The 72089-nt window shown below is 37.2% G+C and overlaps 2 protein-coding genes across 2 annotated transcripts; one reads left to right on the top strand and one right to left on the bottom strand.

Moving 5' to 3' along the window:
- Nucleotides 1-28790: 28790 nt before the first annotated feature.
- LOC139118219 (uncharacterized) lies at nt 28791-66134 on the bottom strand. The gene is made up of 4 exons (XM_070681503.1): nt 66028-66134; nt 65088-65177; nt 51120-51158; nt 28791-32537 (listed from the first exon to the last, which is right to left on the bottom strand). Exons 3-4 carry the CDS (start codon nt 51130-51132, stop codon nt 30943-30945), a joined length of 1608 nt encoding a protein of 535 aa, XP_070537604.1. The 5' UTR covers nt 51133-51158; nt 65088-65177; nt 66028-66134; the 3' UTR covers nt 28791-30942.
- On the top strand, nt 40231-42631 carry LOC139118475 (uncharacterized). Its single transcript, XM_070681768.1, has 2 exons — nt 40231-41081; nt 41241-42631. The coding sequence occupies exons 1-2, from the start codon at nt 40442-40444 to the stop codon at nt 41375-41377; spliced, it is 777 nt and encodes a 258-aa protein (XP_070537869.1). The 5' UTR covers nt 40231-40441; the 3' UTR covers nt 41378-42631.
- Nucleotides 66135-72089: the final 5955 nt, after the last annotated feature.

Below are 72089 nucleotides of genomic sequence, written 5' to 3'. Positions count from 1 at the left end.
TTGAAATTACCCCTCAAAGGGATTTGATAGATATAAGCAGTGAATCGCAATATTTTTAAATGCAGATTCACTATACATGGTAGTCTATGATGAAACCATAAATAAATTTTCATCAATACAAAAAGAGGTAAATCTGTGTAATTATGTACTCTCGATTATTCATATTAATGTACTTGATTAGACTAGAGTGGTTTCAAATGGATATTTGATTTTAGAATTTCACCGAAATGTTGATTCATTATATGGTAGTCTTTGAAGAAACCATGACATTTGCGACATTTGATCATTCATTTTAAAGTACTTAGACTATGATGGTTATAAATTGTTATGTGTGCAAAAAAATTGGATTCTGGAATTTCAACAAAATGTAGATTCACTATACACGACAGTCTACGAGAAAACTATTAATATTTTTTTACAATGCTAAACTAACTTAATCTATGCTTTTATAGTTGTTTGACAATTGATATAAATGTACTTGATTAAAATAGGGTATTTGGAAAATCAGATGTGGACAACAATTATGATATTGGTTTTTCATCTAAAAGTATAACTTCATTTTTCATGGTACTAGTAGTCTACAGGTTTAAATATTTTGCCTAACAAAACTTGCTATATCTCTAAAATGTAAGTAATATGAATTGTTCATTGCCCTCAGTGAGCTCGATTCACAATAAGACAAGCGTCAGAGTTGTCAAGGCAAGATGTTCATATGACAGATGATTATATTTTTGTTCAGATTTACAGTTAAATGACGTCAGAGAATGAAATCATGCAGCGAATCATTTTTATCTCCCAGAATATTTCTGAACAATGAAACTGATTTTTGACGATACGGATACTTATGAAAATTAAGTGACGCCCCTCTGAGCTGTTTGAAAAATACATCACACCCCCCCACCTTGCAGTTTTCAAATTTAAGGTGACCCCCTGGAATTTGCCGGCCCATCCCCGGTGGTAATAACTGAACGCTCCCTCACATGCATCGCTGTTTGATCAGTCACAGCCGCCAAACTGGTGTAAGGTTACGGTGGCCCAACCATGCTTGCAGGGTTCAAAATCGTAAGAGTTGTAAATGATCATGATGCAAATTTTCTTTGAGAAAATCACCAAACGAAAGCAATGTCTGCCCCTTGACTATGGTAAAATGCTACATGTTGTTGCGCGTTCAGTCTCCAACTCGAAAACTGGTAATTGTCTCGTGTTTAAGCCACGAAAAAGTGAAATAGCCTTCAGAGGAATTTACGGAAAGTAAACAAATAGGTAAATAAGGGTCAAACAAGGTCAAGAAGTTTACTATCGGTATTGCTGAAAGTGAGGCAGGACCACAGGGATATCGCGTTCTATCGCTAGGAAAACCTGACCTCGGCGGGCTGCCAAAATTCAAATAAGTATGTATGAAATCAGAGACACAAGAGAAACTGTTGCAAATGATTTTATTTTTCTTAAATTCACCGACTTTAATAATAAAGTCTATCCGTTTTCTAAACAAAAATTGCCTTTTTCGTACATGATCGTTAACTTAAGTGCCTGCCACGTTCGCATGCCTCTAATTGGTGGCCCTTTTGAGGGCGGGGGGGGGGGGTAGACCATAATGGTAATTTAATGACTATTTTTGATATTTTACAGAAAATATCTAAACTTACTACTTTCTGAAGTGAAGTGAAATGAATTTTATTTTTCACCAGAAATAAGTACACAAAATATATACATGTGCGAAAGAGAAGACAAAAGTCATCCTGAATCTGGTGAGGGTCACAGAAATAGTTCTCGAGGAACTAGTCAGTCCGTGTCCCTAACAAAAATTATACAGACAGATAGTTATACGTAACTATGTTGGATGGCAAATTTGTATGTTTACAATAACGGCATAAAAACATCATATTCAAGAAAATCGTACACATATTTATCAATGGTCTAGAAGGTAAGATTTCAGCGTTTTTTTATAATACATTTCTACTTGAAATACTTTTGATATCGCATGGGAGCGAATTCCAGTGGTAGGTAGCTGCGTATTTTACGCCATGTTTACTTTGTGTCAGATTTACTCTAAGTACCTAAAAATTGTCTTGTTGGGAAAAGCGGGTTGGGTAATGGTGGGGTGTTGAAGCTAAATCGTGGGCAAAATGGCCATGTAACAAATCAAAAATAAACATGCAAGTATGAAATTTACATAGTCTAAACTGTCTAAAATACCAAGACTTTTAAATAAAGGTGCACTTGGGGCAAGGAAATCAGAGAACTTATGAGACGGGCTATCTTTTTTGTAGTAAAAAATCGGTTCTAAGAAGGTCGTATATGTGTTCCCCAAATTTCAATAGAATACTTTATGTGCTGAAGGATAAGTGAATTATACAGTAAAATAAGTAAATTTTTAAGGAAATAATGCGTTATCTGTGAGACAATGCCAACCTTTGGGGAGACAGATTTAACAACATTCTTAATATGAGACTGCCAGTTGAAGTCTTGGCCGATAACAATACCAAGGTAAGTTGAAGAGGAGACTCTTTGCAATGGACGTCCGCCTATTTCAATACTGCCTGTTAGATGCATTTCTATACGGGATGTTTTAATTACCATGTAATTTGTTTTCTCTGCATTAATTGTAAGCTTATTTGCAGTACACCAATGGAGGACGTTTTGAAAATCTATATTAGTTTGAGTAAGATCAATATTGCTGCATTTGAAAGATTTGAATAAATTGGTATCATCAGCAAATAGCCTAAACTGGAAAGAGTCAGTAGAGATGGAAATGTCATTTATGTAAATCAGAAATAGAATAGGGCCGATGATTGAACCTTGGGGCACACCACAACTTATTGTCTTGTACGATGATGAAGACCCGTCAACGAAATTAGACTGTTTGCGATTAAATAATTCTGAAACCAATACAGTGAGACACCCCTGATACAATAACGATGTAATTTGTGTAATAAAACACCATCATTGATGGTGTCGAAGGTTTTTTTAAGTCTATGAAAATACCAAATGTAAGAAACCCATTGTCAAGATAATTGCTTATTTCTGAAACAAGGTCTGCAAGAGCCAACTTTGTGCTGAACTTTTTTCGGAACCTATTCTGTTTATTTGATAAAACATGCTTATTGTCAAGACGTTGTAATTTGTTTGTTGACTAGAGACTCAATGATTTTACTAAAGATTGGGAGTACAGAAATAGAGCGATAGGCCTAATTGTTGACTTCATCAGCAGCACTTTTTTGTAAATTGGAATTACTTTGGCAATTTTTAATGGGTCTGGAAATATACCTCGGCTCAGTGGAGCAATTGACAATATGGGCTACGGGACGGGAGATTATATCAGCAGAATCTGAGTGTGAATTCCATCACAATACCAATAGCTTTCCGTGGATCTAGTAGTTAAATTCCATTCAGAAAGTCACGTTCGAAACTGGATGGAAAAAAAGATATTGGATAATCACCATCCAAATAATTTTCAAAATTCTCGGCATTGGTTAAATCAGATGCAAGTTTGGATCAAACACTTGTAAAAAAAATCATTAAATTCTTCGGCAATATCGGAACTCTTTGTCAGGACATTTACCATTTTGGTTATTAGAAACAGTTTTCCTGGGGATCAGCTTGCTTGTTGTCTTGTTCAGTACCTCATTGATAACTTTCCACGTTTTGTTTGTATTACCCTGGGCCCACTGAAATCTATTCAAGTAGTAACGTTTTTTAGCTGACTTGAGTAGTTTTGTCAAAATATTTCTGTATACTTTGTACTTCGTTTTATAATACATGCTCTGGCGGTTGTTTTTCATTTTCATACACAATTTATGTTTGTCCGTTTTGAATTGGAAAGCCCTATAGTAATCCATGGTTTGCCGATGGAATTAGAAAGACGGGTACATTTTGCATGGAGGTGATTTGATGAAATGGTGTGGAAAACGTCATAGAAAGCTGCATAGGCATTGTTTGGGTCCTCACAGTCATAAACAGGTTGCCATGATGCAGCACTCAAGTCAGCTAGGAAGTTATTAGAGGATTACTTTTTTAAATCAAAAGTTTGGGCTTGATTCTCTGATTTCAGGTGATGTTCAAGGCGGTCAACAACGCCTATAAGCAGAGCAGGAAAAGTTATATTAAAAGCAGCCGTCATTGCTATGATTAAACACAATTGTGGATAATTTATTGTGCTGTGTGCCTGACACCAGGATAGTTTTAGCAATTTTGTTTTTGTCAAAAAAATGCTATGACTCTCCTGGACAACAAATGTTTCAAGGTAGTCTTTGGAGGAAAAATTGCTGCCAGAGTGGGTACAAACAATTGTTGCCGTACCCTTTTCCTCCAGCTTCCCCAGAAATCAAATAGTCCCCATAAAAGGAAAAGACGCACATAAATAACTTAGATTGAATGAATGGACATGCAATTTGTAAAATCTTTTAATGGGAAAACTACCATGATGACATCGTTGCAACCCTATAACATCGTTTAATGGTCGACTTCTTACTCCTTATAAATGTAAATTGACAGTATTTTCCATCGAAGCTTACTTATGTTATCACCTATTTTGTAATTACTATTCTTAAGGTATTATGCAAGAGTAAAGATAAAGATACTGGACCGACATCGAATAGATTTTTAAATCGTCATATTTAGGAGGTCCATTTGCTTCATAAACTCGTGGTGAACATTTTCTCAGGTGCGAAAGAAAACAATTAACAAATTACCATTCTGTTTCCCAACACTCCTGTGGACTCTCAACTACCTTTCTTTCAAGTACACATCTGGGATAAACTGGCTTGTGTTTCGGTAAATTATATTGGGTTTGGTCATCGTAGGAGGTTATTATAGCCACAAAGCGAACCTTTTTGTCTCGTGAAAGAACCGTCAAGAGGTGGTTGCCGGGTGGTAGGCCACTCTTCACAAAGTGATACCGCCATGTGTTATGTTTATGGTGCGAATTTATGCAGTACATACTGTCCTCGTCGAGAGTCAGTAATGCGACGCCGCTTGTGTTGCCTCCCATTGTCATCACAATCAAGTTACTGGTTAAATTTTTGTAAGGCTTGACATCAAACCGAAATCTTATGATGCTGTCTGACTGTGAAAGCCAGAAGGCCTTTGTGTCCAGGCGACCTTTTGTGCGTTTAACTTGGCTCAGTCTCCAATTTCCGCGATAAGAGGGCACCAGCTCATTTCTATTACCAGACTGTGAGCGTGCTGTCGATCGGCACTGTGGATGGGTTATGCGTATCTCGTTGAACAAGGGTTTCGGAAGTTTTCTGCTTTGGATATTTGGACTTTGAAGTTTACGTGGATCGAAGTCACGATCTGCCGCCACAGTTTTTAGCGAATCTTCTATGGCCTCATAGATGGCTTCCTTTAATAACTGAACGAGAAATATAGACATCATAGCATGTGCTTTCCGACTTGGATGACAGTTGTCAAGTCCCACCAGATCGTCTGCCCTGTTGCTACGGATGAGATCGCACACAGCATCCGGCATATTAATAGACGGCACATCGTAATATTTACTCAGAGGGTTACTGCAACATTGTTCATTATTTACGCAAGTTTTCTCAAGTACATGTCTACCGTATTGGAAATTAACGTAAACTAGCTGGGGCTGGTTTGGCAGTTTTAGCACCAACCTTGTGAATGCTTCCTGGGGTTCTGGCCCAAGAGACACGTAGAAATCATTCACGGCGCTTTCCCAAAGTATCATGTCTAGAATTGGCAAGTCCAAATGATTCTCCGTGCATAGAATGTGATATAAGGTTGTGGTAGCTCCCACGGCACCATTTTGAAAAACGATGGGAGATCCGAGGACGTCCTCCAAAAGTTGAAGACTACGGTTTGCGAATAGATACTGTTCCCCATATATCACCGTGCCGACCGATATTGACCCACCGACCAATCCTACATTTAACGATCTACCGGTGAGCAGAACATCTTTGAGAGACGCCTTCAATCTCGCAAATGACGTTTTGTGCGCCAAAGCTGTCTTCATCATCAGTTTAGTGATATGTAATTCCTCCATGGCTCTGGAAATAGCCGATTCCATCACGGCTGCCCTATCTCTGACAGTTAGAAGTTTTCTGTAAAGAGTTGAATCACATTTACTGTTGCCTGCTGCATGTGTAATAACCACTTCTTGTTGTTTTGAAGAGACAGGCAGATTTTCATATCCATCTCGAGTCATTGACTGTGGCACTTTTATGACGTTTGGAGTGTTTCTTTGCAAGAGTAAATATTGGAATCCATATACAACGACAGCCACACAGATTACACATGCCATTGACCATGCCGACTTCTGAATATCAAAAGAAAAAATATGTCATTGTTCTATGACAACAAATTTGCAATACATATGAAAACAATCTTACGATGTCCTCCAAAGTTAAAATGGAATGGGTTCAGATGTGTTAGTAATGTCTCTGAAAAATAATAACAAAATAACCGCCCACCAGCCATAGTAGATCACATCATGACACAAATTGACATGTATATGTATAACATAGTAAAGTGTCCTACTACTCACTTTTCATGAAATCTCTTCTGGCGTGTCTGGCGCGAAAGAGCTCTGGGCGTACAAAAGTTGTATCAAATGATCGCTGAGTATTGGGCAGTATTGCGACAAAAGTGAAGGTCGTACGAAAATCATAGTTTATTGTCCTCGTACCAAGTTTAAATAAAGTCAGTTCAGACACGTCCAAGAATGGCGTTTGACACGAAAAATCGTGGCAAAATGGCCGTCTTGTAGCCATATTTTGAACATATTGCAACACAAATTGACATTGCCGTTATACTAGTCAGGAACATCTGCGTAATGGCTCTGGCAATGAAAAAAAATCGTCACAAAATGGCCATCTGCCAGCATACTCAACCGTATTGCAATAACATTTTACGTGAAATGTGCTTTATCGTGTGATATCTTTGTGTCATCACATTGGAGAAAATTTGTTTCCGACCAGTCAGGAAAACGGCACTTGACGGATAGACGGACGGAACCTGATCTATAACCCGGACTGCGTTTGCGTGACCAAACAGAAACTCAAACGGCAATAATAGGACAAGTGATATTGAATGTGACTATTGATACTTCTCACTACACCTCAAGCCCAACGATACGTTCAAAATCAAGATACTTTTGTGCAGAAACTGAGGAAAAGTTTACCCAAACTTCCCTGTCAGGAAATCAAGATTGTGTATTACCTTTCAATGCCATTTCTGTCTCTGTCAGTATTGGTAGACCTAAAGAGAAAAGAGTGAGACACCATGAACAGTTGCTACATATTCTGAATGGAAGTAAAAGTGCAAAAGCTGCTTTATAGAAAATTATCGCTCACAGACTTACGTTGACTTGTTAGCCAATATTTACGCATTTTGACTGTACCTTTTGAAACATATTGCTAAATAAATTGGTAACACGATTGGAACCAATTTGGGATAATTGGATCTTCATATTTTACAAATTTCTCAAAGATGTTTGACGCCCTATAGCTGAATGTTGCAATATTACAAATTACTCGTAAAAACAACTAAGTAACTTAGAAAAGAAAAGCAGATGAGATTACATTGGCAGATTAAATTGACAATTCTTCACCATCCAATTATCCCAAATTAGTTAACGTTCCAATCGTATGTATGTATGTATGTATGTATGTATGTATGTATGTATGTATGTATGTATGTATGTATGTATGTATGTATGTATGTATGTATGTATGTATGTATGTATGTATGTATGTATGTATGTATGTATGTATGTATGTATGTATGTGTGTATACATGGCTACACGTGTATGCATTTATATACTTACACTACATGCACGCATATAATGTATTCATTCTTAGATGTACAATACATACATACATACATACATACATACATACATACATACATACATACATACAGTCATACATACATACAGTCATACAGTCATACAGTCATAGAACGTAAACACATACATACACACATACACATACATACATACATACATACATACGCATATAATGTATTCATTCTTAGATGTAGAATACATACATACATACATACATACATACATATACATACATACATACATACATACATACATGCATGCATGCATGCATGCATGCATGCATACATACATACATACATACATACATACATACATACAGTCATACAGTCATAGAACGTAAGCACATACATGCACACATACATACATACATACATACATACATACATACATACATACATACATACATACATACATACATACATACATACGCATATAATGTATTCATTCTTAGATGTAGAATACATACATACATACATACATACATACATACATACATACATACATACATACATACATACATACATACATACGCATATAATGTATTCATTCTTAGATGTAGCATACATACATACATACATACATACATACATACATACATACATACATACATACATACATACATACATACATACATTCAGAAATATTCAGGAAGATAAAAATGATTCGCTGCAATAAAATTCGCCCGCTTCTCTAGCTAAGCAAACAAATCAGAGGAACTATTTTTTTCTCTCTCTGGCTTTCGGTCATTGTTTCTTTTCAACGCTCTACAATTTTTTGTTGACCGTATGCTTAAATTAAGCTGTCGAATCTGTTGTATATTTAACTGAAAAAAAGAGTAATACATGTTAAACCAAGGAGCGCGGCACATTGTGGATTTTGGTCGAGACTCACTAATGTGACCTTTTTAAACAGCTGCTAGGCCGCCAATACGCAGCAACAATAATCAGGAAACAGCATTTTTTGTATCCTTTTGTATCCTTAATGCCCCGTGATGCCCCAACAGTGACTAAGATGGGGATCATCCCAACCACCTGGTGAGTGCCGCGGCATGGATCGATGAAATATTGTTAATTTTTGTCACTAACACATTTTAGTATTTCACACTTCTAAGGCAGCTAAGGCCGAGAAAAAATTGTACTGTTCCGCGGGATACTACCTTATTTTTTACCCGCTGACCGTAAAAACTTTTTAAAGCTGCGTAAATACAGAAGTGTAAAAAGAAAGAAAAAATCCATCGCCGTTTTTGTCCCTTGCCAATCTTATAGGTGGACGATCCAATTTAGTATCTTATATATTATAATCATAAAACAGCTCAGATAGATATAACAGTGAACATGAAGACAGCTACTAACCGCTGTACAGTATTTTTTCTTGCGTACTATATGATTTTTAAGTCGCTTCCCATCATAGCCTAGGTGTGCTATAGGCTGATTATATTTAATTCTTTTATATTATATCAGACTCTGAGGTCGAAAGACCTCATGTATATCGCTGAGGCAGTAGCGGCAAAAGCCACTTTAGTGTGTGGGCTTAGAAAACACTTGCTGTCTGTAGCAAACGTACAATCCCCCCAAAAATTTGAAAAGTTCAAATACACTTGCAAAGCACAGGCACCACCACATGTATTGGCGTCATCCCTGCCAAAAAAACAAGCCTAGTTGTGTTTGTGCTACATTTTGAGCGCCACATTCTGTATGTAAATCCAGTTGCAACTATAAGTACATTTAGAAAGTAAATATGTTGTTTCAAAAACTAGGATGTATAAATGTAATTTTCCGAGTCCATATATATCTTTAAAAGTTGTGACTCTGTATCGAGAGCGAGTGGATATTTAAAATTTCACTGGTGTCTGATCCGAGTCTGTATGTGAAATTTTCGAACTGTATCCAAGTCGCCACTGAATGTACAATTTTCCAAATCGAGTCTGTGTGTAAAACTTTCCAGTTGTCTCCAGATCCTTCTGTATAAAACGACAACGAAATTACCCCAAGTTGGGTTGCAAATTATGTAGGCTTTCACTTGTAAGTTATAGGGGGTTTCTATCGCAGCATTCGTCAGAGAACTATTATCAGTCAAAGAGGATATCTCATGCCCTTGAACCTCAAAACTATGCCAAAGAGACATTTCAGTGTTCTAAATTAAATTTATTCAACTCAAAATCTATATACATGTATCATGATCTCATGGAGTAAATACATTCTGTCTAAAAATCGGTAAGAAGTTCCGCCCTTGAAATTGACTACTGTGATGAAGTATATTCACCTATCCTATTTCGGATGTACTGTTCCAAATCACATTAAAGTTTTCTAAACACTATATTTTGCCACAGACAAAGAGAAACACAGACTGTTTCTCTTTGTCTTTGGTTTTGCGCACGATTTTAAAAAGACATCTATAATTGAGTATTTTCTGTACATTAATGTTTTTGAATAGGATCGAAAATTTTAAAACTGAGTAGAAATGTATACCATCTCTTTAAACATGGACGTTTCAAATAGGAATTTATATATTGAAATATTTTTGACATATACTGTGTGTCGGAACATAGGGGTGTCGAAAAATAGGGTTGGAACATTGAAAATAAATCAGTCACAGAATCGATAGGCATCATGGCCCCATGAATGGGCACATATTTTAATACAAAGTAGAAATTCAACAATATATCAATATATAACAATATATAGCAATATATATTCAACAATATATATCACTGCATATACATTAGTAATAGTCGCTTCTTTGATTTTGCGACGAGGGGCGAAATCTGCAACAGAACCGGATCGGCAGCTGCCTATTTAATCCCGGGGAAGCATGTGCAGGGATTAGATTGGTATTAGGGGATAAAAGCGGCCCTGCGCCGGTTCACATTTTCGTGGGCTCTCTCGTGCATCACACAGGAATAACTCGAGATATCCGATAACATCATGTGACGTATCTCTAACGTGTTCTGATATAGAATGGCCTTGACGGAAAAACGTAGCTAACTACAATGAAGCAAGTTAGGGATGCCTACGTACATAATGGAGAGCTCTAAGAAAATGTGTGTGGTGGTAGTTCGAAAATTCTGGGTACAAAAGTTGAAAATAGTCCTGTCAAAATATGGTTAGACCCACCGCAGATTGCAACAGAATTTTTTTCTTCGGAATGCATTTTAGAGAGGCACCAAGAACAACATATTAAAGTTTACTAGAATCTACCTTGGAGAAATATGTCTAATTTGCATAAATCAAATATGGCTGCCAGCTGTCTGACAAAATAACATAATTGGCCATATATCGCATGTTAAACAAGCTATTCAGTGATTTTAAAGTCTGACATTACTTATTTGGCACGGATAATCAATTTTGAGATATAATGTTTAACATAGGAACTTCTTTAACATGCATAATTCAAATATGGCGCCCAACATTCCTACAAAAGACATTTTCTGTCATATACCACGTATTGAACAAGCTATTTCGGTGATTTTAAACTTTAATAAATAAACGTAAATATACTAAATTTTGAAAATAATCTGAAATCGTATTTGGCAGACTTACATATATAACCTTAAAATGGATTACAATAAGTATATGTTGATGCGCTTTTACTATTGAGATATAAGAAAGTCATGCGATTTTAATAATTTTGTGATTTTTCTACATATGAAAACCGTTAATGATCGTTTGCCGTCTGAATAATATATTCTCTTTCTGAAAGTAATATTGGATTCATCTGTGTACGACATTAATTGTAATTTGTAGGGGTGTTTAATACTGTATAGTGTCAAAACATGCAATCTGTAATGTTTACTGCTCATTAGAGATGCGTACAAAATTTTTAGTTTATAGATTGAAACCTTTTCTTATGGACGAGTGCATCTTTATCAGATCCCCCTAGATGATAGGCCAGACGTCATCACATATAAAAGCAAAAATACAATATACACAACAAAGCGAATAAAACGCAGAAACAAAAAATAACCAAAAATAACAAGGGCCACAATACACGCACCCAAATTAAAACTTAGCGGTGTTGTAAACAATGCCAGACTCATAAAACCTTATCAACACATAAACTCACAAAAAAATGAAAACTGCATGCTAAATAAAGGCTTAACATTTATTCAAAGACCTGATCAGCCCAACAGAATCCAACTCTTACACGATACGAACTTGTAGCGTACATCTGGAAAAATGACACTTCGATATATTATGAACCTGAAACAAACCATGAAGCTCCCAATCATATTGAAATCAAATTGGACCTCACAGAACAACAGAAACACAAAGCTTTAAAAGCTATTTGGAAGCTAAGTAACTAAGTCGCCCCTGTGAACATCCATTTAAAAACCAGAAAAATTAAATGATGCTTAAAGAACGTAAGGCATTGAAAATTCTATCTAAAAATAAGACGATAGCAATTAAACATTTTAAATATATTTTGGAGCAGCAGCTCTGGACTCTTATTATAACATAAAGAAATGCAAGCGACAACTGGGAAAGCAGGTCAACAGGGCATTTAATCAAGAAATAAACGTTTCAGAACGATTACATGATCGGAAAAACCACAAACACAATATATGCCAGCCCTGCTAGAACTAAATTAGAGAAACAACAAGTTTGAATTTAACAATGAATTCTGACAATAAATATTTGGGACAATGCAGTATGGGATCTCCAGCTCCACCGGAAATAACTTACATTACATTTCACGATACAAAAATAAGAATAATACAGAAACATGCGTAACAAATATATTTTGGCTGAGATTCCGAGACTGAGAATTTCTTTATGGGAACCTAGCACGAACTCACTCAATTGAATCAAACATCGACAAAATGCATCCAACTTTTAAACTTTCGTTTTGAAACTCTTACTCAAAAATAACATATTCAGTCCTAATTGTCTGTTATAAAAGTTACCGATACAACAATGAAAATTATCGCCGTCGGAACTCACATAAACAACTGATACATTCCAGTTTATACACTGACAGCCATGTCACTCTATGGCAACATTCAAGGGTCTCTTTAACAGTGAACATTAGAGTATGCAACAACAAAAGTGATTTTACACAGAAATTGTCATAGTGTAGTGAAAAACCGACAAGACCAACAATAGAAAAAACAGGAAATAGAACACATCATCGGGGAAAGTACGCAAAAAAGAAGGGAAATGGAACAAAAGTAGCGAACAAAACCAAGGAAGAGAGTATATTTTTCACAACAACGAAGTCCAAACATCAGAACTAAGAGAATCAAAGCAGCCCTGACTGAGAAGTGGTGTGAATTTGAAAAAATAATGCTAAAAGAATCTGTTTCCAAAACAGCTGATTACTGCGTGAAAAATAATAGGAAGCACAGACAATACACTCAGAAATCACCAGAACACACAATCCCACCAAATGTCCTAACTTCGAATAACATGAACAAACACAATTGCTATCAGACCGTTTGTTTAAGTCTCATAATATATCAAATAGTCATTTTCCAGGTGTACTTCCGAATGTACTCGTCCATAAGAAAAGGGTCCCGTCTTCATTAAAAACTAAAAATTTTGTATACGTCTTATTACAGATTACATGTTTTGACACTGTATAGAGTTAAACACCCATACAAATTACAAATAATTATAATGTCGTACACAGCTGAATCCAAAGCTATATTCAGAGAGAGAATGTACTTCAGACTACAAACAATCAATAACGGTTTTCATATGTAGAAAAATCACAATTTTAAAAATAAATGTCCAACGGCTTAAGAGTTTCTTCCTGATAGATTCAAAATGCTCAAAACTAACCCGAACCTTATTTACTTTAAAAGCTATTAAGCAATGGGTATTATCTTTCTGTAATAACATCTATTGTGCTCAACTTTGGTGTGATTTTAATGTTTCGTCCATTCGTAGCCTGCATGTTTGTCACAATAATGCTTTGCGCAGGTTTTTAGACTTATCGCGAAATGCTAGTATCTAAGCTGCCTTTGTTGAAAATCGTGTAAATAATTTTCCAGTCTTCAGAAGAAGACTTGTGTACAGTCTTGTCCGGAGACTGCAATGTACCGACAACAGTCTTCTAAGAGTTTTACTTTTGTCAGACTGTAGGTATTCTGGATTGCAATCTTATTGGAGACAGCTTCTGTATCGTTAGTCTTAGAATTGCTTTTTATTGTCTCTCAGGGTTCCTGTTTTTTAATGTGTGTTTGTAATCTGTCTGTACTTTCTTGTAGTTTGGTGTTGTACTTTTTTGCTGTACTGTGTAGCTTTTTTGATTCTATGGACGGTCCTTGTACCTGTCTGAAATAAAGTATAATAATAATAATAATTAAAGTGCCTTTTTAAAACAATTACCGACCAAAAGTGTTTCTTCATGCCCAAGAAATATATTGAAAAAATTAAAGTCACCGAAATAGCTGGGTTAAAACATGGTATATGACCGAAAATGTCCTTTGTAAGTATGCTGACCGCCATATTTGATATATGCAAATTAACAAAATGCCTATTTAAAGCATTTTACCTTTAAAACTGTTCGTCCATGCTAAAGAAATATACTTTTAATTAACCTTTAAAATCACTGAAATATTGTTAAATACGTGGTATTTGACAGAAAATGTCTTTTGTAGGAATGTTGGCCGCCATATTGGAATTATGCACAGTAACGAAATTCCTGTATTAAACATTATATCTCAAAAATGTTCCCCGTCCGAAATAAGTAATGTCAGACTTTGAAATTACTGAAATAGCTTGTTTAACATGTGATATATGGCCAATCATGTTATTTTATTGGACGGCTGCCAGCCATGTTTTATGTAAATTAGACTTTCCCAAGGTAGATTCGAGTAAACTTTTAGTATACTGTTCTAGGTTTCTCTCCAAAATGCATTCTGAAGAAAAAATCTGTTGCAATTTGTGGTGGGTTGGCCGTCAAAATCTGGTAGATTGACTGGACTAAAATGCGATGTACGAATCAAAAATACCGTCAATGACGCTGTAGCTTCTCTAATGTGTTGCCAGGTCAGATAATTGGTTGTTTGCATTGAGTTGTTGGCAAATAGTTGATGATGTATCGGCATGAGGTGAATATGGCGCCAAAGAACCCAAAAGATGATTAAATATATGAATAAAAAAAAATTCTAAGTTACAGTATAAACTGCCTGAAGATAGTTCAATGTGGATAGAAGTTAAATAATTCACAAATAAGAATTAACAATCCTGAAATGGTAAAGACACACTTCCCTATTGACCTGAGTGCATGTGAAATACATAACCTGGCGCCTGTAAACTAAATGTATACCAAGTGAACATTTTAAGTCACTATTAACTGTTTTTAATACAATTTCTAAAGAGTCCTTTGAAAATGATGAAAAATGCTTATTTGGGGTTTGTACCTCACAGCCAATGAAATGTTGAAAAGTAGTTTCTTTAAAAAATTAATCTGTGATAAAGGATTTTTATTCTTTGAGTTTAACGTATTCAAACATTGCGGTTTATTCAATGTTGTGCAGTGTACAATTTATAAAAAAGACTGAAAAATACAAATTTTGGAAGAATCACAGTCTTTGTCATGTAAAATTATGGGTTAACAGAAAAATAATGGTTAATCTGTTTGAAGTACTATGATTTAAAAAAGAAAAGCTCATGCAGAAAAGGTAACATATATTGTAAGCAATGTAGTGTTAATTTTGACTTCACTTCAAATATGCCTTCGCCAGATACCAAATATATAAGGCGAAATATTAAAATCATTCATGTTCAGCAAAATCCACAGAAGACTATTAATGCTTTTTTAATTTGATTTTATTTGTTTATGTTATCCTAGTATGACAGTCAGTACAATATGGGACTTGAACACAACACTGTGAATAAGTATGCTGTAAATGGAATGGTGTGGCTGCATCCACATGTAGTATTAGGAATGCCTTTGTCTCTTGCCCCTCATTTCCAACCTGCCCCATCCCTGAAAAATAGTTTGGTCTTATAGTTATAATGTTAATAATTTCTGTATTTGCCAAAATATGCCCATCTCAAAAACTCTTGATCATAAACATTTTCATTGTCTTTTCCTTCATTATAACTGACCAGTCAGTAAAACTGTTAACCCTGAATATTTGTGCATTTTTCCTCGGTATTTGACATTTTCAGAGTATCTTCTTATTCAATTTCTGTCATTTCCTAGAAGTTAAAAGGCTTTTTTCTTCTTTATGTCGGTCAAGCTTTCAACTGGCAGGAAATTCAACAAGCATCAAATGTGACAGGTACGTCATATAGGACGGTCTGCCTCTAGAGGGCGGGCATCATGAATCTTGTTTGTTAGTTATTTTCTCCACATAGGCTTGCATTAAACATGGCTGCCGTAGCAAGTGTACGATTTTCCTGTCTCAAATGTTCACTCATTTTCGTTCATAAGACTCTGAAACTCCAGGAAACGATTGGGAAAAAAGAGTTATCTTGACAAAAACGCGGCAAAAATGCCGACAGGCTTACACAATTACCGTTTCAGAGGCATATGCAGATTATTCAATATTCCCATATCACATAAGACAATGAGGGGATATCCAGGCAACGCAGTACCAAACACACCTAGCGCACACAGAGCGAGTAAACACAAAGTGAGTACCCCTACAACATCAGCTCAGTAAGGCTGTAATAGATCGCAGTCAACTAAGTAACTTTGGAGAAAGGCTTAACACTGTGGCCAAGTCCCTTTTGATTTTTGTCACAGTTCAAATCGTTCTTCTATACCTCAACCCGAACCACGAACACCCCCACCAGTTTATGATATGACCCATCACATGACGTCAACGGATCTTGACAGACGGAAGTTGGAAGTTGACAGGACCATACTTGTTTTCAATTTTAGTAGCTGTTCTTTTAAAAATAGACGAGAAGCTAAAATGGGATTCCGAAAATTGTGGGTATGAAAGTTAAAAATGTCATATACTAATCCAAAATGTGAGTTCATACGAATCTAAAATGGGGAGTCCGAATTTTGCTTTGTTCCGTCACTTGGTTACCCAAAAGTACTGGGGAAATCTGTTTTATCTCTATTACTGGTGTAGTATACCAGGACAGAAACGAGCGTACCTTAGTTCCCATCATTTGACGTTAAAATTAGCTAATATTATAAAAACTTGATCGTACTCAGAGCCTTGTCGTTAGTCGCTAAACGAACGGCTTCATTTACCGATCATCGCACCCGGATCTAAATGTCAAATATATTAAAACAGAGACAGGAATTGTTGTAACTTGTCGTGTGAACTTACAGTCCAATCGTAGTAGATATTGTCAAATGTTAACTGGAGTTACTGCCGTTTGCTTTTAACATCAAATACGCAGCCAGTGGACAATAATTTGTAAAGCGAAGATGAGAAACGCAACCGATGCAAACGAGTCCAAAGCGGAAAATAATCACTACATTGAAAGTTGAAATCCCTTAAACCATATTAAATATGTACATCTTTTTCCTCTCAACATTCGGATCATTATATTTTCACGAGGGTGCCCGGATGTTCACATAGCCTTTCCGTATTCTAAATTCAACAAATTATGCTCATCATGCAGGCTTTTGTCTCCAAAATTTACACATTTCTGTTCCGACTGACCTTCATATTACTATTTCAAAAAATTAGCGTAGGAGCAAGAAATGTTAGCATATGTATGCTCTGCAGATTTCTTTTTGATCGTCCCCTCCTACGATGTAATGGTCACCCCGAAGTCACCTCCAGTCACGAAAGATGGATAAATAATACTATAGGCGTACTACAGCGCTTGTCATTTGACTTCGGATTCAGATAGCCAGTATACGCGCGTACGCGGAGTATATGGGCGCAAACCTGCCATAGCAGTGCCACTGTGATAGGTCAAGTCCGCATTGCGACATACGCCCTCTATGGTTACGTCTCTCGTCCGAACCGATTATAGCAACCCGTGAAAATCATGGACTTACCACCTTATGCGCTCGAATTGACATGAAACATGACTCTCATTCTTTTGATAGTAAAGCTAGACAAACAAAAATGGGAACTGATTTTACTCAAAGTAGACATGTACAAATAACACAAATATATACACAATAGCAATTATATCCTGATTTATTTAAAATGTAACACTACGCTACATTACACTTCGGTCACAAAATTTGAAAAGTTAAAGGACAAGAAGTAACTTCAAGGAACGTTTTAACATCTGTCTGCCCTTATTTAAAGAAATTTGCAAAGACTAATTTCATGTTGACAATCCCTCCCCAGTCACGCACTTTGTTTACGGTGTATTGAATGCTGCACTTACGTGATGTACATTTACTGTAATGTTTCATGTGAAGTGACGTTGCTGTATTGTATTTTGTTTTGTGAGACAACATATTCTATTTTCAATAATATACTGCTTTTCTTGTCCTCTGTCTACCCCTGCCTGATCCTAGACCCTGTAAGTTTCATATGCCCCGTACATATATCAAAAATTGAATTCAAGACTAGATGCCCCAGAGAGTGAACAAATTCTTTACGTAATTCATTCTTGTTTTGAGTTATTCCGGCAAGAAATTGGTTATATAACCTTTTGCTTTATTTGTTGTTTAATTAAAATTATGCATTTTTCATGTTAGAAATTTCCGAAAACGGTGTTTAGCTATAAATACAATACGAAATAATGAATCACTAACAGCTCGAATGTCCATGTGTACAGGAATTGACCGGTTTTTCTCTTCCAAAAGCTGTATATGCATATGTTCGTTTTTAACGGGTCAGAATGGTACAAAATTGTAATCTCTTTAAATGTATGAAAAACCAATGATAATTCGCATTATTGTCATGGAGAATATATTTGGATGGGTTGCACAGTGCTATATACCACTCCATATTATGCAGAAGATAGTCTGGTCATCCCGATCTATTTATCAAATATGCAACAGGTGTAATCAAAGTGCTGAATTATTTGAAGTATTTCAGTTTTTTATCATAAAAGGCAGAGAATGTCATGTTATATGAAATAGGGTTAAAGGAATAGTTTTAAATACACGAGACCAATAGGTTGACCTAGGGGAGTGGTAAACACCTCTTACCTGATTATGAGGGCTATAGAGCCCGTCAATTACCCCGAGGGGCCGAGTGTTACCAGAAACACATCGCTATTCCCCGATGCCGTAGGCCGAGGGGTATAGCGATGTGTTTCTGGTAACACACGGCCACGAGGGGTAATAGACGAGCGCTATAGCCCGAATAAAGACCAGGCTATAGGTGTTTTATAACACACCACATGCTCATGATGTATTGTTATATAGTTTTTAATGTGTTTTGATATTTTGCACCGCAACAATCCATTGTGACAAGTTTACTGGGCGATGTTTCTACAGCAGTTTCAGTTGTACGTGGTACCACTTTCTTTCAAAAAATATTCGAAGCATTCCTAGCGACATCCTTAGTTGCACTTTAATCTTTTTCCGTCGATGAGCTGTTCAATTTCCTACGCTGTTGGAATGTTGGAAAATGTTGGAAAATCTGTTTTAGATAATGTGTCGTCACCTATTCCGTTCTAGTCACCCGCCATTTTTGCAAAGTTGCAGACGATATGTGACCGGGCACTTTTTCAAATTTGGTCAGAACCATTTCCCTAGGGAAATAGCCTTTCAAAAAAAAGTACCCTCTGACGTCACTTTTGTCGATCCGGTGGGGACTAGACGTATATATGTTTTTGGTCACGTGACGTATTCTGGCGAATCGCGACACAGAAAGAGCATGTGGCGTGTTATAACAAAATCTAGGTAAATATCCTGTTTTAACACCTTATAACCGGAAATTAATACCGTGACCGGTGTCGTTTTTTTGTTTATGCTTCGTGGCGCTGATTTATCTTTCAATGGCAAATGTATAGGGAACTGTTGAAAAAGTTATGGTAACTAGTTCATTTAAAAACTAAACAACTCCTAGGTAACATTCTAAAGTTATCAACAATACGTCTATAGAAAGTTAAAACCAATTGTAATGCCCAGAGTATATTTAAATTACTGAGCACGGTCAAGTTTCTTTCCACAGCTGACATGAATTTTAACACATGTATGCAACAAATCTCCAGAAGATGCACACGAAGGCCAGATTATCAAATGGCTGGCTATCAACTAACCTCAAATTTTATCCACTTGAAAAATACAGCTATGGGTGATTCATTGTATATCGTGTTGTATTTATAGATTAACACCCTTTTCAGTAAATTTTAACATTTAAAATGCATAATCATAATTAAATAACAATCTGCACAAAAAAAAGCATATGGTTGTAAATAAGGTATACTGTTAACGCGCCCAAATTTCGCTGGTGTTAGATAGAAACAGATTATACACTATGCTGTTACAGTAACCCAACACTGTTAAACAATAAAATAACTTTGTTGTCCACTTGCCAAAGGACAAAGGGATGCCATCACTTTGGTCTTATTATCATTCTATTTATTATCACATTAAATACCTTTAGGTTCAGTTCATTTACCAATTATGTTCATGTTTTCCTCTCCAAATATCTTCTGCTTTGCATAAAATTCCCTCCATGAAACGCTTTCTCCTTCTTTTTACCTGAAATCACACCCGTTTTTGTGACGACAGGATACATGAAAGAGACAACACAGCTAGGTACAAAAGAAACGAACAAGCTTCTCCGCTAGGTTACTGGGTGCCGTACGTTGTGAGTTCAAATCCGATTTAAACCACTGTATAATGCCAGTATTCATTTAGCAAATGAGCTTCATGAATCTGTTGTGAAACTTCCAATTTCGAGTATCAGAATGTACAAGCATTAGGTTGGTGTATCATACGGCAGAAATCCGTCGATTTCGTGTATATTTCTCTTATGTGTGGTCCAGATGCAGTTGACCTTCGGTATGACGAAAGTGATGTCAACATTCAGCCGTACAAAGTGGACTCCTGAAATACATTAAAGTGTTATATTTATTAAATATGTATTCATCTAAAGTTATGAACCTTTAGCATGTTTATTTGTCTTCAATTTTGCGCATTTGTGATACCTTTTTTTGAGCAAAAGTTTAATACTTTCGATTTCGACATATGTACCACCTTAATCACTCTCTGGAAGATAAGTAACTTTGTAAACAGTGACTTCAAAATCGCATTACAAAATTCGCCAACGTAAGTTTGTGGGCTACGTTTTTGTTTTTGTTTTTGCAGCCGTGTATCTTAATTGCTGTGAGTGAGTGCTTCACGAACTCTACAACGTGTGGAGCGGTCTCAGTCAGAAAAATGTAACAACTTAGCCGGCTATTGAACCACTCTTTTTTGGGAGTGGAGATTTAGCCGAGCGGTTCTCTCTGTGGCCTCTCTGCTAGGCGACTGATGCCGTATGTTGTGGGTTCGAACCCGATTGAAAACTAGCCGTATTAAAGGGAAAAAGTCGGCCATTTTTCACGAATTTTGTTTCATACGAAATGCTACCTGTATTGTTTGACATGTTGAAAGATACTGAATGAATGGGTGACCATGAATATATTCGACCTAGATTTTGGACAAATTGAATGAAACTATCGCGAATATGAATTAATGGTCATGACCATTAATTCATTTTCGCGATGGTTTCATGTATCGTGTCTAAAACCGGGGTCGGATATTTGCATGGTCACCCATTCATTCAGTATCTTCCAACTTATGTCAAACAAAATGAGTTGTATCTCGTATCAAACAAAATTCATGAATAAATGGCCGACTCTGTCCCTTTAAGAACATGTAGAAACCACTCATGTTTTCCGACCGTTTCTCACTAGGTTGTTAGTACTGGGACAGGACAGAGACAAATGACATGGCAAGGTAATAAGCAATCTGATTTTCTGGTCAGGAAGTTTCGGCAAACATTTCCTCAACGTCCGCTCAGAACATATCGTTAAGTTCCGGTGGCATTTTCACAGCTGTATTTCTAACTGCAAACAACCTGATAAACTTTCATAATTATATAGTCTTCTAGAAAATTGAGTATCTAAACATTATAGTGGGCCAATATTTAACTAATCACTGAAACTGGATATTTTGAACACTACAGTACTTCATTTTGCTATTAAGTCATTATAAATGATTAAAGCCACAAAGTTGGCGTCGCTATCGAAAGTCCGTTATGTCAGTAGAAACGTAGAGGTTATGATTAATAATACTGCAATTTTTTTTTGCGATATCCGTCTTCGTTCTTGAGTAGCAGGTCGTGAATTTCTATATTTCTATAATTAGCCCAAAAATCAAACCTTACTGTACAAAATTCGGTAGTTCTGATCTGCATTGGCTATACATATGCTCAAAGTTTGACAAGTGTGATAATATATTTATTCTTACTTTTTTCTGTGCAAATAATTTTGGAAATTTGGCCTTCTCTCAAAACGGAATACACTGAGCTTGATCGGTAGGGTCAATTGGCTTGCAGGCTAGAAATGCGTTTATTGGACAATTTCGAAATTTAGAAAATACTGTTTTCCCCTCTCAGTCAATATTACCGACTTCAAAAGCTGAAAAATGCTTCATGCTGCAGCAACTTCTTACTTGTACACGATTTAAGCGATATCATAGCTGAAAATCTTGATAGATTGTTATATAAGACCTTTCATTTTAATAGTAGGTAGGCTTTTCTCGACCCTGTGACGTATTCCGACGATTAATGTGCAATTCTGAAATTGACATTTGGCTTTGATTTATATCTATATTCGACATGGGCAAATTCTCAACCAAGCGCAATTATCGCTCTGTAGTCTTTTACGTGCTTTGTATGCCGCTTGCACACATGTACATTAAAATGTATGTTGTTTTCAACGTATAAAGTACAAATCAAACCATGTACTTTGATTGTACATCCGTAAAAAAATTTTAAATCGGTGAACTATATTTTTCATTTGGCGCCCTATATTTCGCAATTCATGAAGGAATGAATTCACAACACCAAGAAGAGTGTCTGCAATTTAGAACCATGGCAGACTCTGATAAAGATAATCTCACTAGATCGATTTTCCCCTCTTTCATCGATATATCTGCCGTCGACTTGAATTAGAATGATGTCACAGAGGGTGTAGTGAGTAAACATGTACCTTGAGTTCATTTCAGGTTCACTGACAGTGCAACCAATGACCTTAGGCACGGCCACTTTACAAAATGTGGAGAGACCGTGCCAATAGCAGAAGCGCCCGAGCAACTTTTTTCAATCCCGTACAAACTTAGCATTGATTTTCCTCAGATTATCAGACAATTTGCAGCATGAGTTCGTTTAGGCTCCCTATCCTGGAAAGCACTTTAATTGCGGATTTTGCTTGGAAGAAGCACGTCAAATATAACTTTTGGAGAGATTCAGCATGAGGGTTAGGGTTAGTTTTAAGGTGAGCATGCTTAAAAGTGTTGCACATCCTACCGAAGAAAAAATTCGGGTAGGACCCATGGGGATGATTTAAGGAACTCTTTCCCAATATGCAAACAATACCAAAAATATAACAGGTGATTAAACATTTTCAAAACGTTGGATCAATCAGTCAAGAGGTGTGTTATCTACTGTGATCAATCTGTCAAGACGTGTGTTATCTGCTGTGATCTATCTGTCAAGAGGTGTGTTATCTACTGTAATCAATCTGTCAAGAGGTGTGTTATCTACTGTGATCAATCAGTCAGGAGGTGTGTTATCTACTGTGATCAATCTGTCAAGAGGTGTGTTATCTGCTGTGATTTATCTGTCAGAAGGTGTGTTATCTGCTGTGATCAATCTGTCAAGAGGTGTGTTATCTACTGTGATTTATCTGTCAGAAGGTGTGTTATCTACTGTGATCAATCTGTCAAGACGTGTGTTATCTGCTGTGATTTATCTGTCAGAAGGTGTGTTATCTGCTGTGATCAATCTGTCAAGACGTGTGTTATCTGCTGTGATCTATCTGTCAAGAGGTGTGTTATCTACTGTAATCAATCTGTCAAGAGGTGTGTTATCTACTGTGATCAATCAGTCAGGAGGTGTGTTATCTACTGTGATCAATCTGTCAAGAGGTGTGTTATCTACTGTAATCAATCTGTCAAGAGGTGTGTTATCTACTGTGATCAATCAGTCAGGAGGTGTGTTATCTACTGTGATCAATCTGTCAAGAGGTGTGTTATCTACTGTAATCAATCTGTCAAGCGGACGTTATCTACTTGATCAATCTGTCAAGAGGTGTGTTATCTACTGTGATCAGTCTGTCAAGAGATGTGTTATCTACTCTGATTAATCTGTCAAGAGGTGTGTTATCTACTGTGATCAATCAGTCAGGAGGTGTGTTATCTACTGTGATCAATATGTCATTAGGTGCGTTATCTACTTTGATCAATACGTCAAGAGTTGTGTTATTTACAGAACGACTTTTAATCATCATCCCTAACACAAACAAAACACGGGGACATAAATTCGCTCTCATTTACACCATCATATTCTTTCAAATACTTAGGGATGCAATCGGTTTTTCAAACCTCATACACCCATGGCTCAAAAAATCGTTAACGAGTGTTTTTCAACGAGTTTCATCATGAACTTCTTCCTTTTGTTTCTAATCTTTCTTCCACTTTCCTTCAAAGGTCAAGTACTTTCCCTTTCGTTAAGTCTAGAGTTCACATGATTGGAACTAATTTGGGATAATTGGATTTGCGTATTTTTCAAATTTCTCAAAATTGTTAGATGCCCTATAGCTGGTTGTTGCAATATTACAAATTACTCACAAAAACAAGTGTATAATTTTAAGAGAAAAGCAGATGAGCTAACATTTGCTGCAGAAAACGACATAACTTCACCATCCAATTATCCCAAATTAGTTCCAGTCGTGTTAGGTGTTCTTCAAATTATCTGCCTTTATCGACTAGGTTGACCAATCGCGGAATAAGCGCGCCTTCAGATGGCGAGCTTTACAAATCCTTCGATTGCTTTGAAAGGCAGACGTTAAACTTGGTTCAAGTCACTGAATTTGTAAAAAATAAAATCATTTGCAACAGTTTCTTTTGTGTCTCTCCTCTTTCATACCTACTTACTAGCTATGAGGTACTAGCTAAAGATATAAGTTCCCTTGGGAAAGAGTCATATAAAATAATTTTCATAAAAGTTTGCTTGGTATCCTTACCTGTTGTGATTTATTGATGTATGTTGAGCTTTAAAATGATTGGATTTGACTATGATCGTCGGGTTATATTACATTATGTACGTTGATCTTTCCAGTCTCTTTTTATTTGATGAATAATCCCACATCCATAGTCAAGGAAATCTCCATTGACGACAAATCAAATTCACTTCATGATATTATAAACAATTAAATGTTTTCTGTACCAAATTAAAAATTGGCAAATATATTTCATTAAATGTGAACATGTTCTGAAATGTTGACACCTGATGACGTGAGACGCAACAAATCGAGGATATTGTTGTATGATTACATTTGTGTATCACCCTTAACCAAACATTACTCTGATCCTATTGTTACCCCAGATTGACAATGGCTATGGCAAGATATATATCTGCATTGCTGTCAACAAATGGTGCATTGCTCGAAAACATCACCAGTGTCCTCATTATTATTGCCATACAAGAAATATTTAAACAATTAATTTAGCCTGTCAGAAATGCTCCTATCGCTCGGCATACTGTGCCTCGTACTTTATAAGCCCGGTAGCTCTCTTGTTTGTTTTAGGAAGTTCGCTCCTCGAAATTGAAAGATTTAAACCTTTGCTCTAATTTTCCTCAAATAAACATTCAACCGTTCTCTTTTAAAATAAAGAATAAAAATAGGGAGGGGTCATCTTGCAAATTTTGGTACTAGAGAAACAAATAACCCAATATTTAACGATATTTTAAATTCAAAATGGCCGCCATTGTTGTGTTACCTGTTGGGGAAAGTATCGAAACGACTCAGCGCTGATTTCACATTGCCTTGAAACTTTTCTAAAGAACATACGTGATCATATTTCAATGTAGTTATGACGTGAAATAGTTGTCAGCAATATACCCGTTTTGGCTTTGTTCGAACCGTAGTTATTTACATTTCATAAAGGGGCGGGCGATGTCCGTAGGAACTACACTCAAAAATTGGTATGGGACCAAAACGACCAATGCAAAAACTGTATCCAAGGTATGTTGGCGATTGATGAAATTACAGCATATTTTCAACGTGTACATCGTAAACTTCAATTGTTGCAGTTACGTTTATCTAGTGCACCTATATCGTGCATGAAGCACATTGTTGGTGAATTCGAACAAAAATGTCTCACATGTGCACTTTTGACGACCTCTCCCTTTGAAGGAGGGGACTAGATCCTGGCGCGTATAGGAGTGGTAAATGTAAACCAGCATGTACCATTACGTCAAAGGCTTAGTAAGCTATGGGTATATCTATTTATCCAGGAAATCTCAACCCTGACAGATATGTGTGTGCGCGCGCAAATATAGCAAGACCCCTTAGATATATCGACGAAAGAGCAAGATATCGATGTAGTGAGATTATCATTATCAGAGGCTGCCATGGTTTTAAATTTCAGACATTCATTTTAGTGTCGTGAATTCATTCCTTCATGAAATGCGAAATATAGGGCGCCAAATGAAAAATATTGTTCACCGATTTGAAAAAGTTTTTACGGATGTACAATAAAAGTACATGGGTTGGATCATAGACTTTATGCGTTCAAACAACATAAATTTTAATGTACATTTGTGCTAGTGGTATACATAAGGCCAAATTTCAAAAATTATTTGAACATGAAAAGAAGTAATTATAAGTTATTATCACACTACTCAAAATTTGAGCATAGATATGGGCAATGAAGATCAGAACTATCATCAAATTTGGTACAGTAAGATTAGATGTTCGGGCTAATTACAGAAATTCATTTAATATGCAAATGAGTTAACAATCAACATGTCATACCCGCTTAAGCTCGCACATCATATAACTATAAGGGCATTAATATAATGTTAAAGTAAAACCAAATTTCGTTCACAATATCAAGAGTAATGCCAAAAGTAATGCTTTCTATGCTTCTACTGCGGCCATGAAAAATATTTTGACAGTACTTGTTATTGGCAGCAATAAGACGTTGATTTTAAGAACGGGTGGTATTTTTACCATTTAAAAAAACTTAAATTGAGTGTATTGATCATTGGACAAAATCCGATTATCAATATAATGACGTCGTTTCTCTTGATAAGTGGAAGCGTAATTTGATATTGAGAGTACACATACCAACGAAATTTCAGTACCTTTATGTGCTATGTAAGTGTTTTGAGTGTGCATAAATTCTCAAGTGAGCAATTTATCTTGTTGAGACAAAAACTGTGATAACGCAAACAGGAGGTAAGGTTACACAAAGCAAACACCGTACCGGTACCGCCGTCATACTTATTTTTAAAAATCATGCTGGTTTGTCAATAGCTCTTCTGGAATTGCAACAATTATAGCAAAAATGATGAAACTTTAATACAGATGCACATGTATGCATACACGTAGCTATGATTTTCAGATGTAAAGGCGTTACATTGCAACAGGCAAATACATTCATACACGTACATCACGACAGACAGATTGACAGAGACAGACAGACAGGCAGGCAGATAGATAGATAGATAGATAGATAGATAGATAGATAGATAGATAGATAGATAGATAGATAGATAAATAGATAGATAGATACGTTGTTACATGCATACATATTCACGCACAGACGTTGAAGCGTACACTTTTAGATAAGCTTAGACATGCGGTACATACATTAGATCACGGTGAAAAGTGGAGCCACAGGCCGTGTACAGAGATATCTCTAAAAATTCCTGCAGCTTTTCTGCATATTAATGTTTTATATCAAGACAGCAAGCACAAGCTAGAATGAAAAAGACGCACACTAAACCCGTACATACATATACTGCACATCATCGACACTAGCAAAAAGTTTTAACTTGAAAGACACACAAGAACTACGTTTTCTATACACAAATCGCCTTTTTCGTACGTAATCGTTAAGTGCCTGTCACGTTCGCAAGCGTCTAATTGGTGGCAAATTTGGGGGGGGGATTAGAAGATTCCAAAAACTGTTGCTGGTCATTTAAAGGGATGAAATGTCTGTCCAGTTAGCAGGGAAAGAAACTATTCTTTAAGGCTTTAAAATTGTTGCCACGTATTCTAACACAGTGGATTGTGTCTTCGGTAGTCTCTGGAGCTGCCGCATTTTGCGCGTAATTACGACCAAGCTATATGCTGCATAGAATATATGGTATGAATGGATTAGTGGAAATAAGCACAAACCTGAATATTCATGGATGTGTACTTGTATTCTGGTTATTAAAAAGATGTTTACAAAATCATTACTGCCAAGCGTCAGATAATGCATTGTCATTATTTGTCAAATATCAGTTTAATACGTATTTACATGTTGATTAAAGTTTTACATTTAACACGATTGGAATTGATTTACGATCTTCGCATTTTTCAAATTTCTTAAATGTGTTAGGTGCCCTATAGCTGAACGTTGTAATATTACAAATTACTCATAAAAACAAGAGTATAACTCAAAAAGAAAAGTAGGTTAGCTTAATATGAAGATGAAACCGACATTATTTCACCATCCAATTATCCCAAATTAGTTCCATTTGTGGTTTTTTCTTTTGAACCTATTTATTGCAAAAGAAGGTACTGGTAATAGCAATGGTATATGTTTTATGTAATTTGCAAAGATATGTAAGAAAGAAACAAAACCTTTTTAGCCGCAACTTAAATCTGCGTAAATCATTATGTTTTGTTATACTCATTGCACATTTAATTACATTAACTCCAGTCTTCTTTCAAACATGTTGACATCGACGTGGCTTTTAAACCATGTAACAGATATGAAGTGTAAACACTTTCAACACCCTGACAGGTTTAAAAGAAACAGCATATACCACTCTGCATACTATAAACACCTCTTGATAAAGCTAAAATTGTGCGTTGTAAAACATTGGTAAAAACTTTCAAAGCAAGGAAAGAACAACAACATGCACAAATCCTTATAGATAACCTTAAAGTAGAACTTTATATGAAAGCGAAAAACCCCAAAACATCTTAAACAATTTTGGGAATAGACATTTGAAGAATAAATACTTTCTATACAGAACTTTGTTGAAGACTAGTCAAAACAAGTGAACAGAATTTATTAAGCCTAAAAAGTGAAGTAACCGATTCAAGGAAAATGTAAAAAAATGCGACCTAGTCCTTAAAAAAGTTATGTTTAACAATTTCCCATACTGGCTCTTTAAAAGGCAAATTGTTGAAAGCTAGGTATCTATGAACCATATTTCAAACTTAAAAACATCAGAAAAGGATTTTTTGCAGAATATTTTGTTGATATCTGAAAAGCAAAGCTGTCCTAAAATTCACATAGCTAATTTTATCGCAACTGACAAGTTAAAGTATCTGAATTTTGATATCCTTAAGAACCAGCAAAGTTAATTTAATAAGAACTATACAAGCTGTTTCTAGGAAGATTTATAACTACCAAATAAAAATCAAGGCAAAAAAATGATAGGAAATGGTAGAGGTAACATTGTTTATGATTTGTATATATTGAACAATCAAAAAGTGTCATGATCTGTTTTGGGAAGGCCCGTAGGATGCACCAACATGCTAGACACTAGCCCCAGTCACTTCCAAATTTGGTGATGCTACACAATACTGGAGATATCCCAGGATTCATTATGATTTGTACCATTGGATATTCCTGGGAAGTTTACAATGTCTCTATGTTTAGACAGATTCATAGACTTGTTTTATAAATTCTGAAAATACATTATAAGCGAACCATTCTTCTCTATTCCCATTTTAAATGACTTGGAAAATCATGCTTGATTGAGAAAGGAGAAAGTAATTTTGTAAAAACTTCAACAGATTGTTTCCATAGTGATAGAGAATAATTTAATGGAAAGTATTAAGACTATTTGCCTCTGTTTTATGAAACAAAAGGATATTGATTTTTCTCCCAATGGTGACAAAAGCGAGTTACTTACTGTTTTTTCTCAGAGAATGCCCACTCCAGTTTGTAATAACTAGCATCCAAAAGGTACCTGAAGAACACATGACTATAATGGTAATTTAATGATTATTTTGAAATTTTACTGAAAATGTCTAAACTTATTACTTTCTGTTGCTGCCTATAAGCAGAAAACGTTATATGAAAAGCACCCGTCATTGGTACAAATCATTCAGAATTTTAGGTAATTTATTGTGCTGTGTGCCTGACAGCATGATAGTTTCAGATTTTTTTTAAATACTATGACTCACTTGGACAAAAACATTGCTGCCAGAGTGGGTGCAAAATATTGTTGCCGTACCTTTTTCCTCCAGCTTCCCCATAAATCAAATAGCCCCCTAAAAGGAAAAGACGCACTTAAATAACTTACATTGAATGCACATGCAAGTTGTGAAATCTTTGAATAGGAAAACTATCATGATGGCATCCTTGCCACCCTATCACATCGTCTACAGTCGACCTCTTACTCCCTATAAATGTAAATCGACAGTATTTTCCGCCAGAGCTTACTTATGTTATAACCTTTTTGTGCTTATAATTTTGGAGATATCATGCAAGAATAAAGATAAAGATACCAGACCGACACGGAATAGATTTTTAAATCGTCATATTCCAGGAGGTCCATTTGCTTGATAAACTCAGGTAGTGTAAGAAAAGCTGAGTTTTTTCCTGGAGAACATTTCGCCCGGTTTCCTCAGGTGCGAAATTACCATCTCTCTTACAAACTGTTAAATCAAGGTTACACCAGAGCAAGACTTGTCTCTTCATTCAAACGCTTTTTTGGCAGGTATCGCAAGCTGGTAGATAAATACAATATATCTCTTCGACAAATGATCACTGATGGCATCGGTGACATTGGGCCGTAGTTAGTGACCACTACCTATCTGACTTATAGATTGATATATGGCAGGTGCCACATGTGGGGCAGGATGCGCTTGCTATTTTCGAAAACACCATACATCACTTCTTGGTCTTCTGGCCAGAGGTCCATATATCTTTCTTTGATGAATATGACTTTGTTTGTGTACCGTCTATTTACTGTCTGTTCTGTGCTGTTTTGTGTCTATATTTACAACTATTGTCTTACGAATTCTGACCTACTGTCATTGGATTATGGATTGGTATGATTGCGATTAATTTACCATTCCGTTTCCCAACACTCCTGTGGACTCTTAACTACCTTTCTTTCAAGTACAAATTTGAGATAAACGGGCTTATATTTCGGTAAATTATATTGGGTTTGGTCATCGTAGGTGGTTATTATAGCCGCAAAGCGAACAGGTTTGTCTCGTGAAAGAACCGTCAAGAGGTGGTTGCCGGGTGGTAGGCCACTCTTCACAAAGTGAAATTGCCATAGGTTATGTTTATGGTGCGAATTTATGCAGTACATACTGTCCTTGTCGAGAGTCAGAAATGCGAGGCCGTTTGTTTGGTCTCCCATTGTCATCACAATCAAGTTACTGGTTAAATTTTTGTGAGGCTTGACATCAAACCGAAATCTTATGATGCTATTTGGCTGTGAAAGCCAGAAGGCCTTTGTGTCCAGGCGACCTTTTGTGCGTTTAGCTTGGCTCAGTCTCCAATTTCCGCGATAAGAGGGCACCAGCTCATTTATATTACCAGACTGTGAGCGTGCAGTTGATCGGCACTGTGGATGGATTATGCGTATCTCGTCGAACAAGGGTTTCGGAAGTTTTCTGCTTTGGATGTTTGGACTTTGAAGTTTACGTAGATCGAAGTCACAATCCGCCAGCACAGTTTTTAGCGAATCATGTATGGCCTCATAGATGGCATCCTTTAATAACTGAATGAGAAATATAGACATCATAGCATGTGCTTTCCGACTTGGATGACAGTTGTCAGGTCCCACCAGATCGTCTGCCCTGTTGCTACGGATGAGATCGCACACAGCATCCGGCATATTAATAGACGGCACATCGTAGTATTTACTTAGAGGGTTACTACAACATTGCTCATTATTTACGCAATTTTTCTCAAGTACATGTTTACCGAACTGGAAGTTAACGTAGACCAGCTGGGGCTGGTTTGGTAGTTTCATCACCAATCTTGTGAATTCTTCCTGGAGTTCTGGCCCAAGAAACCCGTAGAAATCATTCACGGCGCTTTCCCATAGTATCATGTCCAGAATTTGTAAGTCCAAATGATTATCCATGCACAAAATGTGATATAGGGTTGTGGTAGCTCCCACGGCGCCATTTTGAAAAACGATGGGAGATCCGAGGACGTCCTCCAAAAGTCGGAGACTACGGTTTGCGAATAGATATTGTTCCCCATATATCACCGTGCCGACCGATATTGACCCACCGACCAATCCTACATTTAACGATCTACCAGTGAGCAGAACATCTTTGAGAGACGCCTTCAATCTAGCAAATGACGTTTTGTGCGCCAAAGCTGTCTTCATCATCAGTTTAGTGATATGCAATTCCTCCATGGCTCTGGAAATAGCTGATTCCATCACAGTTGCCCTATCTCTGATGGTTAGAAGTTTTCTGTATTGAGTGGAATCACATGTACTTTTGCCTGATGCGTGTGTAATTGCCGTGTCTTGTTCTTTTGAATAGGCAGGCAAATTTTCATATCCATGTCGAGTCATTGACTGTGGCACTTTTATGACGTTCCGAATGTGTCTTCGCAAGAGTAAATATTGGAATCCATATAAAACGACAGCCACACAGATTACACATGCCATTGATTTCAAGACCACGCCGTCTTCGGAATATTAAAAGAAAAAAATATGTCATTGATTATTTGACGACAAAAGTTGAAATACGAATGAAAACAATCTCACGATTTCCTACCAAGTTAAAATGGAATGGGTTTAGAAGTGTTAGTAATGCCTCTGAAAAATCATAACAAAATGACCGCCCGTCAGCCATAGTAGATCACATCATGACATAAATTGACACGTATATGAATAACATAGTAAACTGTCTTACTACCCACTTTTTATGAGATCTCTTCTGGCGTGTCTGCGGAAGAGCTCTGGGCGTACAAAAGTTGTATCAAAATGATCGCTGAGTATTGGGCAGTAGTGCGACAAAAGTGAAGGTCGTACGAAAATTATAGTTTATTGTCCTCGTACCAAGTTTAAATAAAGTCAGTTCAGACACGTCCAAGAATGGCGTTTGACATGAAAAATCGTGGCAAAATGACGTCTTGTAGCCATATTTGAACATATTGCAACACAAATTGACATTGCCGTTATACTATCTTTGATTAAGATTTGTTCAGGAACATCTGCTTAATGGCTCTGGCAATGAAAAAATCGTCACAAAATGGACATCTGCCACCATACTCAACCGTATTGCAATAATATTTTACGTGAAATGTGCTTTATCGTGTGATATCTTTGTGTCATCACATTGGAGTGAATTTGTTTCAGACCAGTCAGGAAAACGGTACTTGAGGGATAGACGGACGCAACTTGATCTATAACTCAACCAAACTGTGTTTGCGTGACCAAACAGAAACTCAACCGGCAATAACAGGACAAGCGATATTGAATGTGACGATTGATACTTCTTAAAGGGGGTTTACGCTTATTTGAACCACAGAATCAATTGCTGTGTCTCTCATGGGAATTTTTCACTGCAGATCATCCTATCCAAGAAAAATCAGCAGCTCAACATCACACTGTATATTTACATCGTGTTTTTGCTTTTACGATACGGCTCACTGGACAGTCATTTGCTTGGTCACTTCCGTTAGATATCCCGATTGACACGGAATATGTAAGATTTTGTTTTGGTGTGGAGCGACTAATATGATCTATGTACTATCACGCTCTGACAATACGACATTAAACATTATTTTAAAATGAACGTCAGGCGCCTTAAAATAAATTCTTTATTGCCGTCTGCGTGCGGGTAGCTTTTTGGGCGAATTCTGAAAAACACAGATCGTATGCTCGAAAATACGGCGCATTGTTCCCTTCTTTTGTCCGCAATGACACATTCAGGGTACCATCACACAGCAGTTTATTAAAACGTCGCAAAAATCTCAGATGTCGTACGATCGTTGCAATACAAATCAGACTATCTATCGTAAAATGGTACATCAGCCGCTGTACGTAAACTGTACATCTGCACCTCCTGTTAATGTTGTAGGTGTATACCCGTAAGATCAATCGACCGTTTCAAAAGTTGATTTCTGCCTCAAAGTTTTAATGTCGACGGAATAGTTTTGGTCTCCATAAAAAAGGATCAAAACAATAATTCTGGACTGGTTTAGCTTCAAATAAGGAACGGAACAAAATTTAGGTAAACTTTTCCGCGATTGATCACAATATTGGATCCGCATCGGGGCAAGTAGGTACCCTGAAATGTTCGTTGTTGAATTCCTCCAAATAGTTTGTACGCAGTTGAAGTTGTTTTTTCTTTGAAAATGTTTTCTGCTACCAAACAATTGGGTCATTTTATAAGTTTGGATTATAATTCAGTTTTCAAAAATAGCAATGATCATTCGGCCATTGAAAATACGGCGCATCGTTCCCTTCTTTTGTCCGCAAATTTTATGACTCGCAGTCTGTTATTGTGCCTTTTGGGCTGTTGACCCGTCAAATAAATAAATAAATAAATAAATAAATAAATAAATAAATAAATAAATAAATAAATAAATAAATAAATAAATAAATAAATAAATAAATAAATAAATAAATAAATGTGCTTACTTGACAAGCAAAATATCTAGCATTTTAGTATGCAATAGCGCTGATCACCAAATGTCATTTTTCCTTCATTAATATGCAAAAATAAATATCTGTCCACATTTTCCGCAAGAAAAATGAAAATGAAATCTGCTAATGTTACAATGCATACTTAAAGTCACACTAATTCATATGAATTTATGGCTCAGACTTCAAGCTACATCAACAACCGCCCATACAACAACAAAATTTGTCCGAATTTCAGGCAGCGGTGTCTGATGTCGCGCGCATGCAGCTATATTTAGTAACAAATCTGACATCGCGATCAGCGCTATTGGAAGTAGGCTAAAAAGTAGTTGATACACAGAATTCAGAATTCAGAATAAATAGCCAAAAGTTTGAGTTAATGGAGCATTTAACTCACTAGGAACTGTGCTCAGGACTTGTATTATTTGACACTTGATTTACACTCAAGGCTGTTATGATATGTTCAGCTACCCACACTTCTTATTACAAAATTGTAATTGTATGAAAGAGACAGTAGTTTAACTTGTACAGAGATGTTTAGCATTTGTTTTCTGAGAAGCAACTACATACTTTGTGATACTCAGTAACTTTTGCAGTCTAATATTTGAAAATTTTCAGGTTTTGAAAGAACGCTTTTTGTTCTTCCGCAACATTTTTGAAATCCATAGTGTACAGGTTGTCAAAACAATTATAACTCTTCGTTTTTCTCGTGTTGTTTATCTCGTTATACGGTCTTGACTCATGGGCTCGTCTTGGCTCGCTGAGAGGTACGAGGAATCTTCAAATGACTACACGAGATGTTCAGAGTTCGTTGGTACTACATTTACTATATTTCTCGGTAGACAAGCTTGACAGGTGCCATCGCCCAAGATACGCCTCTGTCTAAATGCCTGAGACTTCATTTTGGTCTTTCTGCCCTGTCTGTTATATTTTTCTGTCTTGTCCTTTGTATTCCCTGTCCCGTATTATTTTAGAATTCGATTTTAAAGGTCATCTTTAAGGCATGGCTTTGATCATACGATAGATATGAATTAATGATAAAATTATACGTCCAATCGTAAACATCAATCCAGGCCTCGAGCTTAAATTTACACGTCATAATTAATATACAAATGTCACTGTAACACGTTGCAAATTATCACGGGAAATTCTCATGTTCTTTCATTAAGTACTTATTAATATAATTCAAATATATTGTTGTTTTCGTCCAAACTTCGTAACCATACGTAACTAGCATCTTTTTTGCATTTGTCGCAAATGTTCTTTGTATTCATAATTGAGCTCTTGTTATTTTAATTAATAATTTTGCCATGACCACCTAGTGCATAAACGTATGGGCAAAATGCTTGATATTCACTCTTACACTGACTCTGTACATTTATCAAATATACTAATAAAATGCACAAGTACAATGTACACTTCGTGTGCAAAGATCTGCATTAGGTTTACTCTTGTTCTACCTACATATACGCTAGGCATATCAACGTATTGATATGTTCCATACACAAAGATATGCATAAAGTGTGTTACTAATTTGTGTTCCATATACGTCAAAGTACGTAAATATACTGAATGTATATCAAGCATTTTGCCTATCACACTGTGCAGTGTTTACTGCTATTGTTTATGAAATTTTTGTTCAGACTCACGGTCACCTTACTATAAGTATGCTTGTTGTACTAATACAAGTATAAATTGAGTTTCCAAGCATTGCTTTGAACGTGCTTATTGTGGAGCACAAGAAACACTTCATTGTAAATGTAATAGTTTTTATACTTGTGACCTATGGAAAGGCAAACTTTGTGCGATTGATCTATGTTGTGGTTTTTTCCTGTGTTTGTTTGTTTTGCTGGCTGGCTGGTAGGTTTTTAAATATCAAGGACGGCAAACAAAGAATTTTCTTTACACGGCCTAAGCTGATATACACTGCGCATGGCTCATTTGCTAACAAACGAATGGCGCTAAGAGGAGGGAGACATTTCCAATTACCGAACATCATGACAAATAGGTCTACTGAAAGACACTTTGCCATGTGTTTGCTACTGTACCACACAAACAAAAAGGTCAGGAAGATGGAAAATTTCCGCATGCGCATTGTTTCTCAATTTTCTCGGTCCCGAAGGCCAGTAATAATAACTGATTCTGCGCACGAGCCTACTGCGGCCTCTGTGAAGTCGACGCAGTAAGAGTAACGAATTTGTTGTTTCCGACCCCGAGTATAGAACCATAATAGCTTAGGCATGACATGCGAACGAAACAGACCACTTTATGTGATGTAATGAGGTTTTACTCTTACAGCGCTTGTCATTTTAGTGTGGAGTTTCAGGGTTTGGCACACACGGGTTTCTTGACTGTAACGTATAAGTTGTTGTACTCCGACACACAACATCAAAGGATATGTCGATTGCCGCACTTTCTCTTATCATGCAGAATGTTACGGAGCTATAACACTGTAGCAGAACTTTTACCTAAGAGTGACATGACAGTAATCTTTCCCGATACAGGCGTATGATTGGTTCAAAGCTTAGCAGTCTCGGTCAAACACACCGGAAGACTATTCCATTTAACATCAAGGGATGTGATTTGCACTAAAGGGCGTGATTTTTTACCGGGAATATTAAAATAAATGCAAAAATTGAAGCTATTGGTTATGAAAATGACTAAACATTTATTTGTATGGTACCCTGAAGGGTAGCTTCAAGATAATGAGAAATAAATGAACACTCACCCAGTGTAGCCCGTTTGACTTCCATTACGGAAACCACCTGTGTATTCAGTGTTCATCAAAACTTGAACATGTAAACTTGTTCCCGCCAACTTTGCTCTCTGAGAGCAGCGGGCGCAGATAGGCAGGCACAGATTTAACTCATTGCCATAAACAAGCATGAGTCTTTTATACCAAGTCCAAGTCCAATACAGGGGGAAAACGCAGACAATTTTACACAACCCTTTTGGACTCGTACCACGACCTCGACAGCCAAGTTCGGTCAAATATTCCGTCACTCAGTTCGTGTGAGTATCAAATTCAGTATGAGAACGAAGAGGGTGTTGCAATCACTCTGTCAAAAACAAGTGAGATGGACATAGTTGATCTAAAACGCTGTGCCAGTTTCATCGCAGATGTAGAGTATCGTAGGATCAAGATAACAGTGGTCGAGGGTTATTCGCCGGCAAGTGGTGCAATCGAGATCGTTGGTCAACCTCAGACGGACAAATCTTTATCTGACTTTAATACACCCCAGCGTACGTTGCGATCTAACAATGCAAAACGCTTGAAGTTTGGCGAGTCTTCAGACTCAGTCACGGACCGTGAAGATGAGTATGTGCACGCGGATAATTTACGATTCGCCGACTATGAATTCAAAACACCTTTGCAGAGTGAAATAAACGAAATGAAGGAGGAGGTTTTGGATCTGGAAGAAGAAATGAAATTGATAGATACAAGTCTTCTTCGCATGAATAAAAAGTACGCGCCAGCCACCGACTTCGGAAGCGGAAACAAGTGCAGCAAGTGTCATCTAAGGGAAGGCCATATCCGGAGTAATTGCCCAAATGGTCAGTGTATATCAGCTGCAGTTTGTGGAGATCTATCGAAACATAAGGATGAAAAGGATACGGTTGCTGAGATCAGTAGAAAACGCGATATTACAAAGAAAGAATTACAAAAGAAGCAGAATGAACTAAAAGATAAAATTCAACTGCAGGATAAACTTCATAATACATTTGAGCGTCGAGTTGAGGCAGCTCTCATCAACAGCAACAAAGAAAAATACCTGTGTGAGACATCCATCGGCCCCCGACCAAGAAAACAAGTTCTCAACTGTGATATCTGCATCCTGAAGAATCACTATCGTGGGAAAGTGCCGGAAAATTAACTGAGGAAGCCGAGCACTTCCAGCGCATTTTGAGTCGCTTTGACAGAAGCACTGGGCGAGCCCAGAGAAAAGATACTGTGAAGGAAACACTAAAAAGCAAGGGCATAAGATTTCCCAATACTACAACCGACAGGGATGACTGTCAAACCGTAGCACTAGAACCAAAGGCCATGAGGCAGTCACAGCAACAGATGAGTTGTCACCAAACATGCCGACAGTTGTAACAAGTGCCTCGGCCAGTGTTTGTGTGACCGATTCGCAAACATGGAATCAAGCCGCTGATCGACTAATAACTTATAGTAGTATGACACCTTACCAATATACACCGTCATATTCCTTCCCCACGGCTACATCAGTTCCATGTACCAGTCAGTCACAACTGCAGTACTTACCCCAAGATTCATTTTATTATCCTTATGTGCCCCACCAATTTCCATATATTTTCAGCCAACCAAATAACATATACAACCAACCTTTACTGCAAAGAGATACCGTGGACGATCAACCCGTTACGACCACTTCATAACTTCAAATACGAAAACTTGCAGTTTCCCATGCATCACATAAGTTTATACATGAGAAAACACATTTTGTAAACAGTTGCGATATAAGTGAACGTTTTTTACTGTTATCATATGGCTCAATTTTATGTTGCGGAATTCGCGTGAGCTGCAAGTGCAAGTATATTTTCGACGTATTTTGAAGTGTTATTATTACTAGTCAATCCTCGTTTTTCCACGTTTCACACAGTGTCAGAGGATATAGCAGTATGTTCCTTTATTCGTGAAGACTGAAACAGGGCCCATCAGCTTAGTTGCCCTACAGTCAGTAAAAGGAAAAATTGTATGATGAATGTTATTCAGAATGTTTTAGTATTCCCTTGCTTCAACTAAGGTTCATGCCGAGTTGTTTTTCTTTCTCAAAATTTGCAGAAGTTTGGTCTCATTACGTATAAACTTCGGATGCAGTGACAGTATGTTACATAAAAGTTTTCATTGCTAAGAGTTTGCTTTTGAAGTTTAAATAAATCTGGCAGTTATCTGTGATAGATGTGTGTACTTTTCGTTACAGCGAGCGCGAGTGGAAACTGGACACCTAATTAGCAAAGTACCCAGCTGTATTGCGAGGCATATTGCTATATCCCTATGTAATTCGCCAGTGACTTTGTTAACTTGTCAGCGATATCGTTTTGTTACAGTCAGGTGCAGATACTTTGTGCATGTTGCAATACAGCTTATCTGGGTTTGAGTAATTCAGTATAGGGGTGGCTGCTTGTTGTTTCATGGGATTCAAAACGAGTAAAGATAATAATATCTGGGATAATATCATACACTTTTCCATAGACAGTGGAGCAAAACTACCCTACTAAATAAAGATATTTCTTCAAGCTACTCTTTTTGTCTCATTTACTGCTCATCGGATTTCAATAAAATGTGCATGATGTTCGCTGCAATTGTTGTTTGTGAATGAGTGGTATCTTCCATACAGGACGGCCAATGAGTGGTTACACGACTTTTGGCAGCAAAACTTCCAGGTAATAGCTGAGCGGTTCACCTCGCGAAGTGAAGTTTCAAATGAACACAGTTGACATTATCATTATTCTTATTTAGTTCGCTGATTATGTACCAATTTCAAATACTTTACCGCGGCAGAACCCGTCAGGTGTACGCCAAAGAACAACTCAAACAATATTCCCAATTGACGTCTTTCATCACTCAAAACATATCATCGCTCAAAAATGTAGCTTTTCAGTTACAATACGTCAACGATGAGAAGACTGTCATCACTCTCAGTGATAATGAATATGATCTTCAAGATATGTACCGATGCGCTGTACCAGTTCATAATGCGGACTTCGTTCGATTAAAACTTATGGTCAGCGAAGGGTGTTCACCAGCCATGGCTTTACAAGGCCGAAAAGAGATCGGGATGAGTCTAGTAATGACAACAGTGCAGGCGGAGATGGCGAAAGACTGATACGAGCAAGACAACAACTACAACTTGATCATGAGTCAGAGACCGTCAAGTCGAAAAGCAAACGATGGAAAGATAAGAAAGAGGAAGAAATGTGTAAGGAAATAGAATTTCTCAAAAGTGAAAAAGTGGCAGTGATAGCACAGAAGCAAGAAATGGACAGAGTAGTTACCGAAGCCAAACCCGTGGGAACTAATCTCAGAAGTACTTGCAACATTTGTCACCGCCGCGGACACAGGGCTACCGGCAATAGGAACAGCGAGGGCTGTCCACTGGGTGAGCCTTGCAGGGGTTACATTTTCTGCGGGAGATCGGATAAGCACAAACATGACTACATGGCACGTCTGAAACAACTAAAGGAGCGGGAAAGCCAACTAACAAAAGTAATAACATCGAAAGAAAACGAACTAAAGCAGTTGCATGACTTTCAAAGTCGATCTACCAGTGTTTTCACAACAACCATCACCCCACGGCTCCTCGCTGCCTTCCATGATAAATACAATCGTCGAACAACGACAGGCAAAACTGACCTTCAACGTGACCTAAGCATTCTGAGGAAAGCCTTCAATAACCAAGTAAAGAACCTTCCCGCACTGTCTAACGCCGAAAATGATCGTACAAAATTTTCCAGGGCCATCAAAGAACAGTTGCGCTCCATGAACAGTGAATACAGTGGATGCTCGGCGGAGGAAAAGGAGAGTTGTACAAAAATATACGACATTCTTATCAATGGTAAGTAAACATACTCATTTTGAGTTGAATTGAACAATAAATTGTACTTCATGAATGTAGTGAGCAGTGCGACATAAAGTCGTTCATAATATGTATAAATTTATTATTTGCTTGTTTATTATTTTAATCTCCTTTTATTTCTTTTCGTTTTTCACGAAGCGTCTCCGGTGCAAACAATGAAAAGTCATCAAACTTCGGACCTCTCCGATACGGAGTGCGCTAACTCCAGTGGACATCGCAAGCAAGAAAGGATTCGGAAATGCCGTAAGGGGGATTGGGCGTTGTGCAGATCGTGAAGCAGAGAACGTCGAATCTTCGCAGTCGGAAGATGAAGACATTACACCACGTCAGCTGAAGGGTATCGCTCGCGCAAATCGCCGGGAAAGTTACCGCGACATGTTTTATTATCCTCCGCCAATTTATCCTTTCCATTTTCAGCCCTCGTTAACTCCAGATCCAAGTTACGCACGCACACCGGCACAACTTCTGCCTGACCATGTATATGCCCAACAGTTTCGCCATCCATTTTTATCCTCCCAACACGTATCGTCAACACAAGGCCCAAATTTCCCATATTATGGAATGGGATTATCTCCATCGTACCAAGTCGCTACATTCCAAGATACAGGAAACGGAACGAGTGGGCAGTTTACACCTGTAGACTCTCTGTCTCGACCGCACAACATATCGTCATCAGTGATGCTTTCGGAAACGCGCGAAAATATGCCAACTCAGGAGATTGACGCCGGGTTACGTCAAATATCTGGTAGTACAGATATTCAAGCTGAGGCACCACCAACTCAACAAGTCACGGCCGCGGCAGCGATTTCTACCGACGCCAGCTGCCACCGGCCATCCCCGATAGCAAACAGATCGTCATGCTGAACAACACATGTCAAATATGGATGCACTCTTCGAAGCTGCTTTGCTATTACAAACTGGGACGTCGAAGAAGAACGCGACAGACACATGACTCTCATTGATGTTTGCATTTACCGGTACATGATCTCGCGGACTTGTCAAGCATAAACTATAGCATTTATATTTTGGCATTCTTGGATTGCTGAAAAAGTGCATTAAAATACTGAATTCCACGTTCATTTTCTCATGTGATTCAGCTACTTCCGGTACATAACTTGTCAGCGAGTGTGCATAACAGACTACTTTTGCTGTTCTAAATTCGTGGTATTTTGGCTGTTTGATACAAAGCTCATTTACATCGTAAATCATTTCCATCTGAGCTTTTCATCATAATAAGCGTACCAAAACGTTTCACATTGCATTGCTGTTAAACTTATGTTTCCAAAAAAATGTTCTATTTGTTATTAAAAAAACTATTGAGTTTATTCATGAAGATTATATTTACCTTACAAAAAACTTTTCCTCTCAGATGTGCCATGCCACATGATGACATTTTTCCTTTGTCATTAAAATACTGCATTTTGCAAGAATTGATGCGTTGTAATATTGAATGTGAAAACCAGTGGATGTATGAGCGTAACAAAATAGAAGTGCACAACTAAGTCTCACTTTTGTCAACAACGTTTATTCTATATCGTGTTACAGAGTATAACGGTAGTCTATCCATCAGTATTGCCGAGGAGAACGCTTCAAAACATGGCTTAGGAACATCTGTGTTATGCCGGTTTTGCACATCAAACTAGAGAAACAACTACACAATCCAAACCTATGTTTAAAGAAAACTTTGAGCATGTGAGAAACTCTGACAACGTTGACATGTATTAGTCAAGCTGAATTCAAGTCCGCTGATCAGCTGTATTCCGCTCGGTTGTTTACGGGACCATCAGAATGTCACAAAGTCCAAAGATAGCTACGTGATTTGATAAGTTTTTGTGGGCAAATCTGCGTTAAAGAGGTAAAAATTTGCGCCCACAGCAACAGAGAAACAAAGGCCGAGGCCGATGAATGATCAGAGTCAAAACAACGGGAAGCCGCATAGTCTAAAGAAATTCCGAGACATTATCGGTGTAATTTCTGAAACTCCGTCTATGATAGCAGTTTCTGTAAATTGCGTAGCAAATATATCATGCTGTTGAAGGTACCATTTCACGTAGCGAAAACAAAGTTCACACGTATTCATTTCGGGACTGTAAGGGGGTTGAAATATCAGATCCACTCTCCGGTCATTCAGTAGTTGGCGCAAGTTTGTCTCGGCAAAGCGCCCGTGGTGAAAACCACAGTTGTCCATTACCACAGTATCGCGTGGTGATAAAATCTGTTGACCTTGGTCATCCACCATTTCTAGGGCCTCCTCGAAAAAGTGCACCATTTCTAATCCGTTTGAAGGGCCGTCAAGAATACTGAAGTAACTCACTCCTCGCGCGCAGTGAAGGAGGTTTAAGGTATAACTCACGTCTGATGTATAACGCTGAACTTCAAACGCACGCTGCCCTATTTGACTATGCCCGTATTGTCTGTTAGCGGTTGTCCTTTTGATACCTGCCTCGTCAAAAAAATGAACGCTGAGAGGGTCCAGTTGGGTGATTGCATCAATATACAGCATTATCCTCTGTAAATTCCGTTCAGTCAGCTGTTCAGCAGGAATACTTTGTATTTTCTTGTATGAGTAATTCAGATCTCTCCTGAGAATTTCGTAAATTGTTCTGCATGCTGGGAGAGTCTTCCGTGCAAATGTTTTCACGAAGGAGTTCTGCCCGTATCTCAGAGGCAGTGATCGATGTTTTTTTGAATTTGAGAAATTCGACAAATTCAACTACGTCCGGCAAGCATTTTGAACGCGGAGCTCCTGGTATCTTCTGCCGCAAAACGGAACCCGTCCTGGTAAAGAGGGTTATCACGTTCTGAACCGTAGACTTTGGCGTATTCAGCTGTTCAGCGATCTGACGCACACTGTTTCCAGCCGTAGACAAATCAATAATTTTCAGTCGCATATCGATATTGAGACGGGTCGACATCTCGGCCAGTTGAAGTTTTCTTTGAAAGATGCAACGGTATTTTGTGTCATGTGACAAAACGGAGAAGGGTGCTTTTTCTTTTGAGGGGCGTCCGCACTAGGCTGCAGTACATTTAGCGTCAATTTAGGTTGAAATCACATTGCGTCAATGTGCAATTTCCACTTACATTTCTAAGTTATAATTGTCTTCACTTAGGTAAAATACTTTTGGTATTCTAAATTGATTTTATCCTGAGAGTCGGTGCCGCTGGAAACGCGTTCGACCTAATCACGAAATAGTTTATTCCAGATACGGAATGATGAGACTTGCCGACGGCCGTTTGCTCGACTTGCCGACGGCCGTTTGCTCGTGTGTGAAAGCAGAAAGTCACTGGGATAGCTGGGTAAATTGTCTCTATAACCGAATGTAATTTTATGGACCCTTTTTACTGTGGTTTGCTTTTAAAACCTGTACGAAAATGCAAAATTCAGGTGCGAGTACGCTATACTTATTCATGACACGGATCCAAACCTCTACAAAACTCATGGTGCTTCGCATCGTAGCATCTCTTTTTACCTCCACAATCGCCGGTTGTACTGTCTCTATACAATTCAAAAGTTACAAAAATATGCTGAAATGATCACGTCTCCTGGACTCAAGCATAAACTCCTTTATTGTTGTTTGCGTGGATACCACGAATGTGGCCAGACGTACGTGAGCCTGGAGCCTGGGCAGAAAAGTTTTGCCGCCATTCACGTCGCTCCAGCCACTCTATTTGGAAGAAACCACTCATTCACAGAAGAAGTAGACGCAAACAAAAGGGGATTTTATTGAAATTCAGAGAGCACTAAATGAGACCACAAGTGTAGCTTAAAAATATCTTTATTTTGTAGTGAAGTTTCTGATATTCACCTGAAGATCATTATTATCTTTACTCGTTTCGTATCTCATGAAGCAACAAGCAGCCACCCCTATACTGAATTACTCAAACCCAGATAAGCTGTATTGCAACATGCACAAAGTATCTGCACCTGACTGTAACATAAAACGATATCGCTGACAAGTTAACAAAGTCACTGGCGAATTACATAGGGATATAGCAATATGCCTCGCAATATAGCTAGGTACTTTGCTAATTAGGTGTCCAGTTTCCACTCGCGCTCGCTGTAACAGAGAATAATACGCAATTTTCGCCATCGAATGTGTCATTTTATTTGTCCCAACAAAACATCTTGAACATGTGGCACAATAATCACATATATCTCTTCGGAAAGAGAAATTGAAAGTTTCATGTTTGGGTAGTAGAGACGTTATCACGGATAGAAAACTGGTAAAATATAAGTAGAGTACTGCTACTGAATCAGATGTTTTTGTTCAAAATATCCGTGTTACGGTTGGCTATACGTAACGGTAAAGGCGAAAGTTTTACGCTGATTTCTACATTGTCGAAAACAGGAAATCACAAAAAAAGCTGTATTCCATAAAAGGATATTCCTGTAGGAAAATAATTAGAAGTTGAATGCATCGAATCAGAAAAAACCACGCACAAATCAGAAAATGTACAGTGGCGACTTGCTCACTGTCCGGTTTTTGCCGCTAAAAGTGTCAGAGTCTATTCCATGTTTAGATAACCGAGTTGTCTGAAATATCCACGAGTATCACCCCCTGTTATCTCGGCTACAGCATCGTGAATAGCAACATGTAGGTTTCGGTGGATCAAGTTTGTGTAGTATGGCTGAGGTAAAGTTTTTTAATTTTACTGAAACAGTTCTCAGCGGGGTTCATATCAGGTGAATACTTCGGTGTAAAGACGCAATCTATGACCTGAGCAGCTAGCCATCGAGCTAAAAATTGGGCGTCTTGACTGTGGTGGATCGGTGCATTGTCGATTACCAGTATGTCACCAGCTTGGAGGGCGGACTCGCCGTGACGGGTTACTGTGTCAACACATTCACCAATGAACTCAAGGAAAGTGGTCGAGTTTGATGCGCCGTCTATAGTAGACGCGTGCATAACACCGTTGATACCCATCAGTAAATTCAACGTAACATTTGGCGTCTGATGATACCTAATAATTTCCACACATCGCTCTCCAATGAGAGCATGGCCACGGGTGCGATTTGCTACGTCTCTTGACTTAAACCCAGACTCATCCATAAATTTTAGGCGATGGGGGTCACACTGATGCAGCATATCGATGAACGTCTGGGTGTAAACCATGTTTTCGGGGGAAAATCTCTCTACGGCTAGACGATTCATTACTTTCAATGTCCAGCTACCACCGGTGAGTCGCTTTCGCACTGTACGGTTGATCGTTGACAAACTTACTCTGGATAATGAGTGCTGCTCAAGGCGTGCTTTCAATTCCTTCGTTGTAACCGAGGGCTTCTCAGATTTGATGGCTTCTATGAACTCAACTTCAACGTCCAGTAACACTCTTTGTCGACCACGGCGATAGCTTCTAGGGGGAATTACTGAACTGGTCTTGCAAAAAGTTACCCAAATCTTCTTTACGGTCGTTGCTGCCAAACGAAATTTCTTCGCGTTTGTACATATGATCCACGAGGTACAAAGCCAGTCGCCTTATCACCACCTATCTCCTCTATTTCGTGAACTACCAATTGCCGGAGATCACTGCTGGTTGCCTTTCCACGGGTGTAGGTTCTTCCCCGTGTATTTTGCATTATTTCGATAGATTACTCCAAGGCGATAGCTATACGAAGATACAACGATCAAACGTGGGTCTTTTTCTGTTCAGACCGACAGTTGTGACCGTTAATACAGCTCGCTTAAATTTGCATGCAACAACACTGCACTGTGCGGCATTCTCTGAAAAGACAGAAACGAAAACATGTCGTCTGTCTTGGATAAAATGTTGCATTTCCGTCTGGTATTTCTTTGTGTCGAACTGTAAACCTTGGCTGTGCCAAACAAAAAATCCGTGTGTGCCAAACCCTGAAACTCCACACTAAAATGACAAGCGCTGTACTTGTGTTGTACACTCACTCTATGTATTTGCTGTTTATACGCATGTACTTTTTCGAGCTTTTATAGGGCTCTGATGTACATAACAATTCATTTCTAATTCAGACTACCCTCTTTAAACAGCTGAATGATAATAGTCGCGCCAGCGGCTTACTGACTACGCATGCGCATATTAATAATATACTATGCGAGTAACGGAAGTGTACCCTACTTTCATGGGCGCCGCCATGTTTTTTTGAGTACTCGTAAAGAAACAAATACGAAACAAATTACTATTATATAACATGCCATTTATAAAATATATCTCTTTTATTTGCCAGTAAATGTTATTATGCACCTTGTCGCTGATACAAAATTTCGTTAATACAGATAAAGGGAGAAAATTGTCGTGCATATGAACGGAGGCATACGCAAAGAATGCTGGGATTGAATTTAGAAAAGCGCCCCCTGTGTCAATAACTAGATTAAAAATTGCCAGTTTTTAGACGGAACGCTCTAGTTTTCAGCTTGCAAGTGGAAGGTGGGCAGTGCGGTTACCATTGCAATGGTAACGATGGCATAATACGTCCCTTGTTTAACACAATAGGCTGTTATCATGGTAAAAATTGCCAATTTTTGTCCAACATTTTTACACATTACAGAAAATCTATACCTGCGCTGCTGCAGGGTTTGACGTCGTGTACGTACGTGAACTTTCATCAGAGGGAAACTAGCTGGGCATAGTTGTCACACAAACGTATATGAAGTAACAATTAATTCTATTTTATCGTGAATCAATACAAGTAACATTGCCAATCGTAACCCCTGGCGCGACACCAAGGGCTGAGCCCTATATAATATTAGTAATACAATGTAGTATGAACGTCATCAATAAAAAAGCATGCGTAGGACAATCGTATAAGTCCGGTTAATATAAACGTAGCACGAGCCAAATTTCTCGCATGATATCTAAATACCAATTGCCGCATCAAAAAGATAAATTTTACTGAAACAAACGCAACTTTTGTCGTTGCATTATTATTGCTTTACACGACTGCAGTCGTGAAGAAATATTGTTTTTATCGCCTATATAGAAGGAGTTCTGGCCGGTATTTCTCATCGGCTACTTAAACATATAGGTTTTGTCTATGGTAGTTTGACTAAGGTCACGACATTGATAATTTTTGCTCAAACTTTCCTCAAAACCATTGTTTTCAACTCTTCTCTTACAAATCAAGAATACTTAAAGCTGAAAAAAAGCGTTGGCTGGGCCTAAGCGGTTGCCATGGTTTCAAATTCTGACACTGATGATATTGTATGCAAAATGTCAGCTTGAGGCTTTCGGTTCTTGTAAATAGGGATTTTTAACATCATCTCAAAGTTACTGTAAGTTTTGCTGGTAATCATATGTTTTAGGCAAAATCCGATATGGCGGCAATTTCAAATCTACTTGACCCTAGGTTTTCTGGAGAAGTCATTTTTTAGGTTTTTGGAAAATCAAATATGGCCGCCAGGTCACGTGACCAATAGAAATTTGTATACCCAAATGCACGTGTACTCATAGGTACCTATTAGCCCTGCAAGTTTGAGTACCTTACAGTTAACGGTGTTTGAGTTCTAGGTCGACAAAAAATGTTACGGAAGAAGAAGACAAGCAACCTAGCGGCCAATATAGCTCCGCTGTATTATGTAGAGAAAAAATACATCTGGAAACCCTTTGAGCTCCAAATCTATTTTTGTCCCCTTTATAAAATAAACTCCATCAAATTTTTCCCAGATTTTTGCCAAATTTTGAGAAAAAACTCTAGCAAATGAATTAAAATGTTCATTTGGTCATAAATTATCAAAACAATTAGATAAAATTCATAAAAGTTGGTAAAATGTTGTACTAAAATTTTGGCGGGAAAAAATTACAGAGCTCAAAGGGTTAATGAAGAAGGTTGAAATCTTTCATTGCTTGTTTCAGTGGCCAGAAGAAATGGCAAAAAAGAAAAATAGCTGAAAAATTACACAATTGAAAATTTCATCGTAATTTGAACATATATCACATTAAGATAATCTCTAAGAACATGTCAACCGAAGCTATCTGACGAGTAGTGTTTTGAGAATCAAATTCGCCTTCCAAAAATGGCAAAATTGCCTTCCCAAAGGAAATTGCAGATTTCATTCATAATTTCAATACATCATATTAAAATAACCCCTTGGAACCTGTATACCAAATATCAAAGCTAGTAGACAGTGTTTGAGAAACACATTTTTGACCAAAAATGGCAAAAAATTTATTAAAAAATACCATAATTTCAATATATCACATACAGTTTATCTCTAGGAACTTGTATACCAAATTTCAAAGCTACCAGATGAGTAGTTTTGGAAAAACACGTTTTTTGACCAAAATGGAAAAAATTCCTCAAAATAAAAAATAGCAGATTTCATCATAATTTCGATATATATCACACTTAATTCATCTGTAGGAACCTGTATACCAAATTCCAAAGCTATCACGCTAGTAGTTTCTGAGTAGGACATTTTTGACCAAAAATGGCAAAAATACAAAATTGTAGATTTCATCATAATTTCAATATATCATATTTTGCTCATACCTATAAACCTCTATACTAAATATCAAAGCTGTTAGACAAGCGGTTTTGATAGAACAAATTTTTTGACCACAAATAACAAACATTGCCCCAAACTACAAATTTACATACTTCTGTACAATTTGAAAAAATCTGAATTAGATCATCCCTAGGGACCTATGTACCAAATATCAAAGCTATCTGACCTCAGGTTTTGAAGTAGAAGAGTTTTAAAGACTTTTGACCAAAATGACAAAAATTGCTCACGATTTGAATAAATGTAACTGAAGTCATCCTAAGTAAACTGCACATAAAATTTCAAAGCAATAGGACCTGCGGTTTCACAGCAGATTTTTTTAACAAAAACAGCAAAAATGCCCCCAAAATACAAATAAGCAAATGTCACCACGATTTGAACAAACTTAAGTGAGGTCTCCCCAAGTGAACTACACATCAAATTCCGTAGCAATTGGACTTGCGATTTCAGAGAAGAAGTCAATTGTTGACGGACGATGACGGAAAATCAGCCTAGTTGATAAGCTCTGCGTCCCTGACAGCAGAGCTAAAAAAAGGAAGAAGAATAATATTGAACTCCAGTAACACGAATAAGGGCCCAAGCTGGAAGGCTTGGGTCCCTAAAATCAGGCATAACTGTGCAAAGTTTGGTGCTAGAGAAGCAAACTACCCAATATGATACCGATATTTGAAATCCATTTCTGTGCTAACTCTTTGTTCACTGAAAAACTAATTTTTTTATTTGCACAAATTGAGGTGGTGAAAACTTACCCTTCTCCGCAAGCTCAAAATGAGCCCCCCAACGTTGTAGCCAAGAAAATAATTCTCAGAATTGGAGAATCCAAATATCTATTCCCGATGCGTGGTCATTAAAGGTTTTCACCATTTAGGTGTTTTTGTCTCGTTATATTGTGGTCAGACAGACATATTTTTTGTATAAGATGGGGGCCGTGTCAGTTAATGCAAATTGGCCCCTTTTCTCTAACCAGTTACAGTATTTTGCAAACTTCAAAAAACCTTAGCTGGTTCTGCGTCCGTCGAGTTTTCTCAAATTTGGACTTTTGATTTACTGTATATTTTATTGAAAAGACGGCATTTTATTTTTTCGATTAAGTGGGTACATCGAAAGCAAACTGCGGTTTTTCAGGCAAAATATTAGCGTCTTTCCCGATTTGCTACTCAAGAGTAAGTATAGGTATCGCAAAACGAAATTGCAGTATTGTTTATCATACACTCTGCGTTAAACCACTGAACTTTCCAAAAGGAGTAAACTTTGTGACTTAATCGTTTTTAATGATTTGATACCAAAAATGAAGTATTGTAATGTTTAAAAAATGTGTCCCAGTTTCGGTGTTTAGTTAAATTTACCCCAACTGTAAAGTTTAGATACTCAGCTGTCTCAAAATTATATAATTATGAAGTGTTATCAGGCTGTTTTTAGCGGGATATACAACCATGGAAAATGCAACCAAGAGATACACACCACCTCAAGCCAAACGATATGTTCAAAATCTAGATATTTTAACCCAAACTTCCTTGAGCAAAAAATAAAGATTATTTATTACCTTTGAACGCCATTTCAGTCTCTTTCAGTATTGGTAGACCTAGTGAGAAAACAGTAAGACAACATTATATACATATTGGCTGACCATGAAGGCAACAGTATACGTCTGTACTCCGAGGGATTCTGAGTCACCCGCTATAGCAGACTATTTCCCGAGGGGAACCGTCTGTTTTCGGGAATAACCCACGGGCCTTTGGGGTGATAGACGTATGCCTTGCCCTCATGGCCAGTCAATATGTGTTATATAACAAACCTCATTAGCAGTCATGCATAAAAACGTACCATACACAAAACCTTTCGCATGTTATATGGTGGAGTAGTTTGGCAAGTAACAGTTTTACCCGACAGCAAGACAATACAACTGCGAAACGTTCAATGCAGCCTTGATTGTAGTTTTCGTCCATTTCGAGTCCCTGTTGTAAGCCTGAGCATTCAGTTCTTCTTCAGAAAGTAGTATAAACCGTTGAATTTCTTGAAAACCCGATAATTCAGATAAATTCACATTAATGAGTTGCCTGTATTATAGTATAATACACGTGAATTCACATGAATCCACATGAATACAGGCTTGCTGAATACAAAAAATGGATTCTGACTGTATTCATCTGTATATGCACTCTTCAGCTAAAATACAGGCAATAATCCATGTTAATACAATAAGTATTATAGGGTTTTTATGCAGTATAAACCGTTGAATTTCTTGACTATCGTTTCACTCGGCCGCAGACGACATCTTTGTTTACATTCAAGTTCGCGCATGCGCAAATGTCGTTTTTGAAGTCAGCGGGCATCATTTTTCCGGATATGATGCCTTGAAGGCAACAGTTCCGACAAACGATATCTGATGACGTCATTTACGTGGATCAGCACAAAAAGAACGCATCTCCTCCGACTATCAATTGACGAATTAGAACACAGGCTGCAGATGTTGTATGTTATAAGCACAGAACTGTTGCTACATGTTCTGAATGGAAGTAAACATGATCATAATAGAGCTGCTGTATAGAAGATTGCCGCCCACAGACTGACGTTGACGTGTTTGCCGATGTGACTTTGTAGTCATTATTTGAAAAGCTATTTATATTTTTGAGAGCGATTCAGATAGTACGTTCCTTGAAAGCGAAAGACTTAAAGGTTTGGTCGGACAATCCTAAATGAAACTATCAACCGTTCTCTTACCAAATCAAGAATCAAGAATAACCAGATGTGAACTGAATGTGCTCACGTGTTTTACAACAGCTCCATTAATAGTAGTACGCTTCACAGAACAATCAGATATCTGTGACATCATTATATGTAGCATGTTTCACCGACTTTCGCACTGCACTCTCCGAGTTAAATTACTAATTACAAAACCTTCTTCAATATGCAAATGACGTGTTTAATAACTTGACACTGCTCAATGCTTCAGGGGACAATTAGATATCTATCAGATAAACATATGGAGCACCATTCATCAAATTTAATGGTGTAATTTTGAAGTAATATCACTAATTACAAGTTCATTAAATATGCAAAAGAACTGTTAATTAATTTGACACTGCTCAATGTTTCAAAGCACAATCAAATATTATCAGATCAATATCTGTAGCAGGTTTCATCAAATGTTGTGCCGTAATTTCAGAGTTATATACCAAGTTACAAAATTCATTAAATATGTAAATGAACCCTTAATTAACTTCACACTACTAAATGCTTTACAAAACATTCAAATATCTGTCGGGTCAGTATTTGCAGCAGATTTTATCACATGTGGTGCATTTATTTGGGAATCGTGTGCCTAATTACAAAACTTCATAAATTATGCAAATGAGCTATTTATTAACTTGACACTGCCCAGTGTACAATAAGGTATCTATCAGATCAACATATGTAGCAAGTTTCATCAACGTTTATGCTGTAATTTTGGAGGTATATCACTAATACAAAGTTCATCAACTATGCAAATGAAGCGTTCATTTACTTAATACTGTTCGATACTTCATTGCACAATTAGATATTTATCACATCAATATCTTTAGCAGGTTTCACCAAAGTTGGTGCCGGAATTTTAGAGTTATATACGTAATAACAAAAGCCATTAAATATGTAAATGAACCCTTAATTAACTGTGCACTACCAAGTGCTTTACAACACAGTCATATATCTGTCGGATTAGCATCTGCAGCAGATTTAATCAAATTTGGAGCATTTATATTAGAGTTATATGACTAATTTCAAAACTTCATAAATATGCAAATGAGCAGATAATGGACATGACACTCACAATATCATTATAATGTTTTGAAATTGCTATCTGTGAAAAGTTTCATGAAATTTTGTGAAGTATTTCTTGATATATGTCGACACTGTCATTGCTATCTCCATGAACTTAATGTGCTCACGTGTTTTACAACAGGTACATTAATAGCAGTACGCTTCACAGAACAATCTGATATCTGTTATATCATTATATATAGCAGGTTTCATCAACTTTCGCAAAGCACTCTCACTGTTAAATCACTAATTATAAACTTTATTGAATATGCAAATAATGTATTTACTTACTTGACACTGATCAATTTCTTTACGGGACAATTAGATATCTATCAGATCAACATATGTAGCACCTTTCATCAAATTTAATGCTGTAATTTTGGAGTGATATCATTAATTACAAAGTTAATTAAATAGCAATTTAACCCTTAATTAACTTGACACTATTCAATTCTTCATGGGACAATCACATATCTCTAGGATCGACATTTGTATCACGTTTCATCGAATTTAATGCATTTATTTCGAAGTTATATGACTAACTACAAAACTTCATAAAATACGCAAATGAGCTATTCATTAACTTGACACTGCCCAATGCCCAATTAGATGTATATCAGATCAATATCTGTAGCAGGTATCACCTAATTAGGTGCCGTAATTTAAGAGTTATATACATAATTACAAAATTCATCAAATATGCAAATGAACTCTACATTAACTTAACACTACTAAATGCTCTACACCACAGTTCAGCCTGCCGCACATGAGAGAAATTAGCTGAGCAATTTTTCATCCGAGGCTCTTTGCTCTGCTAAATTACACTCGTGTGCGGTCGATTTTGAGTGAGTTTTTGTCTTTGCGAGGCTATGAGCAAAATATCCAATGTGTTTGATATTTGTTGCCTCGCGAGGCAAATTCCTCACCGTGTGCACAGGAGAAAAAAATTTTTCACACATCTTTTTAACTAAAGCGCGCGTGCGGATATCACATGACAGTGCAAAATGACCGCCCGTAGCCTGGCCCGTCGCATTGAAAACACAGTCAGTTGCGGTTCGATACACGGCCAATGCTGTCAAAATACATGACACAAAACAGAGATTGGCCTGTCTTTCTAATGTGTACAGCAGCCTTCGCTGTTTATTGAACCACAAGCGACTACGTTTTCAATGCTACAGACTAGGCTACGGGCGGTCATTTTGCACTGTCATGTGATCTCCAACACGTGCGCTTTAGTAAAAAAGACGTGTTGAAAATGACTTTCTCCGGCGCACACAGTGAGGAATTTGCCTCGTGAGGCAAAATAATATCAAACACATTGGATATTTTGCTCAACGCCTCGCGAGGACAAAATCTCACGAAAAATCGACCGCACACGAGGGTAAACTAGCTGAGCAAACAGCCTCAAATGAAATTTTGCCCAGCTAATTTCTCTCGTGTGCGGCAGGCTTTAGACATCTGTTGGATCAGTATCTGCAGCATGATTTCGTCAAATTTCGTGACGTTATTTCGGAGTTATATGACTAATTACAAAACTTCATGAAATATGCAAATGAGCTATTTATTTACTTGACACTGCCCAATGCTTCTAAGTACAATTAGCTATTTATCAGATCAATATTTGCTGAATACATCATCAAATTTGGTGCAGGAATTTCAGAGTTATATCACTAATAACAGAGGTTAATTAAGTATGCAAATTAATAGATAATTGACATGACACTCACAGTATCATCATAATGTTCTGAGATTGTCATCTGTGAAAAATTTCATGAAATTTTGTGCAGTATTTCTAGATATATGTTGACACTGCCATTACTCTCTCCATTATATGAAAAAAATGATACATCATAACTTCATTAATATGCAAACAAAACTAACCAAAATCTAATCAGTTACTGCAAGTAGCAAACATCATTACAAAGCTGACAAAACTAACAAACAACAAAGAGAAACTAAGAGAAAAACAAACAACACAGCAGAAAAGACAAAAATGGAACTTCACTGCAGGTTTGCACATAATGTTTCCATCTCGACAAATGTTTCTCAAGAGTTTCATTCTTTACAGCAATATTTCTTCCTACATCCCTCACTGTTCTGACCGTTTTTATAAAAGCACAAATTGACAACCTCGCAGAATATATAAAACAGTTGTTGACATATTTCTTCGTCAAAATAAGTAAATTCTCGAAAAGAATGTCCTCAGCATTTAGATCATAACCACAGAAGACAGTAAGTGCGTCAAGGGTGATATCGATGTTTAAAAAAATCAAAAATATACTGAAAAAATTCTCTCCAAAAGGCAGTAACAATGGGACAAGTCCAAAGTCGATGGAGAAGGGAGTCGGGTGTTTGACAGCAAAAATTACACATTTCACTCTAAATCTTACCTCTTTTCTTTAAAATTGTGCTTGTAAAAAGGTTTCTATGAATAAGGTTGAATTGAAAGCTTCTACTTCTACTTTCTATTGTACATTTGTATAGAAGACTAAAAATTTTCTTCGAAAATGTTTTTGTCCAAAACACTAAATAAAACCACGGTCCCTCCTTTGTGGAGGGACCGTGATAAAACCGGCCAAGAACTCATGGCCTTTTCCGGCATTGTCACGATTCCTTTGATAAGAATCCAATACACAATTACAGATGAGCTCTGACCAAATATTCGTTTGTAGAAATCGAAATCGTGAGTATTCATTCAGTATGAATAAGGTTGAATTGAAAGCTTCTACTTCTACTTTCTATTGTACATTTGTATAGAAGACTAAAAATTTTCTTCGAAAAAGTTTTTGTCCAAAACACTAAATAAAACCGACCAAGAACTCATGGCCTTTTCCGGCATTGTCACGATTCCTTTGATAAGACTCCAATACACAATTAAAGATGAGCTCTGACCAAATATTCGTTTGTAGAAATCGAAATCGTGAGTATTCATTGGTAAAAGCATAGTCATATTGTGTTTTTTCTCATACAAAGAAATTGCTTTCAAAATACAAAATAAGAAATGAAATCAATACGCATGTCATATCTATTAGTAGAGGTCTGATTATCCATTTTAACACAATTAAGGAAAAAGTCAGAAATGAAGTTTACATTACTGTCATGGACATTTCACGAAAGTACGGTTTTCCGAGCATCAAGAATATTGTGTTTTCTCTCATACAAAGAAATTCCTTTCAAAATACAAAATAAGAAATGAAATCAATACGCATGTCATATCTGTTAGTAGAGGTCTGATAATCCATTTCAACAAAATTAAGGAAAAAGTCGGAAATGAAGTTTACTTCACTGTCATGGACATTTCACGAAAGTACGGTTTTCCAAGCAACAAGAATATTGTGTTTTCTCTCATACAAAGAAATTCCTTTCAAAATACAAAATAAGAAAAGAAATCCATACGCATGTCATATATGTTAGTAGAGGTCTGATAATCCATTTCAACATAATTAAGGAAAAAGTCGGAAATGAAGTTTACATTACTGTCATGGACATTTTTCTAAAATACGGTTTTCCAGCAACAAGAATATTGGAATTATTCCACACAAGAGCGACTGATTGGGTGCACACATCCTTCTGAAAATTTAGCGTGCACCATAAATACATCATATCATGCCAAAAAAGGATATACTTTGATATATGATGGCATATCTCGGGTATGCAAGTTACATTGGAAAACAAATAAACTTCCAACAGACGACAAGAGATAACTATAAATGGATTAAATAGGGCTTTCTGTGTTTGTTTCAACCAACCTTTTTACCCAATCGACCTTCATCGTACATGGGTGTACTTCTCTTAATCCTATCTCCTTTGTTATTTCAAATGAAGTTGAACTTGAAAATTATACGATCTATTTCTTGAAAAACTGTCTCAGGGGGTTTGGTAAAACAGAAGCAAGGTACGATAGCCCGAAAAGAGTGAGACTTTTTAATATGGCAATTTTTCCAAGAAGAGAAAGATTTCCTGTAGGCCATATGTTGAGGACAGACATCATACATTTGATTTTGGGTATGTAATTCAACTCAAAAATATTGTCTTTATCAGTTAGGAAAGTAATAAGCCGAAGACAATCGATTGGACTATTCGACCATACATCTGGGTTACGAATGTTATAGTTAATCCTCTAGTGAAGAAGGGAAACAATTCTAAAAACCCTTTGAATTATCATAAGTTACTTTAAGCCCAGAGATCTTTTCAAAATTATCCAAAGTAAGCAAAACTTGATTGAGTGACTGTTCAGAGTCATTCATAAAAATATTCGTGTAATAAGAACAATCAGATATGTTTTATTATTATATGTAGCAGGTTTCATCAATTTTCGCACAGAACTCTCAGAGTGAAATCACTAATTACAAAACTTTATTTAATATGTAAATGATCTACTTATTAACTTGACACGCCCAATGCTTCTCAGTACAATTAAATATTTATCACATCAATATCTGTATCGTTTCATCAAATGTAATGCTGTGATTTTAGCGTAATATCACTAATTGTTGAATGAATCTTTATTCAACCAGATATAAATACAATGTTGAACATAAATCAAAGTATTACAAACTTACAATTCGAAAAATACTGAAATATATCTGGTTTGGACCGTGGAAGTAGTCCCATTGGACTAATCGAGTCCACGGCCCAAAATTATAACAGTAATAAAATTTACAAAATAGTCACACTGTTGAGGAGAGAAAAAAAAACTAAAAGGAGTACACAGAAAAGTTTTCACAAGCTTGATAAATATGATTTTAAATGTCTTTGAAATTTACGTCTAGATTTTATTTGTTTAAGATGATACATCAGTGAATTCCAGTGTTTGACTGCAGCAAAGACAATGTTGTGTTGAGTAATAGTAAGTCTGGCATTCGGTATTCGGAGATTGCCACTATCAGATGAACGTGTAGAATAAGTATGGGTAGGGACTTCAAAATAGTTAGAAATATTAGTCGGGAAATTTTTATTTAATGAATCAAAGATAAATAGGCAGGAAGAATATTTACTGAGTTTCGGAAGAGGTAAAATATTTAGTTGACGAAATAAAGGTTCGGAGTGTGCTGTGAAATCAGCTTTTTTCTGAAGGAGGAGAATGGGATTTAATAATGTAGTGTAAGTGTTACCCAGATTCTAGGCAATATGTTAGATGTGGTAAGATGAAGGTGTTATTAATCATGATAAGAATTGACTTTGGTACAAAATGTCTGATACGAGAAAGGACACCAATTTTGGGGCTGATTTTTAAAATAACATTTTTCACGTGTGAATTCCAATTAAGTGATGGGTCAATGGAAATACCAAGATAGCTTGCCGATGTGACTTCCTCGATCATATGATTTGATAACAGTATATTGCCTTCTAAGTCAATTTTTCTTTGAGGTGTTTTAATAATCATGAAATTAGTTTTGTTGACGTTAATAGTGAGTTTGTTAGCGTTACACCAAATAGTGATTTTATTAAATTCAGTATTGACATTATCGAGGTTGATGGTGGTGGAATTGAACGATTTAAAAACATTAGTGTCATCAGCGAATAATCGAAAATTAAAGTAGTTAGTTGAGTTAGCAATGTCATTGATATAGATGAGAAATAGAGTAGGACCGAGAATTACAAAGTTCATTAAAGATGGAAATGAACCCTTAATTAACTCCACAAAACTAAATGCTTTACAACACAATTAGATATCTGTCGGATCAGTATCTGCAGCAGATTTCATTAGATTTGGTGCAGTTATTTCGGAGTTATATGACCAATTTCAATACTTCATAAAATATGCAAATGAGCTATTTGTTAACTAGACACTGCCAAATGCTTGTCAGTACAATTAGATATTTATCGGCAGATTTCATCACATTTGGTGCAGTTATATCGGAGTTATATGACAAATTAGGAAACTTCATAAAATATGCAAATGAGTTATTTATCAACTTGACACTGCCCAATGCTTCTAATTATAATTAGATATATATCAGATCAATATCTGTTGAAAGTATCATCAAGTTTGGTGCAGGAATTTTAGAGTTATGTTACTGATAACAAAAGTTCATTAAATATGCAAATGAGCAGATAATTGACATGACACGCACAGAATCATGATAATATTCTGAGATTGTCATCTTTAAAAAGTTTCATGAAATTTTGTTTAGTATTTCTTGATATATGTCTACACTGTCATTACCGTCTCCCTAGGGAAACCATTGTACGGAAAAACACGATATTGCATAACTTCATTAATATGCAAGCCACACTAACAAAAATCTAATCAGTTCTTGTAAGTAGCATAGTGTACCTGTCTATTAAACCAGGAATTTCTTCTCTTTCTGTTATATTAATAATTTCCATGAGTGTACGAATGTTTTTACTTATGTACCTGGACTTAACAAAACCTGTCTGATCGGGATTGATGATAGATTGAAGAACATTACGTATGTGGAATGAAATCGCTTTCAAAGCAAATTTGTAGTCAGCATTTAAGAGCGAAATAAGTCTCCAATTTTTAAATTATTATGAGTTCTCGTCTTCTTTAGGAGTATGCGAAATAGCACCTCTTCATTGTGAAATTGAAAACTGATTTTAAACTATGGCTGAATTCAAGGAATTGACCATACTGTCGGAGATCGCATTCCAAAAGACTTTGTAGAAGTCTGCCGTAATGCCATCAGTTCAAGGCAAATGACCGTTATCAATTGATTTAAGGGCCAGCACCAGCTCATTCTTGTCTATGCGACCTTCACAACTCTGCGTCTCACGAGGACTTAACTTGGGAAAAACAACGCCTTCTGGTAGAAGCCGTCAATAACTGCAGTATCACCGGTGTTAAAATTGTTAGGAGTAGAATATAAATTATGATAGAAGGTCCTTTCCATATATAAAATTGTGGTTAAACCTGTTGTGGGAGACCCAACATACTTAATCGGCTTCGAAATTGACTTATTTCAATAATTACGTTTTTCGAGTGAAAAAAATATTTAGAACTCTTCTCACCATGTTCATAGTACCTAGCTTTAGATCTTATCATCTCTCCTTGTGTATACATGTCAATCAACTTCTCGCCTTCAGAAAACTTCTCAGATAACTCCGTTTCAATTTGCTCAGACGACTCTCCCAGAAATGTTTTATCTAGTTCTTAAATATCATGCTCTAAGGTAAAAAGTAACGTTCTTTCTGTACACTTTTACCTTGCAGCATACTAAATTGTCCAAGCACGTACATCACACTTTATCATTTTCCATAACAGCTGCTCATCTACATCTGGATCATTTGCATAAGTGTCTTTTGTTTCTTGGATGTAATCATTGATGAGGTTGATGTAATCCATATCAGAAAAGAGAGAACAATTCAGTTTCCAGAAACCTGGTCACATTTAACGTTGTCCAAGGTTATAGAAATAGCAAAAGAGAATGTTCTGTACGAGAACCTGGACCAATACTTGCTTTGACAGTTTGTCTCAGGAGCTTAACCAAAATAAAAATAAAAATATAATCTACAGTGTACAGGAGGCTTCTTTTGCCTCCATGTGTATCTGCGAGTATTCTGATTAAAAACTCTCAACACGTCAGCTAAATCCAACCACAGCAAATATAGAATAGACTAGCAACGGGCATTGTTCAAGGTGTGAAGCGGTTACGTAAGTCCTGCATGTTTGCCTCGCCTCAGGAAGTTCTCGTCTCTCTTTTCCATGCACCCTTCGGTAGTTTCCGGATTTTCGCTAACTTTTAAACGAAAGTATGTTCGGCAAAGTTCGTGTTGTAGTTGTCTTGTTGTGCTGAGCAGAATTGGCGGGCTGGCGAAAACTGGAAAGTTTTAGGCTTCGGGGAGGTGAGTTTTACCATTTTAAAAATTCCTCTGACCTTTTTATGAATATATGATGAGCGCGTTTGAACCAAATTTGAAAGTCTTATATCGATACTGTCAGATTTCAGTTAATGTTTTACGGTCAGTCATACCGTCTTTTACACGTGCGTCAAGGAAGGACATGTTTATGAAACGGCTGGCGTGTTATGATTTGATTGGCGTGAAGCAGTGTTTCTGCCCAGAGAGCTCACAAAGTAACTCTGGTTGCTACGCTACTGGCAGCACGATGCCATCTCGTCGTATTTTACGCATAATCTCGTGCAATTATTAACCACAAACAAAGTCTCCAAAAGGTTTAACATCTTTGAAGCTCACTTTAATATGAAAAGGCCATAGTCTACCGAGACGACAATGAAACAAAAGGGATGCCGCATTGCTAGTCTGTTCTATATTTGTCTTTGATCCAATATTTCTGAATTTTGACGGACAATATCTCGACATCGGAAATGCGAAGATGGCCTTCCGTCAGTCTTATCGATGTGAACATTCTGTACGAAATTGAAATCCCCTGCTGCATCTGAAAAATTATATTAAATATTTTCAAAAAGTGACTCAAAAAAGATGGTTCGTCAGTATTTGGGGCATATATGTTACATACCATCACGCAATCATCATCACGCCACGTTTTATAAATAACAAAGGGAAAGCTATTTTTAAACAAAATAGCGACTCCTCTTGATGAAGACGACCAGTGACTAAACAAAACTTTGTAATCCCATTCGATTTTCCAGACAGATTCACAGTCGCTCAACAAGTGTGTTTCTTGTAAGAAATAGATATGGAAAGATTTTCCTCTCAACCACAAGAAAATCTGACGTCTCTTCTTGGTGTCTACACATCCTCGTACATTCAACGAACAAATGTTTAAGTCACTCATAATTTTAAAAAAATCTGAAAACTACTTCTATCCGCATTAGCAATAAGTAAATTTGGCACAAAAAACATTGCAACACCATCGAAATTTCGTAGAAAAGGAAAGTTTGCAGATAAAGATTCCAAAATGACAACACGACGAAAAATTTGCGAAAATCTGGGAACTGGAAAAGAGAAGAAGACATAAAGACAGAGGAAAACAGAAACAAGCATCACGCGATCAGCTTTCAGCATTTTGAAAATTCACACATTTAGGACAACCGTTACTATCCGATGAAAACGTTCATTTCTTTAAGTCTTCCAGCCGAATTACTTTAAGGTTCCGTCTTCGACCTGCCACGAATGGTTCGTCGGTGTATTTAATGACCCTAGGTACCGACCACGGAATAAAAAGCAAAGTTTCCTTTTTGACGTAGTTCATGTATTTTTGGAAGTAAGTGCCTATGCTGCTTTCTGGTTTCTTCATGGACATCGTCTGAGATGCGTATCTTGTCCTCGTCCTTTCTGAAAGCTCTCGCTTCTTGTCGAAGTATTTCTTCTCTGGTTTTAAAAAGTAAAAACTTTACATGGATGGGACGCGGCGGCTTCCCAATACGAGGTTGGCAGTGATCTGGACAACAAATGTACTCAACTAATACCTGTCATGGCTTGGTTGACAGTTTTTATGACATACATGGTGTCAAATTGTAGTAGCTCGTCAACACCAATGCACACTCATTGAACGGCGCGTGAATTATTTCGCAGATAACATGCTTTTATAGATTGGGCACTCCGATAATTAGCACAATTCTAAAATGGCTGCCAACATTCCTATAAAATGACGTTTTTTCCTGCACATCACGTGATAAATAAGCTATTTCAGTGATTTTAAAGTTGAAGTATACTTCTTTGGCACGGACAAACTATTTTTGAGGTAGAATTTTACATAGGCACTTTGATAATTTGTAGAAATTCAATATAGCGGCCAACATTCCTACAAATGACATTTTCGGTTATTTTAAAGCTGAAATATATTTCTTGAGCATGATGAACCTGTAGGAGGTTACATGTGTAAAACAAGGCACTTCAATAATTTGCATAAATCCAGTATGGCTGCCTAATTAATGCCACTTACTTAATAGCGTCTAATATAAATAATGTTCTCAAACTATAGTGTATATTCAGCTGTAGAATTCTATCAACAAGAGGCAGTTACGTCCATTGACATCTATTTTTAAAGAAATATGAAAAAGATATGATATAAAATTATTTATAATAATGATCCATTTAAGAATGAATGTGTATTTTATTAGATGTGTACGGAACCTGAATGTGTTAAAGTCAATACAGAATTGCTGGTTACAGCGGAATTCTTCTTTTGGTATTTGGACGCTGTTTACAGCTGTGCCACCAATTATTTCGAATAGTAATCCGGATATTCCATTCGTGGGTTTGTTCAACAATTTAATGAAATGCGAACAAATGTGCACTAAAAGCAAAGAAATTTATCATGATGTAAAAAATCGCATGCTTAAGGCGTCGATGCCATAGCTCCAATTTGAGGTGTCCTTCTGCAGCGAATTCAACATTGAGTTTGTCGTGTCCAATGTTTTTTTTTGAGGGATATGTGCTCGCATTCTAATGAAAAATAATGAAAATAGAATTAACATATGTTAATCCCATGTGCAATAATGCTAAAATTATTACTGCAATTGTTGTACTTTCAGGGGCTTTTTGTTGTGCATATTTTGACAGTTTTTTGAAGTGCTCATAATATTTTCTACAACCACTGCTTGTATATTATTGCTTCTATTATACAGTTTGTAAAATCTAGACTTCAAGTCATCAGTAACAATATAGGTAGATGGAGATTTTAGTGGTTTGTCACAACAAATTTCGCTCCCCCTGTAGCTTTGCCAAAAATTCAGCAAATAAAATTCAGAGGAAAAATATTTTTTTCTCTGTCTCTGACTTAGGTAATGATTTCATTTCTAATTCTATATTTTTTTGAAACGTATGCATAGAAAGCTGTCCGATTTGTTATCCATTTCGATCTCGCAGTTGAAAAAAGAGTAATAAAACAATGAAAGAAACGCGTCACAATGACGATTTTTGTCGAGACTTACTAAGTGTATACTCGTTCGACAGCTGCCAGGCTGCGGATATGCAGAAATAAGAGGATAACACAGAAACATGGAAACATCCTGTTTGGTATCCTTTCCCATGTGGAACTTATCCCTATTAGTGATTAGTAATGGGATCATAGCTAAGCAACTGGTGAGAGTCCGGTAATCCTGCAGCCCCGATTCAATATTATTAACTTTTGTCACACAACATGAATTTTCTCTGCCAACATATTTGTAGAGTGTATCCAAACTTCTCAGGCTGCTAATGAAATTCCAAGATGGTATAATGCATGTGATCATTGCAATTATGAATATGTTTACAATGCTCATGTACGGTATACGTACACGTACATGAAGCTGCATTTGAAGCCGTGACGAAGTACCACCTCGACCGCCCAAAACTTCAGAGGCTTGAAATACATCATGATTAATCTCTATTTATCTGTCCATGCAATAGATTTGTCCCAGCCAAATATTGCCTTAGTTTTTCGAAGACAAATGTTCTGTACCTATATTCACTTGATAAGATTTCCTGTCGATAAATCATACTAGAACATCATCATCATTATTAACAGATGACGTTTAGAAAAGGAAGCAAATACAAACAAACAAAATAACGCATTGCGACTTTTCCTGCAACGATCAAATTTATTTATACATCACAAATTACTGACGTACATACTGCTATCGTCACGATTCACTTGAAATATTCATATTGAATCCGTGTCTTGCTTAGGGAAGTAGTCGAATTCACTCCTTACATAGGTGGTACTAGATGATTGTAGATGTAGGCATCTTGGCAGACATCCTCATTGTTATGTTCAAAGATACATTTCGAGACATTTCGAGACGTTTGAGAGGAAAAAAAATCATTAAGCGTTGTTACTCACGAGCGAAAAGTTGTTACTTCTGTCGTGACTGTTACTTTTTCATCGATGGTATAAATATCTTCAGGCCTGAAAGTCTGTGATTGTACTTATCTGAAAAGAATTACACCAGGTATATAGGCTCATAATCAGCCCGAAAGCTTTAGTGTCTAAAATTTTATGAACGTCACTTTATCTGAGCATGAAGCTAGCACAGAACCCACTGTTGCTTAAACTTGATAAACTCTAACAGAAGGAGTCGATGGAAATGGATTCTCGAGTTGTGCTCATTACTTCCAACTTTTGAGAAAAGAAGGAAATGATAAGGTGTTTTGATGTTTATATTAACTAATTTAAAATATAAAATCCTCGACAAACTTATTTACGTGAACGATCTTAAAATTTCATGATGGAAATTCTACGTCATGATGACATTAAAAAATCTTTTCGTTCGCCTAATGATAAACAAAATATTCTTTCTCAACAATATACTACTTCCTTTCGTTACAAATGGTCAGCAAGGTTTGGTTTGTTCCGTTATTTGACGATATCATTGGGAAACATGTGTTTCAATCTATCTTTTGCGTCCTCTATCAGGGCAGAAAGTCCTTAATTCGCACAATTTATAAATTAAAGTTAAAATTTTCTTGTTCATAAAACTTCCGCGTCGATTGTATATACTGCTCCACTTCCCAATCTCCAATGACCAGAATCAAATGTCAAGTATATTATAACAGTGATAGGAATGATTGTAACTTGTCGTGTGTACTTACAGTCCAATCATGGTAGATATTGTCAATTATCCAGCATTGCAGCCAAACAACGAGCATAACGATGAAAGATTTTGGTTTGTTAGCGAATAAAGGACTGACCATTTAAAAGGGAGGGAAATTATGGGATAAACCATGTAACACATAGAACGACAAATCTTGATAAGGGTAAAATATCGATAATAATGCCTTACTTTGCTATTTATTTTGATTCCTGCCGCATGCACTCTTCTTCTGCTCTGTCTGGCTTGCGCTCAGCATGCAGTCCCCATCCAATACGCTGCAGTGTTCAGTATAATGTCGTTGACAGTATAGCTCACTTCGTTGATTTATAGGTGAAACAGACCTCAGTAAGCTTGCAAACTCCTAAGTGATGCTGGGTTCAACACACGGCATAGTATGTACGTCAGTTGCTATGTAAATGAGGCAAGCGTAAAAAGCTACCGGAACCAGCCATCAACGAGCAACAAACGGCAGCTGTCATCAACCTGGATAGGTAGCGTCTACGGAAATGACCCCAGACCTATTCAAAGTCTCGGTCGAAGGTCAGCTACGACCAACAGCCATGATGACCGTTGGCTCTCCGTTGATCTAATATCTAGGCTATCTAGTTCTGATGCACCGGCTGTAAACGACGACAACTTTCATCATCGCTTTTTTTCTCGTTGTTTTGTGTTTTCGACTAGTTCCCGACAAATTACCTTCCAGTATGTTTGTCAACTAGCAACTGTTCCTTCCAAGCAAGCCATTTACGTCGAGTTTTCCCGTTCGCCAAAATACAATACCTCTACAGAAAGTCAACGAAAATTAACTTGACATTTAAACATTTGAATAATTGTTGAACACTGTTGGAATTGTTTGCAATTGGATGTTGTACCACTAGCGACATATACAGATCGTATCGATCAGCTTATGCCATGCAGCTCGCTGCAAGAGGCGTGTTTCAGTTTTTGAATGACATGATGTCAAAAGTTAATGTTTCAAGTTGGATATAGACAGCAGGGATGCAGTTTCTTTTCATTTCCTTCGAAAATGCAGATTCAGGGCCGGTCATGCCGGACTACGCTCACTGGTTTCAAAGTCAGTTTACATTGCCTTATATCTTATATTTCTACTACTACAAAGTCACTGACATTGCCAAAAGTATAAAATGATAGCAATAATGTACCCTCCGGCCCATAAGGGACTTAAGCAAACTTTGCACACCATAACGTACTCGGCCTCGCCTTGTACATTATGTAGTGCAAAGTTTAATTTCGCCCATTGTGGCCCGGGAGAGGGTACATTATTGCTTAAATATTAGTGGGAGTCAACGCTGTCCTTTTTACGACAAATAAGCAACCAGTTCACAACAATTAGTCACGCGAAGGCGAGAAACTCACCGAAGCAAAGGAGTGCAAAGTGGATGATGATCACCACAAGGAAAGTTGAGATCTCGTCAACCATATTAACCATGTTTTGTCACTTCCCCCTTTATTTTGAGATCATTAGAGAAATTAGCAGCTCAGCATTACACTGTTAATTCCGTATATTAATCATATGGCTGGATGGACGTTATTTACTCGGCCACTTCCGTTGGATATCCCGATTGACACAGAATATGCAAGATTTTGCTTTGGCATGGAGAGACTAATGTGACCTCTGTACTATCACGCTGTGACAAAGACATAAAAACTTAACATAAACAAAGGGACATTGACAATTATTAAAAACTGAACGTAAGCCTACAGACATTGCGAATGCCTCATATATATATGCTAACATTTTTGTATCATGTGCTAAACGAAAGGGCGCTAAGAGGAGGGAGCCATTTCCCATTACCGAGTATCGTGAAAAATAGGCCTACTGAAAGATACTTTGCCGTGTTCTTGCTACTCTACAACACCCAAAATGTTAGCTAGATGAAAATTGCCGCATGTTTCTCAATTCCGAAGGCCGGTAAAAATATGGCCCCTGTTAAGTCGGCGCAGTTATAGTGGCGAATTTTGACATTACCGAATCCAAGTTATTGGACCACCATCACTTAGCCGTGGCATTCAAGCAAAACAGACCAAGCATTTAGTTGTAAAATGTGCCCATCATCAACACAAGCATATGTATGTACAGTAAGTTACAAATATTCATAAAACACGTGATTTCAACATATGTTTCCTTTGTCGAACTAAAGCAATTGTGGAAACAACCCCTACATGACAAATTTTACAATTTTTACATCTTCTGTAAAGTGTATACGCGGCGGATAATGTCAACTTTTGGGTTTGAATCACGTTGTCATGGTCGAAAACACTCTCCCGCTATCGTGATTATTACAGAAGGGTAGTCTCCTACACATATACATAAAATATAGGAAGGAAACATTTTAATTACAACAGAGTCTTGAAGGATGTGACCTGAGCTTCCATGACACTACTTCTGATTCCATGTCATCTTCCTTTTGTTACAAACCTTATGGCCATATAATAACCGGTGGTCTAAACATCGTCATAAACGATAAACTTCGGCAGCTTTTTTCACTTTGCCCTTAAGTATCGTGAGCCACCCACTATAAACTGGTAGTATAATTTTGAAATCATTATGGATGCTGCCGAGGCTTGTGCAAAGAAGTAAGCCTGCTTAGAAGAAGAAGACGTTGAGTGTCTCTCTGACTGGTTACTTACGGTCAGAGATAAAGTTCGATCATGCATTTCATGTCTGCGTTCTTCAAGCATTGCCATCAACTATCTGAAGAGGAAATATTTTGGCATCAAGCTGACGAATGATGGTACCTCGACTATATAGGATTCCTAAAATTCACTAGAATCCATATAAACAATGTTTTACCGCGCTAGCTGGTTCCAGCAGATGTACAACCAAACGCTTGTTACAACTCTTGGCCATAATTTTATCAATCATAAAGTCTGGTCGATACACTATTGTGACAAGGTTTATGAAACAAGTGGGATTAATCAGATGTGGATTAAAAACTCGAAAGAATTAATGGATGCTTTAGAAACCAGCAGCATCATGTACAGTTCAATCCACACATTTGACTTTCCGCCACTGTATACCACAGTCCAACACAACAAGCTTAAAACTAGGTTGTCATCATTTGTAAAACCCTTTTTCACAAGAATGACAGTCGTATAGGTATGAATACATTGTTATCAATCACAACTCAGGCTATTTAAATAACAACAGTGATGCCAAATGCAAATATACTGACAGGGCAGTAATTTACATTCCACACTTCCTTATTGACAACATATTCATCACATTTGCTGGAATGACATTCAGGCAAACTACAGGTATTCCTGTGGGGACAACTGTGCACCACTTCTTGCAGACTTACTTTTGTATTCATATGAAGCTGAGTTCACGCAGTCTCTTCATAGTTCCGGGGCGAAAGAGTTGAAAAGCGTTTTAACACCCATAGATATATCGATATTCGGATTAGTTTGAGCAATTCTGGCGTTTCTAAATACGTCCATCACATCCATCCAGATGAATTAGAAATAAAAGAAACAACAGAAAGTGTGAGCCGAGCATCATACGTTGATCTGTTTTTCGAAATAAGATAAAATAAATTGCACGCAAAGCTGTATGACAAAAGGGACGATTTTAATTTTGAAATCATTGACTTTCTCTACTTAACCAGTAATTTTCTATTGGGTCAAGCTTATGGTGTATACATTTCACAACTCCTGAGATACTGTAGAGCTTGTGATTCATATGAAGACTTTCAAGTGAGAAACAGCTTTCTAGCCTTAAAGCTAGTGAGACAGGAATTTTCACAAAGTAGGTTGGCGACAGAAGTTCTACGGTAGATAAAGAGATCCTATATCAAAATATGACAAATCTGTTACTCAGATGATGAGAGACAGTATTCCTGACTTTTACCCACAAGAGTAATTTGGCAACTAGCTGAATAACTTTGACGGTTGTAGCATACTAGCAGGGTTCGCTTACACATTCCAGACACCTGGTACCACCACATAACTAGTGGTTCGAGATTGGACTATTGATTTTGTCAGTGTGATTTTTGTTGTTGTGATTTTGTTTGCTTTTTTCTCGGACCTGGTGATTAACTTGCCTTGATTTATAAAGATTGCTGGAATTGATTTGATGTCATGTGTCCAGAATTGTAGATATAGGTTAAGTAACAAGATTTAGTAAGGAAATCGTTTAACAATGTCAGGCCTATATAAGCAAACGAAAACCAAATACTTCAAACTTACATGCTATATAGCGGCGAGCGAGGTCTACTATTGGTCAATGTTACAAGTATACCACGATATGCAAAGGGTGTATCACTTATTCAGTTAAAGCAATGTATTCGTTGCTTCGCTTCGATAAAGTTTGTATGTGCGATGTGTGATAGTGAGCATGAGTGCGTGAGTACTTCACGAACTCTACAACGTGTGGAGCGGTCTCAGTCAGAAAAATGTAACAACTTAGCCGGCTATTGAACCACTCTTTTTTGGGAGTGGAGATTTAGCCGAGCGGTTCTCTCTGTGGCCTCTCCGCTAGGCGACTGATGCCGTATGTTGTGTGTTCGAACCCGATTGAAAACTAGCCGTATTATTCTAGACATTCAAACATTGGCCCAGAGGGACTTGCCTTCTTTTTCTTGTCTCCAAAAAAAGAAAGAATATAGAGACAAGTCGTGTGAATAAGGGAAAACGTCGGTCATTCTTTCATAGACATCAAATCAGGTCCAATAATCGTTATCATTCAAGGTAAACTATGAAATTTACCAGGTCCAAGGAACATAGATGATGACAAATCTAAAGGCAATGGGGCCATCTTGAACCACGAAATAGTGATGGTACCAGGTGTCCGGAATGGGTAAGCGTACCCTGCCAGCTAGCCGCACCCGTCAAGATTGACCAAAAGCGACAAATTCATTGTTATTTGGTGAATTCACCAAATTACTTTTGTGAGTCAAAATTTGGTATGCTGTCACTCATCATTTGAGAAACAGACAGGTCATATTTGGATACAACATCTCCGTATCTACCGTAGAACTTCTTAAATGATTTCACTAATCTACTTTCTGAGAATCCTTGCCTCATAAATCGTAACTGAAAAGCAGGGAAGTATATGATTTTTCTTCGCCCTTAAAGTTACGGCAGGCTTTTTATTCACTGTTAAGACAATTAAAATGACATTAATTTACTTAACAATAAGTAACAGTTGCATGCGTTTGCACCCATAGAGGCCTCACTGATATCATGATTCAATCCTTTAAAATAAAAAAAGCCTATTTGCCTTTGGAATGTAGTATTTCATGTTCTATGAACGTCACCGAGAAAAAATAGTATGTGAAGGTCGATAGTACGAGCTCGGTTAGTATAATGATTGCACAAGCCAAATTTTCTCGCATGATAGCTGAATGCAAATTGCCCCACCTAAAGATAGGTTATACTTAAAAAAATGCAACTTTTACCGTTTCGTCATTGCAGTCGCGAAGACAGCTGTTTTATCTCCTATACAGAGGGAGTGCTGTATGGTCTTTTTTATAAGCTACTTTAATAGTATAATGTTTGATTGAGGTGGTACGCGCCTGGCATTAAAAGACATAAACCTTTGCTCAAACTTTCCCCAACGAAACTTTCAATCAATCTCTTGACAAATCAAAAATTAAAAGTAGGGGTCCCTGTGGAAAGTTTTGTTCTAGAGGAACAAATTACCCGATATTTAACCATATTTGGAATTCCAAATAGCGGTATATATTTGCAGAAACGTATGGTATGACCATTGGTGGTGCTAGATATCAGAAATGTGTGATGTGGTCACAGATGGCGCTAGATGCTAGTTCTTGCAATATAAGACTGTGAAAACCCTGACTTTGCACGCAAACGGTACGGTTTTTGCCATAGAAAATGAATTCCGAGATGGTGTCCCTATAAAATGTTAGTTTTCCTATTTGTGCTATTTTATCAGATGCATCATAACTCTTATTGGGTCAGAAATTCATTGCTTCTTCTAATAGGTTAACCCGGAATACGAATGGACCACTGTGCAAACAAACTCACTTGTGCAAACACGCACAGAGCTAGATACATGTATTTACATACACGCTTGTACAAATGGGTTTGTTTGTACTGTCATCACGTGGTAACTGACTCTGTAGAGCACATCGCGATAGTCCTACGCAAAGTGATATTGCCCTGAGAGTAACATTACTCGGGGAGTCACACCATAGACGGCATGCAGTGCACATCACAATCTTGGGGCTGCTGATTTAAGCTGATTTTTGGCACCAGTGAGTTTGATT

Source organism: Ptychodera flava, chromosome 19 (assembly GCF_041260155.1).
Source record: "Ptychodera flava strain L36383 chromosome 19, AS_Pfla_20210202, whole genome shotgun sequence".
NCBI classification, from domain to species: domain Eukaryota; kingdom Metazoa; phylum Hemichordata; class Enteropneusta; family Ptychoderidae; genus Ptychodera; species Ptychodera flava.
Note: the sequence above shows the minus strand (reverse complement) of the source record. Positions and strands in the feature narration are given on the sequence as shown.

Bases quoted from the DNA above. Each gene is read 5' to 3' on its own strand.
- LOC139118475 (XM_070681768.1), top strand. From the start codon at position 40,442: ATGTGTAAGGAAATAGAATTTCTCAAAAGTGAAAAAGTGGCAGTGATA. The intron at 41,082-41,240 runs GTAAGTAAACAT...TTTTTCACGAAG, and splicing joins ATACGACATTCTTATCAATG to CGTCTCCGGTGCAAACAATG.